The sequence below is a fragment of the Crotalus tigris genome, unplaced genomic scaffold (assembly GCF_016545835.1).
Source record: "Crotalus tigris isolate CLP2741 ecotype Arizona unplaced genomic scaffold, ASM1654583v1 scf7180000018167.688565, whole genome shotgun sequence".
Lineage (NCBI taxonomy): Eukaryota > Metazoa > Chordata > Lepidosauria > Squamata > Viperidae > Crotalus > Crotalus tigris.
Genome location: NW_024096860.1, coordinates 619,459 through 688,565, shown reverse-complemented (window position 1 = coordinate 688,565; position 69,107 = coordinate 619,459). Strand labels below are relative to the sequence as shown.

Below are 69,107 nucleotides of genomic sequence, written 5' to 3'. Positions count from 1 at the left end.
CCACCACCACTGCAAAGACTATTCAGGTACTGAGGGGTATTTTTGCTGCACACGGGCTGCCAGATGTCATTGTTTCCGACAACGGCCCTCAATTCACCTCCTCCGAATTCCAAGCTTTCTTACAGGCAAACCTGATTCGTCATGCCACGTCTGCGCCTTTTCACCCGTCCACCAACGGTATGGCTGAACGCATGGTGCGCATCGCAAAGGACGCCTTGAAGAGACTCCCCTACGGGGACTGGCATCACAGGTTGGCTGACTTTCTCCTTTCTTATCGCACCACACCGTCCACTTCTACAGGGAGAAGTCCAGCTGAACTTCGTTGGGGGCGCCAACTTACTACTATACTTGACCGGTTGCATCCGGACAGACTGCCTTCATCTACCTCACATCCTAGGGCACCTAGACAACTACTTGTGGGTGCCCCGGTTTGGGCTCGCAATTACGGGCCTGGTCATACATGGGTCCCTGCTTCTGTGTCCAGGATCACAGGTCCTCTCTCCTACGAGGTTGCCCTGGACAACGGTCGTGTCCTGCGTCGGCACCTCGACCAACTTCGCTCTAGCGAGACTTTTCTGCTGAGACTCCTGGGTCTTGTCCCGGGGGGGAGGGGGACCCTTTGGAGCAAAGGGAAGGGCAAGAGCTACTGCCCATCTCCACTGAGGGAGCCACAAACGGCTCATCCCAAGGTTCTGCAATTGCTCCGAAAAGAAAGTCATGGAGCTTACCCACACAACAGGCACTCACGCCTACTCCAGCCAGGGAGTCACCCCGGGGGCATACTCACTTTCCACACACATCACACAGCACTCCAGTCACGGAGGATACCCGGGGGCATCCCAACAAATCATTCCCCGCAAGAGAGCTGGCACACAATCCCCAAAGTTGGCCTGACCTTACCCCAAATCCTACAGGGGGTCAAACATACACAGAGTTAGTCGAGGAACCAAGTCCCGACTACAACAACCCTAGCACAAATCAGGGAACACCTGAGTTTTGGGAAAGTACAGAAACCCACACGAGCCCGAACACAGAATGGGGTTCAGGGAATGGACAGCCTCCTGACAGGTCTTGGACTGACCTAGGAGGTTCTACAGAGACGCCCAGCAGCGGCTATCACTTCAAGGGGCCTGAGGGTCTACAGCTAGGTAGGTCAACCAGGTCACAAAGTAACAGAAGCCCTGGCCTGACGAGCCCGGTGGGCAAGCAAGCAGGCCAGGCATCGGGGCACAGTCCTTGGAAGACACCAGGGCACAATAGAGAGAACAGGCTCACGCCTCCCTCCAGTCAGGGGACTTATGCCAGTAACCCAGAGCTAAGAAGGTCACAGAGAGCAAAGAAATCTCCTAAGTATCTAGAAGATTACATAACATTGCTGGCAAGGCAAAAGCCAGTAATCAGTGGGAGCACTGGGGAGCAAAATGTCATATAAAATAAATGTTGTATGTTGGTAGTAGTTTTAGCCCGGGGGAAAGGGGTGTTATGTCCCGAGCCTTGCAAACGGCTCGGGCGTTTGCAGGCAGTCCCGGGCAGGTGCAAAGCTGCCCGGGACCAGACAGGCTGTCACTAGCGCCGTGCGCATGCGCGGGTGCTGGCGCGGGAAAAGTACCCATTTACCCGGGAGTTGCCTATATAAGAGGCTGCGAGGCGTTTGGGCGAGGCTGAAGCCATCTTCCTGTAAGCTGAACGCTGAATAAATGAAACTGAGAACTCCAGCTGCTTCTCGTGTCTGTTTTCCCGCCACGGACTCAACAGTACATATATTTAAGAATTATAGAATTTGCCAAAAGTTAAGAGAGAGAGAGAGAGAGAGAGAGAGAGAGAGAGAGAGAGAGAGAGAGAGAGGGAGAGAGAGAGAGAATGCAAAACTGTCCTTTTCAGCTCAATGACAAAACACCCAATAAGTTCAAACAAAACTTAATTAATTTTCAGCTCATACAACTAAGAGGAATATAAGTTCAATACTTGTTACTTATGGTTGCAGAGTAATTTAACCATCCATGTGCAAAAGGGTCACATTGAAAAGATCAATGATTCAGAAAGTATTTTCAATAACATGCTATTTTGGAGACATCAAGAAAAAGTAATACCAGCATTCCTGTCTAGTAGTTTGTCAAGAGAGCTACATAAAAATAGTACTGGTATATTCGAAAGCATGCGCTACTTCCAGTTGATTCATGTCTTCATTCCATGCTTCTATTATTCTTTATTGAAATGTCTTAATTATTGTAATGTATGACACAATATTATAATGTACATTAGAATTATAAAGTATAATTAGCTTAATTACACACCACAGCATGCTCGGTTGAGAGACCTGTGTACTATATTCTTGTCCCACACAGTTTGTGGTTTGTTACTCATCTCTAGATTACCATCATTATTTTCTCAAACACAGTCATCCACATGTCTTTTTGCTCTTGGACAGATGTCACAGCCATTCCCTCGGCCCCTGTGCAGCAGCTGCTTTGTAATGTGAAATACAGATGGATGTGCAAGGATGGGAGGAAACAGAGATCAACTGCAACCAAAGTTACAGGTCTTTGGTTTCTGGATGCTGGGCAATGAGGCAGAGTTTGGAATAAGACAAGCAAATAAGCAAAGCAGATAAGGGAATGGCACAACTATAATATTCAGGATTTTTAGCAGTTTGTTAAAATCAAGGTTTCATACGCTGTACCAATCCATAATGTGTTTCGGTTTGGATTTAAAGTGATGAGCGAGCTTAGCATTATCATTTATAAACAGTTCTCAAATTGTAGGTTGTGATCCCTGGGAGGCACAAGTTACTTAGCCCCAGTGGAGGGCAGTGGGGGAGAGGGAAGGTACTTGAAAAAACAAAAGTGGGAATGCTGAAATCACTCTTGTTTTACCTGAGCATGACTGCAGAATTCCTTTGCTTTATTCCTTTCCTTTGATTTATAGACCGTCAAAGGTTGTAAATATGATGATTGGTCAAAAAGTTACTTTTTTTTTTTACCATGGTCACAATTACAACTGCCTCTAAATGAAGCACTCCCTAAATGAGGACTACCTGAAGTTTTGTTTAATCTTTCACTGTTTTGAGCTTTCTCCTGTTCATGGTTTTTACATTCTACAATGTCGCTGTAATTCTGCCATCGTAGCATCTACTTTTCTTTTCCCATAGGGCAATATTAGTACCCTCTATATCCTGAAGGCTTTAATCTGGCCTTGTCGTAAAGATGTTTAGTACTGTGAGAGAAGCTCAGCAATTCTTCCCAATCACATTGTGTGTTATTCGACTTGAGGGGCCCAACACCTGGCACTGTATCATCAATCGTGCAGTTTATATTTTCTATCCATGTGATTTTCTTGGTAAAAATGCAGGATTCATTTACCAATGCCTTCTCCTGTGCTGTAGGATTAGACGCCTTTGTCATTGTCACTAAAATGATTATCTGCCTCCATCATCTTATGTTGCTGCTGCCTAATATAGGAACTTGCTTGCTTTGGCTGGATAGGTGGATGACCTTCACACTTGGTTGACTATGCTAGAAATATATACTCCTTTAATACACTCCTGGTGTTCTTCATTCTTTCCTTTCAGGAACATTCATCCCTCATTCCCAGGCTACACTGAGGCACCTCAGCAGGACTTTAGAGATTTCTCTATCCTTGAGGGCGTAAGCAGGATTATATTTTATTATTTTATTAATATTTTATTTTATTCTATTTTACTTTACTTTACTTTATTTTTTATTTTATTTTATTTTTTATTTCATTTTATTTTACTTTTTATTTTATTTTATTATTTTATTTATATTTTATTTTATTTTACTTTTATTTATTTTTTATTTTATTTTATTATTTTATTTATATTTTATTTTATTTTACTTTTTATTTATTTTTTATTTTATTTTATTATTTTATTTATATTTTATTTTATTTTACTTTTTATTTATTTTTAATTTTTTATTATTTTTTATTATTTAATTTTATTATTTATATTTAGAGGACAGGAACAGATTCTATGGCCTTCTACTTACTTTCTACCCATTATGAATGTCATCTACATTTGTATTTTCCTCCTCCAAGCTGAAAATAGATTTTTCTGGATTTTGCCCCTTCAAGTGTTGCTTGTCTTTCTTGTTGAGCTTTACTTTCTTCTAAATAACTCCCTGCACTTTGATTGGTGTTGCCTAGAGGAAGGGACCCCTGTTCATGAAGTCAGTAGTTGTTGCCCTGTAGTTCTCTCATCTCTGCTACTGCTACTGCTACTTAGTAGCATAATCTCTTATCTCTGTTTAGGCTACTTACTAGCATAAACATTACAATACTTATCTATGAGTAGTCCTCAACATATGACCACAACTGAGCCCAAAATTTTTGTTGCTAAGCAAGACAGTTGTTAGGTGAGTTTTGCCCCATTTTACAACCTTTCTTGCCACAGGTGTTAAATGCTTCACTGCAGTTGTTAAGTTAGTAACACAGCTGCTAAATGAATCTGGCTTCCCCATTGACTTGGCTTGTCAGAAGGTCCCAATGATTCCAGGATAGTGCAACCGTCATAAATGTGATTTTTGCCAAGCATATGAATTTTGATCACATGGGGATGCTGCAATGGTCCCCACCATCCATCCAGAGCTGAAGAAGCTTCTTGGATGAGAAGGGAAATATCTTCAAAAAAACCCAAGAAAGTCCAGTCACCTCGTGGAAAAGTACCTTTGGGACAAATGGCTGAGTCTTTCATCAAGTGACTGGCTGAAGGCCTTCGTCTACTGCCCCAAGCTATACTGATGTCATAGTAGCTTGTGATGGAAGCCTAAGGGAGAAACTGAAACCCATTTGGACCAAACATGAAAATGTTTACTGGAGAAGTTTACAGGGAACAGCTTCTTGGAGAATAGTTATTTTGAGGATTTGGAAGAGCCAAACATGAGGTTCCAGACTTGTTTGAAGCAAAATTCTGAATTTCTCCGAATTTCATAGTGTGATTTTAGATTTTTCACAGGGATGCATAACTGTTGAGAAGTACAGTTTTGGTTTTGTGATATGGCCATATGATATATGACAGTGATGGTGAAACTTTTAGAGACCGAGTGCCCAAACCACAACCCAAAACCCACTTATTTATAGCAAAGTGCCAGAGCCGCATCAAGATTGTGATGCCCTTGGGGGGCATGGGGGCGTGGCCCACTGAATGGGCATGGCTGCGGTTGTCATGGCAGACTGGGTGGACATTGCTGCAGTGGGCATGGCCACCTTGATGTTGCTCATGGGGGGGACATCTGTGGGGCTGGGCAGGGTTGGGGGAGATCCAGGAGGTCTCTGGTGGGTGGGGTGGTGGGCAGGAGGCCCAGCATAGATGGAGGGGAGGCACGCAATCCTAGCTGGGACTGGGGGGCCATGGCGCCGATGGGTGTGGGCGATCTGGCTTTCCCTGCTCGAGGTGGCCTTTGGCTTGCTGGGTGTGGGCGTGCTCTACCATCTCTACTCGAGCTTGCTAGCTGGGCGCTTCGCCTCCTTTGTGCTGGGTGGGGCTGCTGCTCTGGGCGATGATAGTCTAATGGACCTGCACAAGCTGCTGGCAGTGGTTGCTTCCATGCCCACAGAGACGGCTCTGAGTGCCGCCTCTGGCACACGTGCCATAGGTTCACCACCACTGATATATGATATACTTAGCCTGATAACTTAACCTATTATCTGAGTATATACAATAGACTGAAACATCCACACCAAATGAATTTAAACAACATGCTAAGATACCCAAAATATTAGACAAGTTTAAAACGAATAACGAATTCGTTAAAACGAATAAAATGTAGCATGTTGTACAAACGCAGGCACTTGTTCATTCTTAAGGTGTACACAAGCTGAGGGATAGTAATTGCAGGAGACTTGCTTGGAGAGATGTAATTAGGCTTTATAGTACATTTCCTTAATTTTTCTCCTGGTCTGGGTTATGTTCTGGTGTGGTCTGATCTGCACAGAGTTCTAAGCCAAACTGGGTGGATTAATATACGAAGTCTAAAGCAAACAAACCACAGTGTGGCTGACTCTCTGTGAGAGCCAGGGACATTGACAGATGGAAATGATTGGTTTGCCTTGTGGTATATCTGTGTTGGAAAGGAAAATTATTAGTCCTTGGTTAGTTTTTAGTTGTTGTCATCCTATGTGGCATTGGGTGTGCGAAGAGGGATGGAAGAAAACAGAGGTCAGTGTGGGTGGCCATTTTTTTCTGCCTACAGAACAAAGACAGAAAAAAACCCCAAAGATTCAGGTCCCAAACTAAGACAGGAATTGGGTTTCTGAAGGAGTTACGCTGCTTGTATTTGGATTGTATATATGAGTAGGGAAGAAGAGTTGCTGTATTGCTTTTCCTTAATTACTTGTTTTTCAGTAAAAATCACAGGATAATGCATGTGAATGGAACAGATGTTGCTGCTGATGTGACACTTCCTTTGGAAAAGCAACACTGATTTTCTAATGATAGATGGAAACTATGCTATCAAATTTGTGTTTTTACCGATTGGATTACTTTCCCCCATGACAAAAGGAAAGAACTGGATATGGCAAATTCCATGGCATAAAATGCAAGTCAAGAAGTGAGGAATTATTAATTGATGAACAATATTATTTTGTTATTTTCTACTGCAGAATTCCAGACCTAAGATGCCATAAAGAATGCTTCCCCCATTTAAAAACCCCAATGATTTCTTAACAGAAAGAAAATAAGTTCAGTTAAAATAAAAAGAGTTCTACTTGTCTACTAAAGATCAAAACATCTTTGCATCCAGTAATCCTAATAACAGAAGAATAAATTACTTTACAACTATAAGTGTACAAGAACTGAACAGTTCCGGAAGCTGAAAACATAGTAAAAAAATGCCTGACATTTAAATTTATTAATTTAATTAATTAATTAATTATTTTTTAAATTAACAAATACTCTTTTGTCTTAAAAAAAATTAAAAGTGAAAATGCAAACTAAAAATACAAACTAAAGAGAACAAAAATACTCATCAATAGCAACTGGGTTAATAATAAATTTATTAATATAATATAAATAAGACAATATATTATTGTAAGATATCACAAATCTCTGTCTTTGTGTGAAATATGAAGTATTGCTTCTAAAATAATGTTTCATTATAGCTTTCAGTTCTGCATAATAAATAGAGAAAATAAGGAACTAGAAAGTTAAGGGACTTTTTGAAAAATTAGTTAAAGCAGTATTGCTCACATAGTTAACAATGTCTAGAACAGGGGTAGGCAACCTTGGCTCTTTTATGACTCGTGGACTTCAACTCCTAGAATTCCTGAGCCAGCATGGCTGGCTCAGGAATTCTGGGAGTTGAAGTCCACGAGTCATAAAAGCACCAAGGTTGCCTACCCCTGACCTAGATCAAGGGTGGAGAACCCTGACCTTTTATGGCTTGTGGACTTCAACTCCCAAGATTCCCAAGCCAGCATGGATGGCTCAGGAATTCTGGGAGTTGAAGTCCACAAGTCATAAAAGCACCAAGGTTGCCTACCCCTGATCTAGAAAGAATAGGAGGCTGCGCGTGTGTGTGTTCTCTGAGCAATAGCTTAACTAATACATTTCAAAATATAACCAATTTATGCAAAAGAGCAACAGAAAGCTAGTGATGCACAATCTCACATTGCCATGTAGGTAGGGAGTTTTTGTTAATAGGCATTCTAGATAGGTTGTGAGCTTTCTAGAGAGGTTCTCCAGCCAATGGGGAAACCAGGACAGTGTTGAGCATCAGGTAAAAGGGTATAAAAACCTGTTGCATGCTTTGATCTGGGTAAATAAACCTTTGCTATTTTTTGATACCGGATTGCCTTCGTTGCTTTATTGCTTCATTCCTATTTCTAACATTTGTAGCACACATCTTTTGATTAGTAGAAAAATACTGCCTTTTCCAAAACAGATAAATCATAGATTTCCAATAACCATTCCTTTACATTTAAAATAATACCACTTTTCCAAATTCTTCATCTAATTCTTTTAGATACTCTCCATGCTCAGTACAACTATAATTCCTGATAAACAATCACATTCCAAAGCATTGGTGTGTAATTCAAAATGGCCAACATTTTATTCATTTCATTTTAGAAAGGAATTTATCAAGAGAATGAGAAAGTTTATTCCCCTATCCAGTTTCCAAAGTAGGTCATCCACCAGTCTCTGGTGGCCGAAACCTCACCTCAAATAGATATAGAAATGGTAACTTTGGCATGCTTGAGAAAATTGGTTTTGATTCCCTGTGTATTTTACAATTGCTTTGAAACTGAATTTGAGTTGCTACACTTCCATTGGAGGGATTTTATTGTGCTTATGATTTTAGTATGTTTAAGTTTGACATTAGCATTTATTTTACATATAGTAACCATTTTATATTGATACTTATAGTGTTATCATGTAATCATTATTTTGTTATTTTGTAATCATTATTTTGTAGTTAATTGCTTGATCAGATACTTTATATATATATTGGAAAAGTAAGGGCTTCATGCTTTAGGTATAGGTGGTTGCTTATATGAAAAGAGCACAGTAAGGGGAGGGGGGAAAGGAGTTACGGATGGAGCCTTGGTTGCTGTGTATGAGTCATCATCTAGGAATTATTTTTTGTGCCATCTTATGCCTAGTACCAAGACCTGATCTCTTTGTTCTGAAAAGGTATAAAAGGTGGAAGACATCTTTTCTGGTTGTTGCCTTCATCTCTCTACCAGCCACGAAGAGAGATGGGGTCACGCAACTCTGTTTTGATCAAAATAAAAGTTGTTTGCTTGCTGAAACCTCGGCTCAGGAGTTTCTTTGGCTCTTTTAAATTCCTGAGTAATGCTGGGGCAATTGTGAGGTTAAGTGGAAAACCTTACACTATCCCTTTTTCTGATGAATTCTTAATTTTCAATAATTACAAAGCACCAGGTTCAAATTGGCAATTTCCATGCTGCGAATAGCATGGTTTAGTGGTTCACGCGGGTTACACTGAGGCAGCTTACTGGGTGACTTTGTGTCAGTTGTTGTAGACCAGTGGTTCTCAACCTTTTTAATGCCGCGACCCCCAACCGGTCGTAAGTCGAGGACTACTGAACCGGTCGTAAGTCGAGGACTACTCAACTGGTGCAGCACCGTTTGCAGAATGGGATTTTTGGCAGGCTCAGCAAGGCAGAGACAGCCTGGACAATTCCTATTGGCTTTTGAAAGCCAATAGAATTAGACTCTATTCAAGAGAGTCTATTCTATTGGCTTTCAAAAGCCAATAGAATAAAAGGGAGTAGCACAACTAAGGAAAAGGGGCAAAAATGGTGGACTGCGTTGTTTGGCGACCCCCGTGAAATGGTCGTTTGACCCCAAATGGGGTCCCGACCCACAGGTTGAGAACCACTGTTGTAGACTAAGCTGGAGCCATTGCCTAGACAAAAGGGGGTCAAAGCTGTTTTTTTTTTAAAAAAAAAAAAAGACCAAAACAACAGGATAACATTTGGAAGTGATTCAGGCAGATGCCTCTCTGATTCACTCGATTATAAGAGGCGGGAAAAGGTACAGCCCAATCAGACTTGCAAAGTTCTATTGTTATAGCCAATCTAGTTTTAGCCTTCCCTGGTTGCTGAGCTCTTACATGACATGGAAGATTGTGGAATATTATCGAAGTCAAGTCAAGTGTAAAGTAAAATGTAAGGTAAAGTAAAGTTAAAAAGTAAAGTAAAGTAAAGTTAAAAAGTAAAGTTATAAAGTGAAGTGAAGGGAAGGAAAGGGAAGGGAAGGGAAGGAAAGGAAAACTTTATCTGGAGTCCAAAGAAATCAATCATGATTTGGGGATTAAAAGTGGGGAGGGAGTGAATGTGAATAAATGAGCAACTGCTCTCCCCCCAAATTGCTACAATGAAAATTCAGTTACAATTCCATGCTAAGTTTACACTTTCAAAAATCTCTCCCTTTTTCCCCGGAGAATGTAAGAATATATTTCACATTATATACCACCAATGCAGACACCCAACATTGCCAACTCTAAGTGTGGGCTGAAATGTTTTGCCAAAGAGCCCAACCTTTGATAAAAATGGTCAAAGAACGTCCCCTTATCACATCCTGACAAAATTCATGAAGGGGAAAAAACCCTAAACTTGTAGGTCATTTTCCCAGAGGGCTACTGCATTTGGCCTGCTTACAGAGGAACAAGAAAGACAAACCTATTTGACAGATTATTCCAATATTAATGGCAGCTGTTCATTGCAGCTGAAAGCTATAGACCCCTTTGTTTTTGTCCAAGCGTGGCATAAGAACTATAATTAATGATATCAACCATTCAGATTTTTTGATAGAGATATGAAGACTCGTTAACCTGGAAAAAAAAGATTTTTTAAAAAGAATTTAACTGCTTATAGCCTTTGATTAAGAAAATCATTTTTATATGCATGTATCCAAAAATTGGTTAACAATTCGTTATTACTCTCTTTGGAGACACAGTTTAATTACATTAATTATTTCTATTCATTCAATAATGCATTCTTTGGACTCATTAAGTCCTTGCTATGAGGACATTAAGATTTTTAAAAATTAAATTAAAAAACTGGCACATCCAAATTAATTCAGATTGTAATTTTCTAATTTTCTGGGTGAAAGGTAAAGAAAAACTCAGTTCCTGGTATCTATATATGCAGAATGCAGAATAATACACTATTGTTTCCTTCTTCAAGATGAGCTAGAAATATTTTCCAATTTTGCCTATATACAGTACCTAGAATTTCCTACTGATTTCTCAATTATATACTAATGAAATCTGACTATTTAATTTTTTTCTAGATGAATTAATATTGGCTAGGAGATGTCACTCATTGGAAACATAGAACAATATTTCATAACTCTGGGTAACATTACACTTTTCTTGAACAATATGTTCAGTGATAAGTATAACTGGACAATTGTTCATTTATGCATATCTTTGTATTTCTATTAATTTTATTATTGTGCATCAATCAGCCTACCAATACATCCCTGATTTCTTTGAAAAAATATGATATTCAAGAGAAAGGATCTGCCTACATACTGTGTGTGAGAGATAATCTCATTTTCACAGGAAAGGCACTACTTATTTAGAAGGCATGCCACACAAGGAAGTAGAATAATATTTCTTTTTCTTTAGGCTCCTATGTAACCCTCTCTGGGTCATGGCTTGGATGGGCCCTGCAGCCTCCCCATTTTCAAACTTACCCCAAAATAAAAAAAAGAGTGGACAGCTTTTTTTAAAGCATAGCTCAAAATACAAAGTGGAATTGTAGACATTAGTCATTTTTAACGTCTCAGGAAGAGGAAAAATATGAAATAAGTGAAGGGCAGCCATCATGTTAACTGCATTTAATTAAATCAAAACAAATGTAATATAGGTTTTGTCTTGCTCCACCAATTTCTATGTCTTGGCCCAGCTCAGTTGTTGAAATGCATCTCCTGGTATGTCTTTTGATGACTTTCTCTCCCTGCATCAGAGCATTTAGGCCCTGCTTTTTTCCCCCCTTTTTGGTTTTGATGTGCCAGGTGAACCAGATCCAGCACTCGCTATGACCAAGGGTGATGTTAGCTGATTTATACCCTTTGGTCTTTTCTCTCAACATTTCCCCTTTTTCCAGGAAGACCCTCTCATTCTCAGAACTCATGCCAAAAGCCCTTCAAGATCTGCATCTGATAAAATCACATTGTGGGAAGTTTGAATGCACCTGGCTTCCAGACCTGGTTGTGTGAATACTAAAGACAAAAAGAAAAAGAGAAGAAAAGGAGAGAAGAATTAGACATTTATTTCAGAGAACATGGCCTCCATCCAACAATGTGTTGTATTTGTCAAGTGTGTTTGACTGAAGTCCTTTATTATCACATGCCGTTGAAATGACTTGCTTGGAAGGGACGTGGATCATTAATAAAATGGGATGAATTGCTCTTTGTTCTTTCTGACTGCACCTTAGAACATTCTTCTCCACATTGCACATTCCAGTGTCCATTCACACTTCATTACCTGGTTGATAATTAGGTTATTAGATCACTAGAAAGAACATGGGGTAGAAGCAAGACATCTTTCTGAAAAATTCCCAAGAGAATGAATAGCAGGGGCCAAACTCCACACACTGATAACTACTGGCTTGAATGTTGACTTCTCAAAAATTATAATACCTTTCTACCTTGCCAGTTTTGTAAAGTGGTTAATCTCTGTGTGCTATGTGACATCAGTGAAGTATAAAATAGGGATAGGATGAACTGTGGGAAAATTTTAATTCCATAACATTCAGATTCTTATTATGTACATTTGACCTTCTGCACCATACCTGCATATTTAAAGAAGTTATGATGATACAGAAGTAAAATCAGAGAGTGTTTTTGTCACATAGTACATGCATGTCTATGAAGAACATTTACCCATGACATAGTTTAGGCAAAAATCTGGCTGTACTTGATGAAGTGGGCCTTCATGTTACATTTGTTTTTTTCTAATAATAGATATTTAATGGTAGAGCAGTGTTTCTCAACCTTGACAATTTTAAGGCATGTGGACTTCAACTCCCAGAATTCCACAGCCAGCAATGCTGGCTGTGGAATTCTGGGAGTTGAAGTCCACATGCCTTAAAATTGTCAAGGTTGAGAAACACTGTGGTAGAGGTATAGATTCTGCTGGGTTGAGTGCTCTATTAAGGGAAGTGTAAAGCAGATAATGCTTGTGGCTGCCTCTGAAAGGACCTCCTTCTTCAATAGTAAACAATTTTATAGCCCCCAGATATATATCCAAATTATTTTGGGTCTCTCAAATTGTCTCATCAAATTTTGATTGCATAACTGCTGACAATTAACACTGTAGATTCTTGGTATTTTAACATAGGAAGCGGCAGAACTAAAACATTCTCCCTAAAATAATCTTAAGAGTTTTTTTTTTTAAGAATCCAAATGATCACACCTCCCTCTCAGACTATAAAAGAAATGGAACATTCCGCTGCTGTCTGTCATATCATCTTGCCAGTCTTGTGCTCTTTCATCTCCCAATAATGTTAACTGTAGCTCCACACCATCAAAAAGTATTATTTGTATTCTATCAGCATGAAGTTTCTAATTGTAGCGCAGGAAATTAACTCAATTGTAAAAGTTGCCCTTATTAAAACTGATGGCTGGAGAACCTGACTGAGGTGGACATGATTTTGAAGGTGGTAAGGATAGCCCCCAAAATTCGTCATTCGCAATCAAACTGACATGTGAAGAGAACTAAGAGTAACTCTCAGAGTTCACCAATCACTTATATGATGAGGCTTTTTATAAAGTCGATGTTCTTTATGCGTATAATCTTTGAAAGGCCAAGCTGATCCTCAGTCTACCTTCTAAAATAAACCATCTGCATCTGTCAAGTTGAGTAGCAAAATTTAATTAGAATTTTAATTAAAATTTAATTAAAAATTAAACCTCACTTCCAGGCCAGTCCTGTTATAAAAGCTGTGACGGTGGTAGCATAAGGCAACAAAACTTGGATGTGGTAAAAGAGCAGCTCTTTGTTTGTTGTTTACTCCATTATGGTTACAATTTTAGTGCCAGAGGAAGACTTTTCTGTACTCACTGGCATCCTATTCAAATAGTTCACCTGAAGAATGGAACTCCCATTCAGGCAAACTAATTCATGAGAATCATGAGAAGAAGGGGGCAGAGTGATTGACACATACATGTTTACCTGAACTGCACTTCTATTAAAAAGCAAGCAAGAAACGACAAGGAAGGTCCCCAGTTCCCATTCTAGGTGTATCCAGTCTCCAGATACTTCCCATTGTCTGCCAGTTACAGTAGCCAATCTTGCTCCACAGTCCCGTCCCTTCTTGGTCTTGCAGCAGGGAGATGCCAGTCTCTGAATCTGAGAGCAGTCTTGAAAATACGAAATATTTAATGTCAATTCCATGCCGTATATTAATAGAATGAAAAAAAAATGTAAAGCAAGAGAGGCAGTGACTGTGCTTCTTCTAACTGTTTGAGCTGCTACAATTTCTTCCTATTTCTTCTAAAGAGATGTGGTCACAAATGGACTAATCACAGCTTTTACTGAGTAGGACTGGTTATCAGTTACAACGTCCTTGCCAATGCGTCCCTGGGATGCTTTTTAGTTGTGGCTAAACGGGTGCAAATTAGAAGGTGTGTCAGTATAAACTAGCCACGGTCTCACTCAGATCGATTTTTGCAGATCTTAGTCTTGAGAAGTAGGGTTAATTAAATACCCAGGGGTGGATGATATATTCTCTGACATTCACAAGAGGGCTGAAGCACTAAAATTGTAGCCAAGCTATTTTTAGAAATAAAAGGAAAATGGAACAATTTAGAGTAATCTCTGTTCACATTCCTCTGATATTTTTCTGGACTGTTTGATAGGGTTTCTAAGTTCATGTTGTTTTTGTGCTGTTATCTGAGTAAATTTAGTTTCTGTGCTGTGATTTGAAGAGATTTATAAGCTGAAAAGCAACAGAAACTTGTGAGCATTTGGATGCAAGTAACCTCGTCATAGACTGAAGTCTTTCTGACATATTAAGGTAGTTCTTACAAAACTCTGTAAGCTCAGGAAAATATTTTTTTTCATCCGTATTGTCTTTTAGCCTGCAATGCAGTGCTTGGTCGAGTCTCTTGCATTTGATTGATTCAAACCAGCATAAATAGCTGAAAAGATAAGGCTGTTACGAATTTAAATTTCAGCTAAATATTTTCTATGTCATGCAATTAGTTTTGTAAGATAATGTATTCTCATCTTCTAAAAATTTTTTTGGGGGGGCAGAGGATTCTGAAGGGGGAAATCAGAAAAATCAAGTGGGTGGTTGGGAATCTTATCCAATTTTTTTTGCGTGTGTCATACATTCAACATACTTAAATAAAAGTTGGGACTTCACATAGCCAAACTGTCATCTTTACTTTTTTTGTGGATGTCCCTAAGTATCTTTCCAACTCTAGTTCTACAAAAGTTCAGCAAAACTAAAAATAAATAACCTTAGCTAAGTGGAATTCTTCTGTGTCTGATGCAAAATTTAGATAGTTCTTAGACCATTAGCTCCTAGTGCTTAACTGATGTGGTCAAAGAAATCACCTACACCCTGAAAAAAAAAAAAAAACAGTCGAAAAAGCCCCAAAAGGATCACAAGAGCTAAACAATTACAAAATGGTAAATAGATGGTAGCTGAGACCCTTCTTCCATATTTAAATTATTTTGGCATTTATGGATTTCTATTGTTTAATAATTCTGGGGAAACACCTTTTATGACTTGTGGACTTCAACTCCCAGAATTCCTCAGTCAGCCATGCTGGCTCAAGAATTCTTGGAGCTGAAGTCCACAAGTCATAAAAGGGGCCATCGTTCCCCACCCCTGATCTAAAGCAACTATATACCTCAGAAGAGTAATATTATTGAGGAAATATTCTTTTGTTTTCTTCTAGCATATATTTTTCTTTGAGATAGTTTCCGTGTAGGCCTGATAATCCGGCATTATTTGTTCAGTGGAAGTAGTATGACAACTTTAACTAAACTGGAGAATTTATTTCATTTCTAAAGGTTCCCTATTCATGTTACATGATGCTTCTGCACATATGAAAACGATGCTTTTCGGATACACATGCTTTTCAAAACATAGTACAATGGAGAGGCTAAAACCTCAGAAATGGGGGGTGGGGGTGGAGTCCTTACTGGTTCAAGATATTTTGTCTCAGAAACAAGGGAAAAGGGAGCAATTCTTTCCTGTCTTGTTACTGCAAACTGAATTTGAAACCAGGCTGAAAGCTAAAATTAAGTAATGAATGAAATTCCTTAAGGCTTGTTTTATCACAATTAATTTTAGAAAAAGCAGCGAGTGATTCTTAAACTCCCTGTTGCTACAGTAAATACGACAGTCTTTTGAAATGGGCACACTGATGGTCTTCTGTTTCTTGCTAACACCAAGAGAGTGCGAAACCTGCAAAGTATGGCTGACTCCTTTATGACCTGTAGACTTCAACTCCCAGAATTCCTAGATAGCAGAGCATGCTGGGTCAGGAATTCTGGGAGTTGAAGTCCACAGGTTGTACAGGGGCCGTAGTTGCTTACCCCTGCTCCAGAGGATGGTTGAAAAGGCATTTTTTGATACGGTTAGAATCATTCTTCTAAGGAAGCAAAAATTAAAGTGAAGCAGCGTAGTATGGGTAGTCCTCGACCTATGACCACAATTGAGCCCAAAATTTTTGTTGCTAAGTGTGACATTTGTTAAGTGAATTTTGCCCCATTTTATGACCTATCTTGCCACATTTGTTAAGTGGATCACTAGACTTGTTTGTAACATGGTTGTAAAGTGCATCTGGTTTCCCCATTGACTTTGCTTGTCGGAAGATTACAAAATATGAGTCTGTTGCCAAGCTTACAAATTTTGATCACATAAGCATGGGGATGTTGCAATGGTGGTCAGTGTTTTTTCAGTGCCTTTGTAACTTTGAACAGTCACTAAGAAACTGTTGTAAGATCAGGACTACCTGAATAGCAGTGTCCTCCTGTGCTGCTGGCAATGCATCAGCCATCCATAGCTGCTGGGATTACATACATCTTCGCAGAACTGGAAAGCAGAAGCTTGAGAAAGTCTATATGTAGTCAGTGTTTAGAAAGGCACAGCCTCAAAGATGGCACCCAAGGGGAATGGAGGGTGGGAGGAGAATAAACAAAGGTGTCTGTAAACCAATTGGGAAAGTAAAGTGTGGCTTGATGTTAAACTACCTTTTCAAAATAGTATTTATCTTAGCTCATTGACAGCTTAGTGATAGCAGTAACAGCTTAGAATTAAATGTGAAAGAACATATGGTTTATTTGGAGATTCCTGGCCTTAATGGGGCATATTTTTGGGTCTCCCCAAAAAAACCTTTGATCACTGATTAGAGAAAAGTTACAGATTTTAAAAAAAGAGAGACAGCAAAGCAGGAAATGGACAAATCAGCCAAGATTATTTTGTTTGTTAGCAAGACTAAATAAATAAATAAATAAATCATGGTTTAGATCAGGGGTGTCAAACTCAATTTCATTGAGGGCCGCATCAGCATTGCGGTTGCCCTTGGGGGGCTGGGTGGGTGTGGCCAGGGTGGGTGTGGCCTACTGGGTGGGCATGGCCAGCTCTACATTGTTTGCGTCAAGGGTGCCTGTGGGGGCCTGGGCAGGAGTGGGACAGATCTGAGGGTCTCTGGCAGAAGGGGGTGGGACCGGGGCAAGCACCAAGGCATGGTCCATTTCTTCATTTCTCACAAAGGGTGACACCTCCCCAGCATGCACCCAATGGGTGGGGCCAACGCGACAGGGGCTTCGCTGTTTCCAGACGGCCTTGTGGAGCTAAGACTGAATGCATTTCAGCATAGATGGCCACCACAAAATTGTACATTGGCTCCTGGCCGCCCGGGCCAGGGCCAAGACAGCGGGGGCCGTTCCCTTGCAGGCCACATGAAACCACTTCACGGGCCGCATTCGGCCCCTGGGCCTTGTGTTTAACATGTTTGGTTTAGATGGATGTAACCCGTGGTGGGATTCAGCCTCTTCTCACCACTTCAGCAGAACCGGTAGCTAATTTTTTGTTGCTCAGGCCCAGAATGGACTTCTGAAAGCAGCATCCACACTAAGAACTGGTTGTTCACATATTTGAATCCCACTACTGGATGTAACATATAAGTATTTATAGTCTGATTGGGGCAGATTAAGCCTGGAGTTAACTGTGAGAGAAACAAACTTTGGCTGAATTGATATAGTTTCAAGCTCTTTCTTTCCTGAGGTACACCACCCCCCAAAAATCACATGAAACAGATGGTTTTCAATTTCAATTAATCATAGTTAAGCTCTAAAAACTAAAAAACTAAACTATGATTAGCCTTACTTTCAATTTATTGAAAAATCCTTTTTTTAATAAGCCAGGCTTTGAGATTGTTTCAAGATGTTGTTATTTTCAGGGTCAGGTTTAGTTTTAAGGTGACCAACTGTCCTCCTTTAGGAAGACAGTCTTCCTTTTGTGAGTTCTGTCCTCCCTCAAAAAGTGTCCTCCTACATATCCTCCTTTTCGATATTTGAAGACTAATCTGCAGGGCTTTTTTTCTCATAGAACACTCAGAACAGTGTTCTGGCACCTTTTTTTGATGTTTTTTTTTCAACTTTTGCATGAGCTGTGCTACTCCCCCTATTGGCTTTCGAAAGCCAATAGGAATTGCTGCTGAGCATGCCAAAACACCCAGCTGGCAAACTTTGCACATGTAAGTTGTCTGCAGTGAAGGTGAATTGGCAGGAACTTTGCACCCCTCCCTGCTACCCAACTACACCATCTCCTAGTTAGTCCCGAAGATACCTGGAGGAGAGTGGAGCGGCGACGCCACAGTAACTTTCTCTTGATCTTCGGCTCTGCTAGGGCAATAATGGCTGTAGGCGCAAGAGGCAGGGGTGGCAGGGCTGCTGCGGGCAGGGGTGTGAGGGGTGGCAGTGGCCGGCTGCCCCCCGTGCTGTGGGAGCCGCGGGGCCTGCTCTACACAGGGCTGCACAGGATTGGCGGTGGTGCTGGCAAGGCAGCTGCAGGCGGGGTGTGTCGATGGTAGGCTGCCCCCCGGGGCCACAGCCGACGCAGCTGGTGCCTTGGGAGCCGCGGGGCCCACTGTACATGGTGGAGCAGCAGTGCTGGCGGGGTGGCTACGGACGGGGGCGCGGCATGTAAGCATAATTACAATATAAAATGTTATTATTACAAATGTTTTTATTATGCATTTATCATATTATAGTGTATTCTGTATTATTGTTGTAATGAATAAAATGTTTCTTTTATTTACGATATTTTTTTCTTCAATTTATTTGTGTCCTCCTTTTCATTGTAAAAAAGTTGGTCACCTTATTAGTTTGCACTACATTCTTCAAATGAGCGATAGAGCACTTTCAAATTTCTTTTGGGGATAGAGAGAAAAAAGAGGAGGGTGTGAATGAGCCAAGTCAACTGGGGCTCATTCCTATGATCCTTATGACAATGAAAAGCAGCCAATGTGTGTATGTAAATAAGAGGTGGGTCTCCCTGGGTGTAAGAACCCTCTCCCTTAGAATAAACAGACGTGGAAACTTGAGCATGCCTTCTTATTTTCCTTTTGCAAAAATCAGTGATTTTTCAAAGCTTTAAGTTCAGTTGTATGAAAGACCAAAAATAACATGCTGGAATTTTGAATGGTTTGTATTTCCACTAAGATGGTCCACACCCATGAAAGTTATTTGTGCTCTAAAGAAACTCTCATTTCCAGTTCAGATCTTGGGTTATCTAAGATTAAAACCCATAATTTCTTATAACTTAATATGCTTATTTTAACCTTATATCTCTGTTTGTTTTTTCAGCTGGGTTGGGTGGATTCTCAACTGTACTGAATTTTAAAGGCAGAAGTAATAATTAGTTGGTGGGTTTGTTCCTGAATAAATGATTTTGTAGAATTTGAGAATTTCCAGAAAGTGGATGGTTTTCTAAAGACCGACTTGGTTTTTGTATTTATTGACTGTCAGATAATAAAAAGGAAGTATGGACAATAGGCCAGTTAATTTTACATAATTATTACATTGCGCTAGTGTGTTACAACCTAATTGACAGATATTGTTGTTAAAAAAAGGTGGGAGTACTGACAATTTTATGGGTAGCAAGAGCAAAAGTTAAGAAGAAACAGTCTTATTTTTACAAAATGTGACTTGTTTCCCCAAAGGCCTAAAGGAAAAAGAACAGAAATCTCAGAGTTATTGCAAGTTGAGTAAACTTAACCAGGAGGATATAAGCAGGCAAGAAGAGAGACAGAGGAGAATGTGAAAGAATCAGAGGAAAATAATGTGGAAGTGAAGGAGCTTCTATAGAAGTGGAATGCTTCTACAATTTTAGATACTTTAGATCAGCGGTTCTCAACCTGTGGGTCGCGATCCCATTTGGGGTCGATCGACCATTTCACGGGGGTCGCCAAACAACGCGATCTAACATTTTTTTTGTCAGCCGGCGCAGGGGGTGGTGCCGCGCATGTACGCCGTGCAGGGGGTGGCGCATGGGGGCGGTGCCATGCATGCGTGCCGCGCAGGGGGTGGCGCCACGCATGCGCACCGCCTGCTTATGTCCGGGATCGCCGTATAAAAAGGTTGAGAACCACTGCTTTAGATCTCTAGAATAATAGTTGCACTAGCTTCCAGTTTCTTTCTGGGTGCAATTCAAGGTGTTGGTTATTACCCTGTATGGTTAGATTATCTGTGGGACTACCTTTGCCTAAAGACATCTACCCATCCTACCAGCTTAGATAGGATAGGCATGCTCCTAGTCCCTTCCCTTAAAAAATGCCACTTTATGGGAGCTGCCTTTCCTATGGTAGCCCCTGTCCTATGAAACACTCTGTCCTCTTACGTTTGGCAGGCCTCTACCCCCTTAATCTTCCAAAAAACACTGAAGACTTGGCTCTTCTCCCAGATGCTGGGATAGGGAGAGGTGACCGTATGTCGGAAACATAACTCGATACCAAGTTTTTGTTTTAATATTTATGGTTTTAATAGTTTTAATTTAAATTTCATTTTTAAAAAAGACAAGGTAGTCCTAGGCTGCATTAATAGAATAGAATATGGACAGAATATGGATAGAATCAAGATCACTTGAAGTATTAATTTACCACTTTATAATGCCTTGGTAAGATTGCACTTGGAATACTGCATCCAGTATGCCACGATGTAAAAAAAAAAAAATGTTGAGTCTCTTGAAAGAATGCAGAGAAGAGCAACAAAGATCATTAGGGGATTGGAGGCTAAATATATAAAGAACAGTTGTTGGAATTGGGTATGTCTAATTTAATGAAGAGAAGGATTATGGGTGACATGATAGCAGCATTCCAATATCTCAGGAGTTGCCACAAAGAAGAGGGAGTCAAGCTATTCTCCAAAGCACCTGAAGGCAGGATAAGAAGCAATGTATGGAAACTAATCAAGGAAAGAATCAGCCTAGAACTGAGAAGAAATTGTCTGACGGAATAATTAATCAGTGGAACAACTTGCCTCCAGAAGTTGTAAATGCTCCAACACTGGAATTTTCTAACAGGAGATTGAACAACCATTTGTCTGAAATGGTATAGGATTTCTTGCCTGAACAGGGGGTTGGACTAGAAGACCTCCAAGGTCCCTTCCAATTCTATTATTCTGTTTGGTATAAGATGGGTGGCTATATATATATATTTAAAAAACATTTACTTATGTTTTTTAAAAATATTTCTATTATTAGAAATATAATACATTTACATCTTTTTTGCTCATTCTTAATGGGTTGTAGACTTGCCCCAAAGACATGCTCATGGTGACATGAGGGATCATATATCAGAGAGACAAGATAGAAATGAAAAAAAAAATATATTAGAGAGTGTTAAGATAAAGTCCTTTTGCCCAAAGACTGCAACCGAAGATAGTGAAAATCAAACAATTTAGGACATTAGAGTGCTCAGTGAACATTCGTATGTCTTTAAGAAAAATGCAGTGTCTTCAAGGATTTTTCAAATTTTTAATCCAGGGAGAAAATATCTGTCCCCAGCAGCCTCATGTAGTAGTTAAATAGAAGCGGAGATAACACCAACTCCTGTGGTCTCCTCAATCATCACCAACTGGAATCAACCCCTAAGGAAGGAGGCAAGCCAGCAAAATGCTGTGCCATCCAACCCCAATCTTTGAACTGATATAAAAGGAAACCAAATCATTCCCTCATCCTTCCCTTGCTGCCCATGGCCATTGAGAGATTTCAAATGTTGGCCTTTGTTTCAAATCAGCCAATCACTACTCACCCCTCAAGTTTTACCATCAGCCAATTGGACTTGGGATCAGAGGGGGATGGGAAATGGGATGGAGATATATCCCTTTCATCTTCTTTGATGATGATACATAACCTGCAAGTCTCTGGAAAGCAGGGCTTTTTTTCTCATAGAATGCCCAGAACGGAGTTCCGGCCCCCATTTTTGGATAGAACCTTGTAGGGTAGGCAAGGCGGGTTGTATGATGTGTGTGAGTTCCCGCACCTTTTTTTTTTTTTTTTTTTTTAGAAAAAAAGCACTGCTGGAAAGTATAGTCAGAAAGTGCAGTGGTGCTGAAATGGCCACAACTTTGTCAAATTTTAATTCCATGGAAATAATGGATCTCAGATTTTGGATGCATTCTTTAAGGTAGCACATTTGAGTACATTGATAAAAAGACTTGTCCTATGATGCAACATTTACCAGTTGAAGGCTACAAATAAACACTGAGAGTTTAACAGTATAGATTTTTATTATAGTTATCTGTGGCTGTAAATATTTTCAGGGGCCAACAAATATATATGACACTAGTTCTTGAAAGACGGAAAATAGAAGGAATGGACAATCAGTAAAGTGAATGGATACAATTTTTCTTCCCTGTATCACTTAAGACAAAAAAGAGAGCAAATTCATGCTTTGAGATTAATGGCTAGTTGAAAGTAGCCATTCTGCTACTTTCTCTACTTTTATTTGACAATAAAAGTGGACTTTTACTGTATTGCAAAAGCTATAATAAAAGTAAACACCACTGTTATTTTGACAAATACTATATGGTCACATACTATATATGTCTATCTTCAGATAAGTTGATCCTCAAATTGTTAACTAAAATACCATGAAAATACCATGGATATAAGCTAACCCTCAATTTTTTAAAAAAATAATTTTCACAATTAGCTTATTTTTCATGTTCTTTTGGTTAAAATGCAAGGGTCAATTTATTCATGGTTGGACTTACACATGAATCTATACAGGATGTATGAATAATTTTAAATAGTATTACCATATATATTTGTGGGTAAGTCACCTCTAAAATAGTCAGTTCTCTCATTGGGTGTCAGAAGTAGAAATAAAATCACCTGTGCTTCTAACTCTTTTGCCTTCTTGCCTAGCTGCTCATACTCCCTTAATTTGTTTTTTAGGCTCTTTTTTGTTGTATTGTTTGTCCCAATGTGAAAGAGGAGAAAGGGATAATAATCAGCAGGCTTGATTATTTGGATAAGCCTCTTGGTCATGTTTGATTTTTGCAACTGGGAAACAACATAACTCCCTTGTTAGGTTGTCTGATGGTCTACAAATTGCTGATTCTGTTCCTCTCAGAAGTGACTCACCAATCACCACATGCCCTTTTCTTTTGGGGGGACTAATGGACTCTTCCTCTTTGTGACAGACTGAACTACTTTTCTTCCTATCACTGGAATATTTGACGAAAACCCTACTTCAGATGCCTGCTTGCTTTCTTCAAGGGGAAGGATATGAAATTGATTGTTCACTCCAGTGACAGGGACACTTTTTTTCTCCTCTGAGTGATATGTTACCATTGGTTTTCTTCTAGGGCTCCATTTTTCACTGTAGTTGATCCTTTCTTGCTGCATTTAACTTGGATATAGACTACTGCCTTTCTGAAAAATTCCCCATTTTCATGGATGAGACTCAGAGTGGTTAGACATGCCTCTAGACCTTGCACCTTCTCTTCCACCAATCTAGAAATCTGATGTCTATCCATGAATAAGCTGAATCTAATTTTTTGGCTGATTTTGGCACCTAAAATTCTTGGTTGTAGATAAGAACATACAATATTCAGAATCTATCTATCTATCTTGTTACTCAATTAAAACCTACTTTTCTACTCAACTGACTCTACTGACTAACCATGAACAGGACAAATCAAATCTCACCCTTTAAGACTCAATAGCTATTTCAAGCTCTTTAGCTCTCATTATATACACACACACACACAAACACATATATACACACACATACACACACCTATATATATAAACAGGAGAACATTTTCAACAATGTTTCCACCACTTTTACTAGTCCAGCATCAATAATTACAGACCCGTTGAAGTTTCCCAACATCAGAGCTTTCCCATTATTATCAATGAAATATTTTCCTTGACAACTCCCAGCTCAGCTATGAAAAGTTTTATATTTTTAATTATAACCATTCCTCTTTCCCCCAAATCCATTTTCCTTTTGAATCTTGGTGTTACTCTGTAAGCTTATGAGGAGGAAAGTTGCATTATTAATCTCTATAAGACACTTTGTAAGCTTCTTTTGGTTGAGTGCCCAAAATAAAAGGGGTTTAAATAATAATCACACCTGAAATTATCATCAGCCAACACTAAATCCAATCTTTAGATAATGGAAGTCTTTTATTGTCTGCAAGATGCAGAATTAAGTCAAAGTTCAATCATGCACTTAGGATTGCAGATAAATTTCCTTTATCTTTATTTTTTATATAAAAAAGAAGTCAAATGGGATATTATAAAAAAGAGGAGAAAGAAATCACAATAAATTAAAATAACAAAAGGAGGGCAACCATCCAGGAGGAAAGGAAAATAAGCTCTAGGAGCAGCAACTGAGAGAGAGGAGCAAATTTAAAGTACATTGTCTTTGCTAAAGGTGCTTTAAAAATGCTTTAATCAAATAGCAGCATAGAGGGATCATAAATACAAGTGCACATGTCTCTCGTAGATCTTCATTTTATTAACCAAAACAGTAGTACTCATTGGATTCCATCTTGGGATGTTTATGTAGGGGCTGTGAGTCATCTATGAGAGAAGAGTCACTGAACTGGTCCACATCTGAAGGAGTATGCTGGCCAGGGATATCATCCACCAAAGTGTCCAGGTAACTTCCCACTGATATCCCATCCAATCCATCACTACAGTCTTGCAAGCTGTTGTAGCTGCCTCTCAGGGAGGTCTCCTGGCTCCCCAACAAACTACAGAGGCTGCCACTCAAGCTGCTGCCCCTGCTGGTGATGGTTCCTTTTTCCTCGATTATCCACTTAATGGATTCAATGCTTTCATTGATGATCAGGAGCTGTCGCATTAGCTTGACATCAGCGGCTCGGAGATCAACCTGCAACCACAAGGACAAGCATCCAATTAGACTATTACCAGCATAGAAAAGGATCACAAGAGAATCCCCGTGGCTCTGTACCCCTGGTATGCATAAAATGTCAAATGTGATAGAAGATGCAACATGCTGAATTGTATTAATTAGCCAGTTGAATTCTCATTTAGCATAAGCAAAATGAGGCCAATCTTTCATGCACATTTCATCAGCCTTTGGTTCCTCTGTAATTGCCTGAAAAATATATACTAATAGTTAAAATGCCCACTAAATGCTGGACTGTGCATAAAAATGCAGTCCATAAATCTTCATTACAGCTGAATGGGTTGGCAAGGACTGGTTTCAGCATCCTTTCCTATTATTTATTAAGCTACAATGTTGTGCATGCTTATTTTGGAAGTAGGTCCCACTAGACTCAGTGGGCTTACTTCAAAATAGGCATCTGCATTGCATTGCATATTTTTGTTCTGCAGGGCTGCCGTAGAGACTACAAAAATAAAATCCAGTAAAATAATTGTTTTACTTAGGGAAATAGAGATATTATTAGTAAGGCAAACAACTATGGATAGAGACTATTACCTTCCTGGTCCTATCAGATTACCTTTATTTCCTGTTTGTTTTGGATTGGCATCTATATCCCCTGGACTGATAACAGAACCCTCCCCCCCAAAAAAAGCAGCAGACTAATTCTTAAACATAATAATACAAGTTTTGCATATGGATAAAAGCACAGTTAATAATAACCTAGCTACTGAATCCTTATTATGCATATTTCCTTCAGTACTCTAAGATGATGATATGTATCCAGCAGTAAAGTTTATGTGTAAACAGACTTATAGTCTGTTTCTTTCTCACATAGAATGTATATTGAACTTCCCTTCAGTAATAATATGTGGAAAAATCAATTGTTTATATTTTAGCCTATGTGCATCAAGCTTTTCTGTTTCTATTCCATTTGGGGAATAAAACTTAACTATTTGATATACATTCATACCTTAACTCAGACATGTCAAACACAAGGCCTGGGGACCGAATGCAGCCCGCGAAGTGGTTTCATGCGGCCCACAAAGCCACCCTGGAAACAGTGAGGGAACACTCCCCCTGCCTTGGCCCTGGCCCAGGCAGCTGGGAGCCAATGTACAATTTTGTGGTGGCCATCTATGCTGAAATGCATTCAGTCTTAGCTCCACAAGGCCATCTAGAAACAGTGAGGAACCAACCCCTGCCACATCAGCCCCGCCCCTTGGGTGCATGCTGGGGAGGTGAGAAATGAAGAAATAGACCATGCCTTGGCGCTTGCCCCAGTCCCACCCCCTTCTGCCAGAGACCCTCAGATCTGTCCAACTCCTGCCCAGGCCCCCATAGCCACCCTTGACGTGAACAATGTAGAGCTGGCCATGCCCACCCAGTAGGCTGCACCCACTCTGGCCATACCCACCCAGCCCCCGAGGGCAACCGCAATGCTGATGTGGCCCTCAATGAAATTTGAGTTTGACACCCCTGCCTTAAATGAACAGCACACCTAGCGTATATCTCTGTGTAATACAAAACCCAATAACTATGAATTTTGGAAGAAATAGTATATTGTCCAGGAAATAAGTAGCTCTTTCCTCTCAAACAATTAATTTTAGTTACTTTACCAAACATTAGCTGATAATTTGTGCCATTTAGCATATTAAATATGAATATGTATGCACTTATTTTTATTGATTAAAATAAAATGGAGGGCTTTACTTAAAATAAGAGACATTGAAAAACATTGGATCTCAAGTGAGAATATAAATACACAGAGCACTGGCATGTAGTGTATATGCATATATCTATGTGTATTTATACAAAATTAACAGTCAACCTCTTTGTTACCCAGCTAATCGAGAGTAGTCAAATTGGATCCAACAGTCTCCATAGATTTGCTGATAGTAAAGTGGACATTTTTTTTGGGATGGAAAGTTTTAAGTGGGGAAAATGAATAGTATGTATTATGTAGACTTTTATCCACCACTCTTAAGCCCTTTGTTTTTGATATACGAATATAACATTTGCATTATTAGCTCACAATAAGCTGAAAAAAAAAATCCAGACTCTGAGGAAGTGAGCTCTTTATCTTGTTTTTGGCACATTTCCTTTTTTGCTTATAATTCTTTCCATGGTTGTTCTCCCCCACCCATTCAAAATCTCAACTCTGTCCAAATATACTGCTTTACACATTGCCTTCTTTTTCAAACGATTATTCTGGTGGTTGTTTCCTGACTACCAACCAAAGAACTGGTGCATTCTTCTTCCTTTACAATTCTCACATCTGTTCCACTCTCCTCCATTCATCTTCATTTTTTCATTTTAAGAACTGTCTGTAACTATTTCCCCTCTCATTTTTCACACTCCATCTTCAACCTCTGAAATCACCCATCTTCATTCTTTTCTTTTTCATGATCCAACATTTTCATCCTTTCCTGGAAGACCTTGCCACTTTTATAATTCAATCCTTCGGCTGTATCATAAACATATATACCTAAGACAGGGATAGGCAACCTTAGCTCTTTTATGACTCGTGGACTTCAACTCCCAGAATTCCTGAGCCAGCATGGCTGGCTCAGGAATTCTGGGAGTTGAAGTCCACAAATCATAAAAGAACCAAGGTTGCCTACCCCTCCTAAGAGGAAGCTCCACTAAATGCACAGTGGTAAGCAGCCATCAAGGGATGCAATCTGGTACAGATCTATAGGAAAGTTATGACTTGGCAGACTAGACACTGGTATTTATATTAGGAATGAGATACCTATATCATTCCCTCTTATTTCTTCCAGTCCAGAAAGTTATTATTTAATCCATTCTGTAAGTAAATCCATTCTGTATGAGCTGGTGGCACAGAGGTTAAAATGCAGTATTGCAGGCTAACTCACTGCCGACTGCCAGCAGTTCGATCCTGACTGGGTCAAGGTTGACTCAAGCTTTCCATCCTTCCAAGATCAGTAAAATGAGAACCCAGATTGTTGGGGGCAATATGTTGACATGGTAAACCATTTAAAGAGGGCTGTAAAGCACTGTGAAGTGATATATAAGTCTAAGTGCTATTGGTATTACTAAAGGGACCTTGCCTTTTTACGAGGCTATCATGTTTTAAAAGAACTAACAAAAATCCTTCATGATATGTCACACAGATAAACATACTGGATGAACCTCAGAAACATCTTTGGGAATTGTTATAAATACTAGCAACAGTTATGGTCATATCCCATTCTCACTTAGGAGTTAGCATTTGAATAGAAATTTGGAAAAGCTATTATTTCAAACATTCTCTTAGTATTTCTGGTTTTAATTTGCTATGGCTTTTCCTGTACAGTACAATAGTGCATGCACCACTTCAAATCATGAAATAATTTCAGTTGTGTTGTAATAGGAACTCTTAACTACTATTCTAAACTGTCATTATTGCAAAAATGCAATGTTATTATAATGAAAGACTTGGGTACAATATCTATACTTGTCCTTCTTAAACAGCGAAGAGCAAATTGTGTACTTATTATCATCAAGCAGCCAAACCCAAAGGGCTATCATTATAACATTAGAAAACTGGCCTTGGTATTTTGGAGTAACAGGTAAATATCACAAGAATTTTTCCAAACATCAAATGAGTGGTAATAAAAACATTAATTAATTAGGAAGTATGACCATATAAATATCCCTATAGAATACTTACACCAACATTTTACAATTCCCACTGACCTTGCAATGTGATAAAATGTATACAGAACCTAACCCTAATCTGTGGCTGTTCAGATGTTGGTAAACTACAACTCTCAGCATCTCATTTTTAGCTATGGCAGCTGATGGTAGTGGTTAAATTCATCAGTATATTTCATAGCAGTTTTCCAGTGCTATACAATATTTTTTTACTACTTTGTATGGTTTAATTTGCTCCAGTAAGTTGTAGGTTGGAGCCAATATTGTGCAAAGTATCAATACTCCATTTCCTGAACATCTTATTCAGGTTTTCAGTTATCTAAAATTTAATCATATTTTAGTCTTACACTTTAAGCCAGCTTCTGAATGTTTCAGACCAGAAACATTTTTTCAACAAATAAAATAGAGACTAAATTACTTACAAAACTGCTCCCATCAAAGCAACTGTAATTTTTACTTTTGTTTTTGCGTATGTTTAGCCCTACTCTGCATATAACTAGCAAAATCACTTGTAAATATATGGTCTTATGTTACGCGTAAATGTAAAAGCTGTTAAAAGATAAACATGCCTATATTCCCAATGCAATTGCCCATTTCTTTCTAGCAGACACACAGAAATCCTGACATTACAATTAAGCTACTGAAAACAACTAAGTCAATGCATTGTATTCTGCATGTGGCTTGAGATGCATATGTTTGTTGTCTTTCTTGTAAGAAAAAGCAGGATATTGCTGATTATGATTATTTTTCCCTGTCTTCCAAAACTAATGTAAGAGTCTGCAAACCCCATAGAAGGACTCTGAACATGCAAATGTCCTCGTGCTTGTCTCATTACCCATTATTCTTGAGTGCCATAAAGAAGCAACATGGTAGACTTTCCTGGGCTTCTTGTGTTGTATGAGGTATGTCTTTCGTACCATCAGTATAGCAGAAGAGAGATTTAAATATCTGTGTAACCCAAACTTTTGTGTTATGACAAATGCCATGATATGGTGATTAACATGGAAATGGGAAAAGCCAAGTTGAAACCCTCGTTCCCACAAGTGCTGACTAAGTAATGGAGTTGTGAATGACTCTCCTAGCTTAATTTGCAAAGTTGTTGTGAGAATAAAATAATGAGATAAGAATATGTGTATTGTCTTAAACTCTTGGAGGAAAGGAGAATAGGGATGAATGAATGAATGAATGAATGAAAGAGAAAGAAAGAGAAAGAAAGAGAAAGAAAGAAAGAAAGAAAGAAAGAAAGAAAGAATATAGCACAAGATGATCCTATCTCAACAGAACCTCCAAGATCTAACCTATTTGTAATCACCAGGTGCAGAAATGCCCATTTAGGCATAACTCATAATACTTGATACTTCAAACCGTAAAAAAAATTGCTTGTTTCAGTCAAAATTCATTTCCCAGTGGTGAATCATTATATTAAACTACTGAGAAAACAGATGGTTTCTTTTAATGCATAACTGGAAAACATATTTAATGCTACCTTATACTCTTTATTCTTTCTCGACTGTTACTTTATATTTACATCTGTAAAATGTTAATAGAATTATTTGAGACAGGAATCTTTAATGCTACCATTATAACCAGGTTGAAAACATATTAACAAATTCCCTAAATTTGCCATTCTTTTTTGCCAGAAAGCTAGCATTCTTTTTTCCAGCCCATAAATTATTGGTCAGCACCAAATCTATTTTGATGGAAACAAAAGCCCAGTTTATATTAAACTGGGTGGATAATAATCTATGATTTTTTTAAAAAAATTAAAAAAATCAGATTTTTTAAATTTTTTATCAAATTAATTTTAATAAAATGCTTTTGGAGTAAAAATCTATCTAAATATAGTTTTCTTTTTAAGATACATTAATAATTTAGTTTATTCAGCATGAAATGGAGCTTGGTTATGTAGCATGAGGCTGTATATTCTGCAATATTTATCTTTTTGGTAAACTCATTCAATGAATCCAAGCTCTGCAAACTGAGATAAGGTGCACTGCATCGATGCATTCACACAATTTCACAGTAACAGTGAGATAAATCATAAAACAAAGTTCAGGAATATTCCTTTATCCCATTGCTTTGCAAATCTATGTACACTACAAATTGTACGATTGTTTGAAGAGAAATGCATCTGTACCAGGCTCTAAGTGTTTTAATTAAATAAAAGAATTTGAGTAGTTCTCCAACTATATGTGATTAACCTATTAACCTAAAATTGGTTCTGATATCACTGTTTTACTAACCTGGCAGCTTATTATTCTGAATAGGAAACCTTCATTTTGTTTGTAAATGATAATATTAAAGATCTATCAGCAAGAATGAGTCCTTACATTTAAAGAGCACCTGTCATTTCAGATCCATCATGGCAGCACCTGTTAGTGGGCATCCACTCACCTGCTGCCCGTCACGTCCCTCACCTTGTTGTGTCACTGCCCCATCACCAGCCATCCCATTAAAGTGGATGGGACTGTCGGTGAGTCAACAGCGGGTCAGAGGAGGAGCCGCTGCGGGACAGAGATGACAGTTGCTCTTTAAAAATTCTGATTTAAATCGACTTGATTTAAATCAAATCCACCCTGCTATTAAATAAACATAATTTAGTTACATTATTATTTATAAAGACAAAGCCCATTTTCAAGGCATATCCACAATTAGGTTACGTAAATTATAGGATGAACCAAACAAGTCAAATCCCTTTGAAATCCTATTTACTTCATGCAGTGAATACACTAAATATAACATTTATTTCATTTTGCAATTTAAATTCACTGGTTTTTAATTGATTAAAAATTGATTATTCTCATTTGTTTGACTATTTTAAGGTTGAATATGTAAATATATTTATATAACTGAAGAACTGACTTCCCATTTTTTATATGTGGTTTTATTATACAGTAAGATATAAATTCTTTAACAACTTACAAAACCATAGCATCTGCAGAATAACTAAGACAAAAAGGAACATTTGTACCACACAGCGGTAAACGAATTTTCAGATACAAATTTCATGAGCCAAGAAAAGCAGTTAGCTGATTCATCAATAATGCAACAGCACACTCTTGAAAAACACTTAGAGATAAATTGCAATTTAATTTGCACTGGACCTTACTAGCACTTACTAGTTCTTGATATTTCATTAGAAGCAACAGAATACTAAAGACTTGAATATGTGAAATGATAAGGCTACATTTACATTCCATATTTATTCCACTTCCAACCATTTATTCCTTCTACCTCCTGTTTTTATCCTATATCCATTTTCACTTTTCTGTTTCTCCTTATACATCCAACGTCTACATAACAAAAAGGACTTCACATTTGCTTTATCTCTTTTAATCATTGTGTGTTCTCTTTGCAATTATCCTTTTCTTTGTATATTCGTTATCTTTCTCACACTCTCATTTCTTTGCATCAATCATTCTCTTATGCATTTTTTTCTTACCCAGTGCATTTTTCATTTCATTTTTCTATAAGCATCATTATTTATACCTCATTGGAACTTCATTCACTTCTGTGGCACTCTGTAATGTAAATATTTTTATTTTGTTCCAAGGAATATCCACATATACTTGTCTTATGTTCACATATCTTTATAAATTATAAATCCCTTTATTCTAGACAAAAACTCAAAATAAAAATAATGTTTATTTACAGTTGCCTTAAAAACAGATTAAAAGCTGTAAAACAGATTATGGTACAAATGTAAAGGTATTAGGAGCTGACCATACATCCATCTTTGTCTCAAAACTACAAAACAGAAGGAAAACTACCTATTTAAACATGTAAGATTTACCTAGATTTACATCTTGAATGGTAAAATGTCCTTAACAAAATACTGTCCTGAAATATTAGCACAAGATTCTCTATATATTTTAACAGTAAAAATGAAAGACACATAAATTGTAAATCTTCCACTACTGTAATAAACTGGCAATTAACACTGAAATTAATGTTCTTTATTTCTGCTGAGATGTGACACACATACAGAAGAATGAAGTTATATTCATCAAATGCAGTGTTTTTTTTTTGTCATAGAATGCACCGGAACAGAGCTCCGGCACCTTTTTTTGATGGATTTTTCAAATTTTAAAAGTAACTTTTGAAAATTTGATGTTTGGTCCACATGGACTTGAATCACCCTGTTGAGCATAGCAGAATTGGCGGCAAAATCATTAAAACGATGCATGCTGGCTGCTTGTGTGTCGATCTGATGTATGCGTACTTCATCCGCCCTGGTTGTGATGGCGCTGCTCGGCTTGTGGCACTGCTCGGCTTGTGATTGGTCGTGTGGTCGTGTGCTGAGTGCTTACTGCAGGCAATGACCGTTATGTTTTGTTACACAACTGATGTGTGTGGATGTGTGTACATGATTGACTACATGAGAAAGGTAAATAATCGTTGGTGAATTGAAAATCTTTTTTTAATTTTTAGTGTAAACTTTACTATGAACATTTGCCTTAAATACAATAAATTAAATTTATGTTAAGAATTGAATATATTATTTTTTAATAAAAGATTAACAAGATGTTAGTTCCAGCACCTTTTTTTTTTTTTTACAAAAAAAGCACCGATCAAATGTATTTCAGTTGCAAGTCAGGCAAAGACAGAAAAATGTTCTGACAAAATCAACATAGTAAATTATATTAACTAAGCATATCCAGCCATGATCTTACTAACTGATATAACACAACACCAAGCATGTATAAAGTGTTTATTTGTGTGTCATGAGGGCGGGACGTCTATAAAATGTTTCAAACTTAATTCTGAAATAACTGTGTAATAACCTGCTCAGGGACTTTGAAATAATTGCTACTGATAGAAATGATTTCAGAAACAATCAAGGACTGATTCTACTAGCTGATGAACTTGTATGTGCCTTGTTTTATTCTGGAACAGAATCTATTATCAAAACTAAAGGCAACAAGCCACCTTAGGGAATACAAGGAAAGGCAGACCATGTAATGTAAACCTGTATTCCAGTACCCTACTAGACACCTTATTGCCAAAACTGTCTGGAGCAGTGTTCTCGACTTTAGTGCTTTTAAGAACTGTAGACCTCAACTCTCAGAATTCTCTAACTAGCATGAAGCCCATTCCTCTTAAAAAGGGCGACGGTTGAGAAACACTAGTTTGGATCATTCTTTTTGCTAATGGTAGGATTATCCACTTGATCTCTTTGCTCATATGAACTGGTCTTGTTATCATCTTCAATCTCCTCCTATGGCCATTTCCCACCTTTTTTTTTTTGGCCAATTCTGCTTGATTTATCTTATTTCTCCCACATTTCAGAAGACCATTCTATCATGACACGTCCACTTTTAGCAGAGATCACAGCAGCAAAAGAATACAATTGTCTCGTGTCTCCGTATACAGGAAGAAAAGCAATGCTGATGTAGTTATTTCACCATTCTCTCTTACACACTATTTCATAGGCTTCTCCTGCATGTTTCTACAAAAGCCAGAAACATCATCAGCAACAAAACACATTTTACAATCTTGCAAAATTCTTTATTCAGGAGCTCAAATATAAGATGAAGATTATGATCTTCAGCATGATTGATTGAGATAAGTAAGGACCTAATTGCGCTAGGGATATTAGTGATAAGCAGGAATTGCTTCTACCTTGAATAGTTTTGTATTGTAATGACATAATAACATATAATATGACATTAAAGTAGATGTGCCACAATGAAAGGATATTATTGAACCTAAAAAAAATTCTTTTTCCCTTTCATGGATACAGGAATGGATAAAGTCAAGTAGATTGGGACTCTCACATCTATCCTGAGTTTGTATAGATGAATAGGCAAATATTGATAAATAAATGAGAGAAGTCTACATTTTAGGTCAGTGGTGGCGAACCTATGGCACGCGTGCCAGAGGTGGCACTCAGAGTCCTCTCTGTGGGCATGCGTGCCATGCCCCAGAGATAGCAACTGTCCCTCTTCAACCAACCACCCGCTAACTCGCTGAGGTCTCACGTGGCCATCCCTTCTGGTCTCACATGCTCTCCTTTTCCCTGGCATGACCCACTGCATTGCCTCCTCAGCTGTCAGCCAGCCGTCCAGCTCAGAGTTGGCTTCTCTGAACTGCTAGCGGCAGGCTGCGGAGCCGCAGAGTATGCCAGTTGAGGGACCGGCAGGCTGTGGCTGCTGACGGACATTGTTGCCCCCATGTGCTTGCTGGCCTCTATGTACGGGGCTGATGGTGTCAGGCAGCAGCTGCTCCGGCCCCTGCCTCGCCTTGCCCTGCGACAATGGCACCCCCGCCCTGCCTCGCCTTGCCTCACCCTGCAGGACAAGCCTCCTGCCCACCACTCCACCTGCCAGAGAACCCCTGGATCTCCCCAAACCCTGCCCGCCCCCCACAGGCATCCCTCCCCATGAGCAACTTTGAGGTGACCACTCCTACCTTGGCCACACCCACCCAGTCTGCCATGACCATCACAGCCACGCCCACCCAGTGGGCCATGTCCACCTGGCACCCAGTGATAAATCAGTGGGTTTTGGGCTGCAGCTTGGGCACTCGGTCTCTAAAAGGTTCGCCATCACTGTTTCAGGTGGTCCACATTTCTCATTGGAAGGAAGCAAACACTGTGATTAGAAAATTCCTGCCAGAAACTTACTGATCTGATAAAACAAATGTAAACATTTAGGTCAATGCTGAGTGATATCAGAGCAGGGAGGAAAATTAGAAAATTTTAGAACATATTGAACAAGACTATGTAATATAAAGTCAAGGGACAGACTTTAAAAGCATATATTATGCAGAGGAGTAAGAGAAAGAAGAGGAAGAGAAGGAGGAGAAGGAAAAGTAACAGGAGGAACATCTTAGCACTGCACATTCTTTTGTAATAAAAACAGACAGAGAGATGGCTATAGATATAAATGTACGCAGACTAATAACATATGATTGACAATATATTAACTGTGAGGAAAACCATTTTTTGTTTGTACTTGAATTTGGGTAGATACATAAGGATTCTGAATTACCAATTCCTCTTAAACTAATTGGTTCATAGCCTGATCTTTTGGATTTTTGATCATGGAATATTGGGTCAGGAGAAATCTTACAAGTAAGATTTTAAGATATAAGGGTTTTCTTAAGACATACCATTTTGTTCTAACCTGTCCCGTTTCAAAGACATGGCTGAAGATACTGGGAGCTGCATTCTAACCTATTTAATACCCCAGCTGAATGCAACATTTGCCTGGCCTTGACTACATTTGGAAACTAACTAGTATTCGGAATGGAAGATCATCAGGCAATTCTAGGTCTATAGGTTGGATTGGGAAATTTAAACAAAAAATCCAGAAAGACCTTGAATTCGAAACCTTGAATGCAAATCAATTTCTGTATTAATGCTGAAAAAAAATTACATGGTAAGTTCATGAAATGATCAGGAACTGGGATTTAGTTGAAGAACGTCCCTTTTTAAAAAAACTTTCAGAATGGCCAATTTTGGAGTGGTAGATGTAATGTATACCAGCCCTTTGTTATTGTTTTATGGGGAGGCTTATTTCTAGAACACATGGCTCAGCAGCATCAACTAATCTTGTATGAACTTGGAAGCTAAGTTAAACTGGGCATGGTTAGTAGCTGGATGGAAATTACCAGGCACAGGCTACAATAACCTTGAAATATATAAGGGCATATCATTCACATAGGGTTGGTCTATGAAAGCACCAAGTCGTGAATTCAATTTGGTGACTTGAATGGACTGATAGTACATATGGGAATAGTAGTAAATTACTTGGAAATTTTGAACTTAAAAAACATTTTGAAAGCTGCTGGGAAGTAAATAGTTCAGTTGCTGAAGAATCAGCAAAAACTTGCAGTCAAATAGTCAAAATAATATCTTTTTAATAAATTTTCTGAAATTGCCCTTGACCTTTCTCAGTTGTACAAGCTTGGATCATTGTTACTCCAACAACAATAAGATGTAGCTGATATCATTCTCTTATGTTTGTTCCTATATCTGAAAAGCATTTTACTTCTACACAGCTATACCTCTTCTGCACCTAATAAAGCTCTACTTTCCTGTTGCACAATATGGTGAGGTGGCGCAGCAGTTAGAGTGCAGTACTGCAGGCCACTTTAGCTGACTGTGTTCAGCAGGTCAGCGGTTCAAATCTCACCGGCTCAAGGTTGACTCAGCCTTCCATCCTTCCGGGGTAGGTAAAATGAGGACCCAGATTGTTGGGGGCAATGTAAATATATATATATACATTGCTTACTGGTGTACACCGCTTAGAGAGTGCTTGCACTTAAAGCGGTATATAAGTCTCATAAATAAATAAATAAATAAATAAATAAATAAATAAATAAATATCTGGCCATAAAAATAAGAGACACTTTTCTGAATATGTGGTAGCTTCTGAGCATCCACTTTCCTACAAATGGGATATACACATACAGGTATACTGTATAAATTTTACATCCATCTGTATGGATGTCATATGTATTCTTGGTCTTGATATACATGCAAGGGGTTTGGGATCTGATACTGAGAGCACTAAACTACAAACTAAGGGCTATATTAGTATGACATGCTTGCAAAGAATTAATCATAGCAACTGTATTCAAATAAGTTGTTCTACAGCAGGGATAGAGTACTTCTGTACTTTAAAAATAGTTGGTTACTGTTGAGTCCGTGGCGGGAAACAGACACGAGAAGCAGCTGGAGTTCTCAGTTTCTTTTATTCAGCGTTCAGCTTACAGGAAGATGGCTTCAGCCTCGCCCAAACGCCTCGCAGCCTCTTATATAGGCAACTCCCGGGTAAATGGGTTACTTTTCCCGCGCCAGCACCCGCGCATGCGCACGGCGCTGGCGACAGCCTGTCTGGTCCCGGGCAGCTTTGCACCTGCCCGGGACTGCCTGCAAACGCCCGAGCCGTTTGCAAGGCTCGGGACATAACACCCCTTTCCCCCGGGCTAAAACTACTACCAACATACAACATTTATTTTATACGACAATTTGCTCCCCAGTGCTCCCACTGTTTACTGGCTTTTGCCTTGCCAGCAATGTTATGTAATCTTCTAGGTACTTAGGAGATTTCTTTGCTCTCTGTGACCTTCTTAGCTCTGGGTTACTGGCATAAGTCCCCTGACTGGAGGGAGGCGTGAGCCTGTTCTCTCTATTGTGCCCTGGTGTCTTCCAAGGACTGTGCCCCGATGCCTGGCCTGCTTGCTTGCCCACCGGGCTCGTCAGGCCAGGGCTTCTGTTGCTTTGTGACCTGGTTGTCCTACCTAGCTGTAGACCCTCAGGCCCCTTGAAGTGATAGCCACTGCTGGGCGTCTCTGTAGAACCTCCTAGGTCAGTCCAAGACCTGTCAGGAGGCTGTCCATTCCCTGAACCCCATTCTGTGCTCGGGCTCGTGTGGGTTTCTGTACTTTCCCAAAACTCAGGTGTTCCCTGATTTGTGCTAGGGTGTTGTAGTCGGGACTTGGCTCCTCGACTAGCTCTGTGTATGTTTGACCCCCTGTAGGATTTGGGGTAAGGTCAGGCCAACCTTGGGAATTGTGTGCCAGCTCTCTTGCGGGGAATGATTTGTTGGGATGCCCCCGGGTATCCTCCGTTGCTGGAGTGCTGTGTGATGTGTGTGGAAAGTGAGTATGCCCCCGGGGTGACTCCCTGGCTGGAGTAGGCGTGAGTGCCTGTTGTGTGGGTAAGCTCCATGACTTCCTTTTCGGAGCAATTGCGGAATCTTGGGATGGGCCGTTTGTGGCTCCCTCAGTGGAGATGGGCAGTAGCTCTTGCCCTTCCCTTTGCTCCAAAGGGTCCCCCTCCCCCCCTGGAAAAGACCCAAGAGTCTCATCAGAAAAGTCCCGCCTAGAGCGGAGTTGGTCGATGTGCCGACGCAGGACACGACCGTTGTCCAGGGCTACCTCGTAGGAGAGAGGACCTGTGACCCTGGAAACAGAAGCGGGGACCCATGTATGACCAGGCCCGTAATTGCGAGCCCAAACCGGGGCACCCACAAGTAGTTGTCTAGGTGCCCTAGGATGTGAGGTAGATGAAGGCAGTCTGTCCGGATGCAACCGGTCAAGTCTAGTAGTAAGTTGGCGCCCCCAACGAAGTTCAGCTGGACTTCTCCCTGTAGAAGTGGACGGTGTGGTGCGATAAGAAAGGAGAAAGTCAGCCAACCTGTGATGCCAGTCCCCGTAGGTGAGTCTCTTCAAGGCGTCCTTTGCGATGCGCACCATGCGTTCAGCCATACCGTTGGTGGACAGGTGAAAAGGCGCAGACGTGGCATGACGAATCAGGTTTGCCTGTAAATAAAGCTTGGAATTCGGAGGAGGTGAATTGAGGGCCGTTGTCGGACACAATGACATCTGGCAGCCCGTGTGCAGCAAAAATCCCCCTCAGTACCTGAATAGTCTTTGCAGTGGTGGTGGATGAGACAGGCACAACCTCAAGCCATTTTGAATGGCTGTCAACAAGGACCAAGAAGAACTGGCCCTGAAAGGGCCCAGCGTAGTCAATGTGCACCCTAGACCATGGGGACTGTGTTTCCTCCCATCTATGCACAGGAGCTTGGGGCATCTCTGGGCGAGATCGTTGGCACAGGTGGCATGCGTGTACCTTAGCCTCAATATCTTTATCTAAACCAGGCCACCACAAGTGGCTTCGTGCAAGAGCCTTCATACGAACAATGCCAGGATGACCCTCGTGGAGGGATTCTAAGACCCTAGTCCTCATTGAGGTGGGAATGACAACTCTGTTTCCCCAAAGCAGACAACCCTGAGAAAGGGACAGTTCGTTCCTTTTGGACCAGAAACTCTGAAACTCAGGACTAGGGCAGTGCTCAGGCCACCCGGACAGGACCCAGGAGCGGACACGTGAAAGTGTGTGATCTGTACCTGTTTCAGCGGTAACATCCCTGGCACTAAGAGGGAGCTCGGGCAAGGCTTGGATTGATAGAATGTTGACAGCTGGCGCGGGGTCAGCTTCTACTACTGGCAGAGGCAACCTACTGAGGCCATCAGCATGGCCCATTTCTTTCCCAGGCTTGTGGATTAATGAAAAATCATATGCAGACAAAAAATAGACCACCTAAGCATTCTAGGGGAAATGATGTGGGGAGTCTGCTTACGTGTGGTAAACAGTCCCAGCAGAGGCTTATGGTCAGTGAAGACCGTGAAATGCCTGCCATATAGAAAATCGTGGAATTTTTTAATTCCAGCAACAACAGCCAGAGCCTCCCTGTCTATCTGAGCGTAGTTGCGCTCGGCAGAAGACAGTGTTCTGGAGTAGTATGCAATAGGAACCTGAGTTCCATCAGACCTGAGGTGACTCAGGACAGCTCCAACCCCGTAGGGGGACGCATCACAAGCGATGCACACAGGAAGAGACTCGTTGAAATGTGCAAGAACACTGTTAGAAGTGAGCAAGGCCTTGACTTCTTTAAAGCAAGCCTCATGTGCTTGTGACCACAGCCACACAGCTTGTTTGTCTAGTAGCCTGTGAAGAGGCTCAGCTACACTAGCTTTATGTGGAAGAAAAGAATTGTAGAAATTCAGGAGGCCTAAGAAGGCCTGAAGTTCGGCCTTAGACTTTGGCCTGGGTGCTTCTAAAATAGCAGTTAGTTTGGATTCAGCAGGATGAATCCCAGCAGCATCAATTTTGAATCCCAGAAATTCAGTAGAAGGCACCCCAATCTTGCATTTGTCTTTTCTGAGCTTGAGGCCTGATTTCCTGAATCTTAACAGGACAGCCCTAAGCCTTTCAGCTAGAATGTGTGTGGAGTCTCCTGCAATCAAGACATTGTCAAAGTAGGGGCAGACCCCTGGTATACCTCGTAGTGTGTTTTCCATTACGCTTTGGAAAATCCCAGGAGCGACATTCACTCCAAACTGTAGCCTTTTTACCTTAAAGGCTCCCCTGTGGGTCACAATGGTCTGAGCTATAGCAGCATCATCATCAACAGGCAGCTGTTGATATGCTTGAGCTAGGTCAAGCTTTGCAAAAACACGCCCCCCCTTGAGAGAGGCCAGGATGTGACTGACCACAGGAACAGGATAGGCATGTTGCTGCAATGCCTTATTGAGTGTGCATTTGTAATCAGCACAAATGCGAATGTCCCCATTTGCCTTTAGAGGCGTGACAATGGGGGTCTCCCACGGGCTGGAATCAACAGGTTCTAGGATTCCCTGTTGGATTAGTTTGTCTAATTCAGTGTCAATCTTACTTTTTAAAGCAAAAGGGACCCTTCTTGCTTTAATCCTAATGGGAGTGACAGTGGGGTCTAGCTTTAAGGACACAGGTGGTCCTTTGAATGTGCCCAGCTGGGGGCTGAAAACATCTGCAAATTCTTTGCAGACTTCCTGTAGGTCGAGTGTTTGTAAGCTGTTGAGTCCTGTGACGTGTATCCCCAGGGCCTCAAACCAATCGAGTCCTATGAGACTCGTTCGTTCACCCCCTACTACTAATAAGTCTAGTGGACCTTCAAAACTCTTGTATTGCACGTTAAGGGTGGCCTCCCCCTTAACACACACTCTTGAGTTCTGAAAATCTGTTAATACAATATCAGAAGGCCTTAACTTGGCCTTAGTCCCACTACTGGAACAAATCTTCCTAAATGTATGCAATGAAATGATGGAAAGGGCAGACCCTGTGTCTAGTTCCATAGATAATGGAACCCCTTGTAGCTTCACGTTGAGTGACAGCTTTTTCTTCATGGGCTTGTGTGTGCCTGTCCTACAGATGCTTCTTCGCGAAGCGCAAAAACCTACCCTATTCTGGCTGGGGAGTCTGGTACCCTTCAGGCGTTCTTCTTGGGGTTGTGCCTTTCGTCGGCCCAGACACACAGCTGCAATGTGCCCTTGTTTGCCGCATGCCCGGCAGGTAGCGGAGCGGAACTTGCAGTCGGTTCTCCTGTGGCGACCTCCACAGCCGATGCACTTGAGCGGAGCCGAAGAGCTTCCCTTCTGGTTCTCTTCCTTCGCGGGGTGTAGACGGTCGACTTCTTCGTCCGGATCCTCCTCGGAGTTTCGTCAGACGTCTTCCTGGTGCACGGACGCACCCTCTGCACTGCTTCTGATCGGCCGCATGTTCTTGACGGCGCCGCCTGCTGCTTCTTCTGTGGTGACTTCCCTTAAGGCGTCTTGGAAGGATAATTCTTCCTTAGCGAAAAGTTTCTGTTGTAGCTCTCGATGCCTTAACCCGCACACGAATCGGTCCCTCAGTCGTTCGAGGTCCTTGAACTCGCAGGGCTTGGCGGCCTTCCGTAACGCGGCGATGTATTCCTTGGCTGACTCACCGGACCGTTGATCCCTCTGTTCGAAGGTGTGGCGCCATGAGATAACGGACACCTTGGGGTGGAAGTGCTCCTTCAGCAGCTTCTTCAGGTCTGCGTAGCTTACAGACTCTACTGGATCAGGTGCTGCAAGGTTTTCTGCAATTTCGGAGGCGTCTTGGCCGCAAACGCAAAGCAGGGTGGCAGCCTTCAAGCTATCTTCCCTCACTTGGTTTGCCTTGAAGTAGTTCTCCATTCTGGATACGTAGGACTCCCACTGCTCTGGATGTGAGACGTCGAATTCCGAAAGCTTTCTGATTTTCGCCATCTTCGGATCTTCAGGAGACGGGTCTATCAGCCAGCCTACCCCCGAATGCGCACCGGATTGGCGGGCAGCTGCCGAGTCGACGCCGTTCCTCTTCCGCCGCTCAGGACTCCTTGGGTAAGCTTACACTTCTTCCTTTCCAGGTAGTGCAAGGCATCCCATCCTCGTCGCCAGTGTTGAGTCCGTGGCGGGAAACAGACACGAGAAGCAGCTGGAGTTCTCAGTTTCTTTTATTCAGCGTTCAGCTTACAGGAAGATGGCTTCAGCCTCGCCCAAACGCCTCGCAGCCTCTTATATAGGCAACTCCCGGGTAAATGGGTTACTTTTCCCGCGCCAGCACCCGCGCATGCGCACGGCGCTGGCGACAGCCTGTCTGGTCCCGGGCAGCTTTGCACCTGCCCGGGACTGCCTGCAAACGCCCGAGCCGTTTGCAAGGCTCGGGACATAACAGTTACCAATCTCCACAGCTTATCCTATAGTATATGATATTTGGGGAGGAAACAAAGGAATCATAGTTGAATATTAGAAGGATGCTTCAAATGTCTTCAGCTTCTGATTGACAGGTTACTTGGTTGTCTGCTTAGATTTGGATGGACAAGTGATGGTGCATATACATTCTGAGGTGCCAATTTTTTCCCAACTATGGGGTACTTTTCTATCCCACCCATCCCCATTTTGTCTCACTGACATTCACAGGCAAAAAAAAAAATGTTATTTGGCAGAATATATGTTAGGCCTCTGGCTCAGTCACACTATGGCATGAAAAAAGTTGTACATAACAGGTTCACATAGAAGGTATCACTGTCCTCTCCTGGAAATTCTTGGCAGCCCCCTTCCAAACTGGTAAAAATAATGTGCTGTGACAACAAAAATATTGTCCATCCAAGTTTAAATCTTTTTTCTTTAAATTCAATTATCAACTTGGCCAAATGTGTAGTTGACAGATTTCCTGAATGTTTGGCCCGTACTGAAGACCATGTCAAATAGCACCCACTTACATTTAGTCTAAATTTATCTAAATATTATTTTTCTAGTGTGTATTGAAAATGTGTAACTTGACAACAATAAACTTACAAGAGTAAAGTAATCTGCTGATTACATTGTTTGGAGCTTAACTTGCCAGCACATGAAAACCAAAACTATCCTTTTCCTTTCCTTGAATAAATAGCAATTAAAGCATGTAGAGGAAATGTTCATATATCTAGCAAATGCATAATTGCTGGCTATGAACTATTAAGCACTCTTTCCTAAACTGAGTTTTAGATATAAAAATAGATAGTGGAGATTTTTAAGGGAAAGGGGGACGAGAACAATAATATTTGCAATGATATATTTACATTTAACATTTATTGTTCCCATCAAAGTATATATCCACCAAGTATTGAAAGTGCAGGCAATAAATGGGATAGCTAGTTTTACATTATTAGCATAAAATTCTGTGCATTAAAAATAAATACGCATGATTTTAGGCTGAGCCCAGAAAATTCATTTCCTTACAAAAAGAGAAGCAATATGAGAATTGTAGGCTGAAGCTGTTCTATGATCCGGGATATAGTTTGGCAAGGAGTATGCATAAAGAACATTAATTAATTAATAGTACAGTATTAGATTTTTTTCAAAGCCTTCAATGTCAACAGGCAAATTAGAAGCTTGCTGCTTAAGATTTTTATCAACCCCTCCTGTGTATATTCCCCAGCCACAGAAGCATTGTTGGTTGATACTATCCCTGAGGTCTTTTTCATAGTAGCATCCTGATTGTGAAACTCCTTCCTGAGATGAAATTGGCTCTTTTATGTGTTTTAGAGAGCAAAGTTTGCTTTGCTTTGTTAGATTTCGTTTTAACAATGCCCCGAGATTGCTTATCTTATTCTATGCAGCATTAGATTGCACAGTAAACTATTACTAATGGAAGAGAGTATATGTAGCTTGGGGTTGAGTCTTTGATGCTCTCTGAGCTCGGTTGTTTGGTTTCATTACCCAACTAAGTAACATAGTGCAGAGGTCCCCAACCTTTTGGGGACCAGGGACCGGTTCCGTGGAGAGAGGTTTTTCCACAGAGTGGAGAGTGTGAAGTTTTGTGTGCTGCCTGCATCCCACAGATGGGACTTTGTTTGTGCGGAGCGGTTGCTGGCATGCCATGGCTCGGTACCGGTCCATAGACTGGGGGTTGGTGACCCCTGACATAGTGCACTGATGACGTTCCTTAGTGGGGTAATGAAATGTCTCCAAGCAAACAAGTCCAGAAAGCACCAAGGATTCCACTGTAACAGTATCAGATTGTTTAAAAAAACTTCAGGGTCAACAGGGAAATTAGAAGCTTACACCTGAAGATATTTATCAGGCCCCTTGTATATATTCACCAGCCACGAAAGTGTTGTTGGTTGATACTATCCCTGAAATTAGTTTTTTATGTGTTTTAGCAAGCAAAGATTGCTTTGCTTTGTTAGATTTTTATTTTAACTATGCCCCGAGATTGTTTATATTATTCTATAGTATTCTTTGTAATATATATCTTGGGTTGGGTTTTATGAATGATACTGCAATAGAGTTCATTGTTACTATACAATGAATGCTGTGAATATTTGAATGGTATTTATATTGCATATTATTTTAAGCACCTGTTAGGAAAGAGTCCATATAAGGAAGCCAATCAAAATTTCAATGAAACAGAGTTACAGTATCTGGCAGTTTTCCTAAACCTGGTATACCCCCAGTATTGTATTATATTGTATTATATTATTACAGTATATTATATTGATTTATTGCTGAAACTCCCCAAATTCTCAACAAATATGTTGCCCTGGAAAAAAGAGAAGAGTACATGTCCTTCACATTTCTTTATTTAATATACCTCTCCGTTCTTTTAGAAGTGGTACTAGGCAGTATACCTGCCACCTATGTTTCTTCTTTTACCTACCGTACTTTCCAGCGTATAAGACGACTTTCGCAAGCTTTAAAATTGGCGCCGAAGATGGGGGTTGTCTTATACGCCAAGTCTTATACGCTGGAAATAACGGTAGTTTCCGGCGTATAAGATGACTTTCTAGGCATGCGACTTGGCGCCGAAGACGGGGGAACATCTTATATGCCGGGTTGCCTTATACGCCGGAATATACGGTACTAACACCACAGCCCTTACCTAGGTTATATTTTGTTCCCTAATAGCTTTCTTGACTATCTTGCAACCCCCACCAAGTATCAGATAACTGGAGAAGGCAGACCCTGAGAAATCCTCAAATAACTTAAGCTGGAAGTAATAATCAAAGTCTGTACTTTTCTCCCCCTTTGCTAATAGTACATCTGCTCTACTTTTCTTACATCTCAGACCCACCTTTTTTGCACACAACACATATGCAGGAGAGAAAAGCAGAATCATAGATTTGTAGGAAATTGTTCACATCGTCATGTTCAGGACAAATATATCCAATATATACCACATTCCACTTCTGCAGCACCACTTTTCCTACAGCCCTGATAATAGAGGAGAAAAGATAAAGGGACAGTCCTGAGTCAGCTTCAACTCCTGATAATTATATGGACATAATTATGCAAAGCAAAGGTATAGAAGCGATTTGCCATTTGTCTTCTTCTAAGAAGTTATTCAAGTTCAACTCACAAGTCTAGATTAGAATGCAGTCTATCTTTGGTGGCCTCTCATCCAAGTACTAACCAGGCCAAATCCTTCTTAGCTTCCAAGTTGTTCAATAAACAAGCTAAAGCGGTATACAGTAGTTATAGAGCTAGTTTGTTCTAGTGGTTAAGGCACCAGGTTAGAAACCAGGAGGCTATGAGTTTTAGTCCTGCCTTAGGCATGAAAGTTTTGGATGACTTTGGGCCAGTCATTCTCTCTCTCAGCCCAATACAATTCACAGGGTTGCTGTTGTGGGGAAATAGGAAGGAAAGACTATTAGATAGGCTTGCAACATTATTTATAAAAAGTAATAAAAGTGGGATTTAAAAAAAACCTAAAAATAAAAAAGGTCAGAAAACATTAGCTAGGTGCTTCTACCAGGCAAAAATAAGAAAAAAAATATTGTATTCTTGATGATTTCATAAGCAAGATGATGTGATTCTTTTGGTAAAAGTATAGAACAGGGGTGTCAAACTCAATTTCACTGAGAGTCACATCACCATTGTGTTTGCCCTTGGGGGGCCAAGTGGGTGTGACCAGGGTGGGTGCGGCCTACTGGGTAGATGTGGCTGGAGTGGGTGTGGCCTACTGGGTGGGCATGGCCAGCTCTACATCATTCGCGTCAAGGGTGCCTGTGGGGGCCTGGGCAGGAGTGGGACAGATCTGAGGGTCTCTGGCAGAAGGGGGTGGGACCCGGTCAAGCGCCAAGGCATGGTCCATTTCTTCAGTCCTCACAAAGGGTGACATCTCCCCAGCATGCACCCAGGGGGCGGGCTGATGCGGCAGGGGCTGGTTCCTTGCTGTTTCTGGATGGCCTTGTGGAGCTAAGACTGAATGCATTTCAGCATAGATGGCCACCACAAAATTGTACATTGGCTCCTGGCCAGCCTGGGCCAGGGCCAAGGTAGAGGGGGCTGTTCCCTCACTGTTTCCAGGATGGCTTCGCGGGCCACATGAAATCACTTCGCGGGCCGCATCTGGCCCCCCGGGCCTTGTGTTTGACATGTCTGGTATAGAAAGTATTGTATTGTTTTTTTGTGGAATGCTTTTTCAAGCAACAAGATTGGTTTGATATCCAAGTATTAATATTGCCTTGCTTATTTTGTTAAGATCAGACAATATTGGTGGTGGTGGTGCCATCTAGCTAGGTAAGAAATATACCTCCCTAAAGAATGAAAGTAAGTCAGTAGAAAGAAATGATCCCCCTTCAATTTTAAATCTCCATTACCTGCAACCTCCTGAATAGACTTTAGCTATGAAAATAGCCATGGTTGCAGTATAATTTGCTTGTTCTTACAAGCGCCCTGGCTGGCAGGGAATCAAGAATAGTATATTAAAAAGGGGACCATACAGATTGATTCCAGCCAATATTGGACTTGATGCCATTGTTGACTGCCTCTTTTCAAAAAGCCACATTATTATTTCCAGACAAATATCCCTGCTTCCACAATTACCCTAATCATTTAAATACCTATTTTCCTGGTGGAGATTGCATAAATTGTGTTATTCAGCTTGTCATTATTAGGGCTTTCAGGCCATGGGTCTGAGGAAAACAGTACTATAAACTGGCCAACATAGCAGAATACTGCATACATATTTTAATTTATATAAAATACAAAGTTAGTGATAACACTATGCAAATGTCCTTGTGTCTGTCTGCTTCCTCCAGCAGCAGCAGCAGCAGCAGGGGCCAAGACAAAATTTATTTTATGTTTATTTACATTTAAGAAAAATAAATAAATAAATATGGTTTAATGTTCAGTTCCTATTCAGTCATGTATTTAATAATCTCAATTTTCTATTTCATTAATTTTTATTGATAAATATTGAAGGGCCAGGGGGGCCTTAGGTTGTCTATACTTATTTTACCTTGTCATGCTGGTTAAATTTAATAACTTGACATCAGGTGCTCTGGCTTCCCACTCTTGCTACCATAAATCTACATCCAGAGCTCTTGCAAGAACATGAGTGAGAGGCTAGACGAGGAGACCTGAACTCCTTGGTAGCTCCACACTGCAATGAACAAAGACATGCATTCAATTTTGCAGCTACTACAATTGTTGGCTGAGCAGGGACAAAAATAGCCAGAGAAATAATTGAAGCTTGGGAAACAGGCACCCTGGGTCAGTCAACAGGAGTGCTGATTTACTTATTAGGTACTTAGGAGCTGAGAGTGCAGTGGCACAAGGAAACAACAATCAACGACTTAATAGCCAGCCTCCAACACCCTAATTAACAGCTAAAAACTATACATAACCAGGCACCATACAAGCACAATTGGTATAATAGCCCAGTGCAAATAATCTGAAGAGAGAGAAATTCCCTGATGATGAACTCCAGCATGAACCCAAAAGCTTGGAAGAATAAACCTGTGGTCCTGGTGACCGACTCAGATTGGATCCTGTTGAACAAGTGTCTGGAATGCTTGTGTTCCAGCAAAAATTTGAGAATGTTGAGTGCTCTTGCCAATCCTACTGTATATCTTCCTAAGATAAAGAGCTTTTTTTTAATGAAAGCTGAAAAATGTCAAGGAGCAAAGCAAAATGACTTGAGAACGCCAAGCCAATTGCTATGCTGTGATAGCAGCCATTGATCTTCTTTTAGCCTCTGATTCCTTTGTGTAAAGAGATACTAAGCTGAAGAGAGCTGAAGGAAAAGTATCAATGTGACCAGAAGGTTGTTATCTTCAAAAGAACTCAAATTTCTTTACAGGAGAACTATTAGCAGAAATATCTGAAATATCTGATTTAGTCAGTAAGTACTTATTCTATAGCAGAGGTCCCCAACCTTTTGGGCACCAAAGAACACTTCCATGGAGAGAGGTTTTTCCGCAGACTGGAGGTGCATGGTTTTGTGTGCTGCCTGCATCCCACCGATGGGGCTTTGCTTGTTTGTGTGGACCGGTTGCTGGCATGCCACGGACCTGGGGTTGGGACCCCTGATCTATAGGATAGGAGGAAAGGTGTCTTTTCAAGAGAATAAAATCTTAACATCCTGGCTATCAACAAGTTCTAAGTCCACATGGGCCAGTGCAAAGATCTGTGAGAGAAGACATTCTCACAATGTACTTGATCATTCCACTTGGAAGGCATGTTTCTCAAGACTTTGAAACGCTCATGAGAACCTATTTGAATGTTTCACTAATAAAATGAGAAAACTAATTTTGAAGTAAAAACATGTTTTAATAATACTTATTTTTTTCCTTTCATTTAAGATATTGACTATAAATCTTAATTTGCTATATCAAATTGCACATGGTGGTTTATTTCATCATATCTAGCATGAGGTTTGTTACTGTAAATCCTCTGTCAGGATTCAGATCTGGGTATGGGACAGAAACGGCGTCGGTTGCACTTTTAGATAACCTCAGGCGTCGGTGGGATGGGTGTACTACCACCTTTTCCCTACTTGACCTCTCAGGGGCTTTAAGTACCATCAACTAATCAATCTGAATCATCTCAAAAGAATTGGGGGGTAGGTTGCATGATGTTCACCTCCTTCCTTCAAAGCTGATTCCAGTTGGTGTTGATCAGGAAGAGAGATACCACCTTCAGTTCCAGGGTTCGGTGCTTTCTCTTCTCCTCTTTCACATCTACATGAGGCCCTGTGTAAGGTCATCTGTCACTATGGGGTAAGGCAGAGGTCTTCAAACTTGGCTACTTTAAGACTTGTGGACTTCAACTCCCAGAATTCCCCAGCCAGCATGGCTGGCTGGGGAACTCTGGGAATTGAAATCCACAAGTCTTAAAGTGGCCAGGTTTGAGGACCCCTGGGGCAAGGTATCATCAGTATGCTGAGGATAATAATATATCTCCACCCATAACAATTTAAGTGATGCCACAAGTGTCTTGCTCTAGTATCTGGAAGTTGTGAAGAGATGGTAAACAACAGGCTTCAGCTGAACCCTGGCAAATGAGTAGCTTGGGTTGTGGGCCCACCGGCTCCAGGCTTTGCCATCTTTATTGCTGGATGGGATTACATTATCCCAGATTGACCCAGTGCACAATCTGAGGGTCTTCTTAGACTCATAACTCCTTTTCACAAAGCAGGCGGTAGCCATGGCTAGGAAGGCCTTTGCATAGCTTTATCTGGTTGTGCACTTTGCTGCATCAGCAAGCTCTATTTACAGTCACCCATACCCTGGTCACCTCCATATTGAACTACTGCAATGAGCTCTACATGGGGCTGCCCTTGAAGAATATCCAGATGCTTTAGTGGGTAAAGAATGCAACAGTGCAGACAGTTATGTATACATATTTCTGTTTCACAAACTGCATTAGCTGTCAGTTTGCTTCCAGGTCCAATTCAAGGTGCTGGTTTTAAATTTTAAAGCCTTTTGTAGTATGGGTCTGGGTTATGTGCTGTATGGAGCATTCTTCCCCTCAAAATCAGATTGACTCCATCCTTTTTGATAATCTGTAAAGCTCTGAGGTTTTGGCTGTTGTCAGGCCTGAAGCTCCCTGGCAATTCGCTACTTGTTCAGATAGTTCCGTTGTTCAGGTGGGCATTTTAAACCTCCCTCTCTTCTGGTTTCTATCTGTCATTACTATCAGATGCATTAATATGGTTTTTCATACTGTATAATATTTTCATTTTTTGTTTTTATCTTATTGTGGTTCACCACTCAGAGTCACCTTTGGTGAGATGGCAGATTATATAATCTGACAAATAAACAAAAGGAGTCTCAATGTTTTTCAATATTTAATTGCAGTGAGGTCTGGAAATCTATTTTCACAAAGAGAAGGCGATGAAAATGACAGCAAGGCCTTTCATTGCCTTTTCACCAAAAGTTGTATTCTTTGTGAACTTTCGTCCAAAATTCTTCTGGCCTGTTTTCCCAGCTGTTTCAATTTGACATCTGAGATGATATCTGCCAACATCTCTTTATTATTGGACACGCTACTTGTACAGCTAGAATATGGTGGCTAAGAAAAATTGAATCCCACAAAGGTTTACAAAACACCTTCTCGTTGTTCTGGAAATCCTGTCATGTTGAAAAAGCACCACAATATGTGGTGGACAACCTCATGCTGTATTCCCTTGGGATAATCTGTAGGAGGATGCTTGTCAACAAAGGTGGGGCTGAAACACATGGATGAGGCCAATTATTGTCTCTTTTTCAATTATTGTCTTTCATATCTTCTTTTCCTTTATTCTTCCTCCCAGTGTAGAAGTGACTGGACTGCAAGGAATATAAATCCTTCCATTCCCCACCCTCCAGTCAGAGCTGAAGAAGCTTCCTGGATGAGAAGTGAAACATCTTCAAAGAAAAACAAGAAAGTCCAGTTGCCTCTTGAAAAAGCACCTTTGGGACAACCATGACCTGGATGACTGAGAATCTCCATAGATACCTAGTTGGGTAATGAAAACCCTGCAAGCAAACAACCAAGCTCAGGGAGCACCAAGCATTCTACTATATTTCACATTCAAGGACGTTTAACTTATTGATTGAAATATACTTTTAAGACTTACTTCTGATATTGCATTTCCCTACGAACTCCCATTTATTGGATTTGTTAGACCAGTGGTTCTCAACCTGTGGGTCGGGACCCCATATGGGGTCGAACGACCATTTCACGGGGGTCGCCAAACAACGCAGTCTGCCATTTTTTCCCCCTTTTCCTTAGCTGTGCTACTCCCTTTTATTCTATTGGCTTTTGAAAGCCAATAGAATAGACTCTCTTGAATAGAGTCTAATTCTATTGGCTTTCAAAAGCCAATAGGAATTGTCCAGGCTGTCTCTGCCCTGCTGAGCCCGCCAAAAGTCCCATTCTGCAAACGGTGCTGCACCAGTTGAGTAGTCCTCGACTTACGATCGGTTGAGCAGTCCTCGACTTACGACCAGTTGGGGGTCGCAGCATTAAAAAGGTTGAGAACCACTGTGTTAGACAAAAACAAAAGAAGAAAAAAAATCTAAGACGGAGATAGGACACAATGAGAAGAAAGGTGAGGACAGAAATCTCAAATCAACATTGTGGTCCTGGTCTCTCAGAATTTTCAAAAGAATCCAGCCCTGTCATCTAAAAAATAGAGGGATCACTGAAGTGAATTTAGTCCTAGTATTTCTTACAAGTCCCCAAATTAAATATCTCTGATGAATATATGCCCACCTATCCAGGATCTGTGTGAAAAAAGGTAGTGGTGTAAAGGGAAGCCTAGTCCTTTCCTAAGTAAGAGCTATAAGATAGTAAAATGGAACAGCTCAAACTCTGCTCATGTTCACATTATACAGTATAACTTCTGCAAATATGAAATGTATCTTCAAAGCGATATGTCTGGGAACCATGTATATTATGTAATGCTACTTTGGCAACTGCTTCCCTGCTACTGCCACTTGACAGCTATGACTGCATCTCAAGATGAAGAACAGCAGTTGCTGAATGTGTCTTTAGAGTAGAGCAGATGCCTCAGATGCAGTCTTTAGATGCTCTTTTTAGCAGCACATGGACAAACAGATTTACCAACATAGTAATCCTTGAATTATCTGAACAAGGAGAGATGGCCTGGCTAAACCACATGCACGGAACATCACTAATTTATCTTCCTTGGCATCTAAACCATAGGTCAAGGATGGTAAGTTTCAGCACATTCAATTTCATTTTTCCGTCTTTGTAAAAAGGGCAAAGGAGATCAGGAGAGTGGCCAAACTGGTGCCTTTGGGATGGACATGATGGTCAGCAACTAATTTAAGAAAGGAGCAGTCGGAGCAGGCCAAGGCTCTAAATTAATTTACCAACAGTCTTTGTACAAAGACTTTTCTTTTCTTTTCTTTTCTTTTGAGTGCTGCTATTGCTGCCTGTAATTTTTAGAGTTTGCTGAACCTAATAGTGGAGACTGAAAAGGAATCTCCATCTAAAACTTTGATATTATAAATGGGGACTGCATAGTCTTATTATGTGGTTGGTTGTTTTGAACTTCATAGAAAAAAAGCGAGACTGTACATCTTGAATAGTTCTGAAAAAATATATAATTTGCTTCGAAACGGTACTATGTGAAATGAATTACTAGTGTGAGGCAGTTTTTCATGTTTGTTTGCTTTGTGGATAGAGTTAAAAGGAGAAGATGTGTATCTAATGGCTACTCTAAGATTATGTATTGCAATTCTATTTTTCATAACAAAAGTATATACCCTTTATCGCATGTACCATGAAATATTTAAATCAATATATAGAACTATGGGTCTACAGAGTTAAGATTATGAGCAATACACTAAGTACAACAATTGATTGATATAAATTTCCTGGGTTCAAGAACCCTAGGATGTACATGGTCCCAGCGGGTCAATTGCATATACTCTGCATGTGCCCAGTGGCATCTTTCCTTACAGTGACATAAAAATGTTCTAGGAACTAGCCATGGTCCTGAGAAAAAATTCAGGGTACAAGTTAAAGCTTTGAAAGAATCCCAAGGAATGGAGTGGTGTGCATTAAGGAGAGAAACAACTGAATTTTAAGCAAAGATGAATCCATGTGGTAGACAGCCCTTCAGCTAGGAAATGTTTAATTTATCAAAATAATCCTCCTATATTTGTGACTCCTGACTAAGTAAGATCAGAAATGTGCAAACACTTCATTAGAAAGTATTCCTTATTTTCAAGTTATTTAATTAATAAAGCAGTGTCTTCTTTTTAAAATTAGAGAGGGGTCAGTACCTTACTGGATATCGAGAGAAAACAGAGTTCAAATACTTACAAGTTGGACGTTTAATCTGGTAACTTGTAACATGCAAGAGAAATTGTTCACACAAGCATACCCACAGTTGGGTTACAGCCCGCCTTCCAGTCTTTTAAAGCAAGACTGGACACATGGCATGAAACAACATGCCCATTACCCACATTTTGAGTTCAGTCCATCAGTTTACCTAGACCTGTTTTGAGGACAGGTGATTGAGGAAAAAGGGTAACTAAGGAAACTCACCTAAAACATACTCTGAGGAGTTAAGAAGGAAGGAGACATACAACACATTGCTAAAGTATCTCAATAAAGTATTCTTGTTTTGAAAGCTGGATCTCAGCTTCAGATTTCCCCACTGAATACTTAATCCCAGGATCCCAAGGGAGCGATGATAATTCTGCCTTTCTTTTCCCGCACTTGTACCATGCTCAGAAACACTTTTTACTTCACGGCATTTCAAATCACAACACAGGCACACACAAACACACAATTCTGCCTTGCTTTAAAAGCCCTAATCACCTCTGGGCCCATCTGGCGTCCTTGGCCTCCCTCCAAAGTTTATTCTCGCTCTCAATTTATCTTGGAGAAGGGGGCAAAGCCATTCCCCAGCCCCTGCCTTTGATGGTCTCCCCTCAGAAAAACGCCGGCCAAACCGAGGAGCAGCGCTCCAAACGGAGCAGTAGCGCACAGTGGTCAGATCCGGCGCTGCTTGCCTTGTTATTGGCAAGGCAAGGGCTGGGAAGAATACTCACCATTTCTTGCCTGAGGAGGTGAAGTTTGGTCTCCAGTCTTTCCAGCGCGCTGGAGCCGCCGCCATCGACCATGGCGGCTCGGGGGGGCCGAGCAGCGGAGAAGCCGGCGACGCCAGGCCCTCCGCCGGGCTGCTCCCGGTCCTTCTCCCTGTCGCGGATGACGGCGGGCTCCTCCCCGCGCAAGGAGCGCGCCAGGCTTTCGGGGACTTTGCGCCCCAGCTTTAGCTCGACGTCCCGCAGGTCGGGCAAGGCGCAATCGTCCATGGCTTTGGGGACGAAGGCGGCTTTTCGGATTAAGGAACAGCAGCCGCGGAGGAAGAGGGAGAGGGGAAAGGGAGGGTGGGCGCGCGCGGGGGGGTGTTTGACGGGGAAGAGCTAAGCCTTCAGCCGTGCCGCCCGACACTCGGCGACCTTCCCATGTTCGTCCCGCTGGGGTTGTAATCCACCCCGGCCGCGACCGTCAGAGGTGGAGCGGGGGACGGGAGCGAGCGGCGAGGCGGCCAGGTGACTCGCCGTAGGAGGCAGCCCGAGTGGTCGCCACGGCCGCTTTCTGGCAGCAGCATTATTTGGCTTGCAAACCCCAGCCCCAGCCCCTGGGTTGCACCAGCTGCGGGCGGGGAGAGGGCGGTTACGGAAAGCGGGCACACTCAAAAGAACCTGCGGGGCGTTGTTATTCTTTCATTCGGGCTGTTGCGGTCTCGCCTCGGAAGGCAACCTTGGCCTCGCTTACTAGCAGCAGCAGCAGAGCAGCAGAGCAGAGAAGAGGGCAAACAGGAGGTCTTAGGTAGTAGCCATTCCCCCCCTCCCCGTCGCCTCATCTTTAGTACAGGTAGTCTTCGACTTACAACAAACAGTTCATTTAGTTGCCGTTTGAAGTTACAAAGGCACTGGGGAAAATGACCGATGATCATTTTTTCACCCTCACAACCATTGCAGCACCCCCCATGGTTGTGTGATCAAAATTCAGTCACTTAGGCGACTACTCGTATTTATGACGGTTTCAGTGTCATGTGATCACCTTGTGTGCCCTTCTAACAAGCAAAAGCAACGGGGAAGCCAGATTCACTTGACAACTGTGTAACCAGCTTAGCAACTGCAGCAATTCGCTTGACAATTGTGGCAAGAAAATTGGTAAAATGGGGACAAATCTCACTTAACAAATATCTTGTCTAGGCCATGGATATTTTGGGCTCAAATGTGGTTGTATGTCGAAGACTACCTGTAATCTTGTTTTAATATTGGACTCAGTGCCTTGGATTAAAGCAGGGGTGTCCGACCTTTGCAAATTTAAGACTTCAAGTCCCAGAATTACCCAGCGAAGCCATTCCTCATGGGGAATGGGGCATTCTGGAACTTGAAGTCCACAAGTCTTAAAGTTGCCAAGATTGGATATCCCTGGATTAAAGGCTGTGTTTATGGCACACCTCTGTTCAGAGCATATTTCGCAACAATTGTACTATATTCATCCTTCACTCTGAGGCAAATTTGTTTTCGGACAGCCGGTTTGAGTTGTCCCACAAATTGGAAAATTTACACCCCTGCAGCCGAAGGGTCAGATGAGGACAGACCTTCTACTCCACGGCCTGGAGAAGAGGCTTGTTCCCCTATTTTACGTTAATCTGCAGCTAAATGTTGCCAACCATAAGTTTTATCTCAAATGACAATAATCAGTAAAGTACAATCCTGTACCATTGCACCTCTAGGGAGGAGCAAAATTGTATACCCGCTCTGTACTTTAAGGGCGCACAACTGGGGCTTGCAACAAAATATGGCAGTGTAAAAGATGCCTGATGGGTGTTTTGATCGCTCAACCAACAGTGCCTTTCCTTAGGATACTTCATTCCATTTTTTCCCTCTTGTTTATCCGCCAGCAATACGTTATTGGAGCTTCTGGGATCGCTTATGTTACTGAATTCTGCAACCTGTCCAGTTTCTTTCAAACTTCTGATACCTTCTCATCAGTGCAGATGGTTCCTAAGAAATCACTCAGGAAATGAGATTTGCAGACTTTCTTAAGATGAAACCCTACTGAGAATTCAGCTGGAGATAATCACCATCTAACCTGTTGTTGTACTATAATAATACTATATTATCAAAGGCATTTTCCTGCATCACTCCCAAATTATGGAATGCACTTCCTAAGGAATTGTGCATCAGTCCATATTTTCCGTCTTCCTTTTCAAACAGAAACTTTTCATTGGATTAGCAATTGTTTTAGCTCAAAACCAACAATTAGGTTTAATTGTTCCATATTCTGTTTTGGTATTTCTGCCCTAAGGAAACTTGACAGTAAATTGAAATAATAATAAACTTTAAAGATATATTTGGGAGAGGAGAACTAATGAGTTTAAATAACAACAAAATAAAAACTCAGCCAAAGTTTTTTCTAAACTGAAAACTCATAATATTTTCATGTTCTCTCTTCCTTAAAATTCCTGTTGAAAATCCATTCCTTCAATAAAAAAAATAGGTTGTACTGAAGCTTAAGCATTAAACTAGGTATAGGATTTCAAAGTTTAATTACATCAAAACACAACTATAAATTATATTTTGCATTTCAGATACAAGAATATTTGATTGAGTGATGATGACAGGGATAGTTTAACTCGTTCTTCTCTTATCTGAAATAGCAACTAGATTTGGAGGAAATTCCCATTGGATTTACGAAGACCATTTTCATAAAACAAATATTTATAGCCCAACGAAGGAAAAAAAAGGTAACAAATGAAGTTGAAGGACCATGCAAAGCTTGTCTCCGATGGTCACCATCTTCCACCCATCTCAAGCCACCAGTTAGCTGGTTTTGTATTTTATGGGCTAGAAAAAATTTCCATTTTATATCATACCATATTTTTTCCAAGTAAGATAAGAAGACCAGAAACTTTCTTGTTAAAGGCTGCTTCTGTGCTGTACATCCTAGGCAGAACGGGTGAATTTATTCATTGATTTATTTTGTTTGTACATTAAGAGTAATTTATTTCCCCAAAGTTGTCTGTAATGAGGGAGACATTTTAGAGAACCTAATTCCCTTGAGACATGGAAATTAGGTACATTTTTAATTAAACGATTGCTGGAATTGGGTGTGTCTAATTTAATGAAAAGAAGAACTACGGGTGACATGATAGCAGTGTTCCAATATCTCAGGGGTTGCCACAAAGAAGAGGGAGTCAAGCTATTCTCCAAAGCACCTGAGGCCAGGACAAGAAGCAATGGATGGAAACTGACCAAAGAGAAAAGCACCCTAGAAGTAAGGAGAAATTTTCTGACAGAACAATTAATTGGTGGAACAACCTGCCCCCAAAAGCTGTGGATGCTCCAACACTGGACATTTTTAAGTAGAGATTGGAAAACTATTTGTCTGAAATGGTATAGGGTTTCCTACCTGAGCAGGGGATTGGACTAGAAGACCTCTAAGGTCCCTTCCAACTCTGTTTATTCTACTCTACTCTACTCTACTCTACTCTACTCTACTCTACTCTACTCTACTCTACTCTACTCTACTCCACTCCACTCCACTCCACTCCACTCCACTCCACTCCACTCCACTCCACTCCATTCCTTATTTACTTGATAGATTGCCTTTCTTCCAAGATCTCAAGGTGGCTTAAATGGGGATCCTCAGGTCATTTTACCCTTAAAGCAATGGTTCTCAACATGTGGGTCGGGACCCCATTTGGGGTCGAACGACCATTTCACAGGGGTCGCCAAACAACACAGTCCGCCATTTTTTTCCCCTTTTCCTTAGCTGTGCTACTCCCTTTTATTCTATTGGCTTTTGAAAGCCAATAGAATAGACTCTCTTGAATAGAGTCTAATTCTATTGGCTTTCAAAAGCCAATAGGAATTGTCCAGGCTGTCTCTGCCCTGCTGAGCCCGCCAAAAGTCCCATTCTGCAAACGGTGCTGCACCAGTTGAGTAGTCCTCGACTTACGACTGGTTGAGTAGTCCTCAACTTACGATCGGTTGGGGGGTCGCGGCATTAAAAAGGTTGAGAACCACTGCCTTAAAGCAACCATGTGGGACAGTTTGGGCTGAGAGAATGACTGGCCTAAAGCTGCCAAGTGATACCCTATAGTTAAGGTGGATTTGAGCCCAGTATTCTCTGATACTAGTTTAACATTTTAATCACTACACTACATTTGTTCTGCCATATAGCATTTTTCTGAGACTTGTCACTCAAAACGTGAGTTTTTACATTGCCATTTATAGGGTCTTTTATATGTAGGGTATATGCTGCAGGTGTTTGGAATGCCAGGGGTGATTCAGGACCATTTGTACATTATCTGTCCAGATCCTTGAGCAATTTTCTTTTTTATTTCTCTTGTGTCTCTCTTTCTTTGCTTGCTGCCTCCCAGAGTGGATTGAGAAGATCATCATACAGGTAGTCCTCATTTGAAACCAGCATCTCAGTTGGTAAATGAAGCAGTAATTAAGTGAAACTGTAGCTGTGCTTATGATCTTACTTTAGCTTTCCATTATAGATTTACCAAGGTCATAATCATAAGAACTGGTTGCAAACATATTATACTGGTTGCAGTGTAATAAATGCAAATGGTTGCTATGTAAAACAGTTGCTAAATGATTGGTGAGTCAGAATATCCTCTTTCCATAACTGGTTGTAACATGGCATGGCTCATTTTGGCCACACTGATTTCCTGTGTGTCTGACTCAGTAAGTGTGTCACCCTTAACTAAGAATTGGAACTAAATCTTGGGCCTGATATATTTGCTCAGTGTATCTTTTCTTTTTTCCACTCATGGAAAGGAATAAGAGGATTCTTTGAACTGACTGCATTATTGCTAAACTGTGGAGAACAGGCTAAACAACTTTATCTGATCTTTTATTTGTTTTTATCTCACATGGGCTGCCCTTTAAAAGAATAGCAGCTAATCTGCCATGGCTTTCTTTTCTTGAGGCCTCAGCAGTGTATACAAGATGAGAACATGATAGGTTCTTGTCTTGAAAAACAAAATACTGTAATCTGAAACAACACAAGGCATCTAATCTCTTTGCATAATGAAGGCATACACTCATTTTAAAATAACCTGTTACATTTACATACAGAGGCCAAAATACAACATGATAACAATCAGCCAAGTATACTGATGCCCAATAGAATTTTTAAAAAAAAACACATCTTTTTTTTTGCAATGGTACATGCATTTTAAAACTCTGCCCTTTTGCTGATCTATAATCTCCTCTTTCTCTCTTTCCATACCTGCACGCCTCTATAATTACATCCACCTCACACACACCCCCGGCTTTTTAGTTTGCAGTTGCCATGGCTGCATATATATTTTTTTGTAAAAAAAAAAAAAGCAATGACAAAATTTGGACACCAAATCCATCTTATTGAATAAGCTCTTCGGGGTCATTCACTGCATACATGAATGACTGGATAGTCAGTGGGGAAAGCAGGACACTGTCCTTGATCTGAACCTGCAAGCATATTCTTGCTGTCCCTGGTCCACCCTACTCAGCTAGAACAGAGTCTCCTCTTCGGACCCAGCTCTGTTGTGTGTAAAGCAGAGCTACAGTGAATTATAGGATTCTGAGGGAGTATTTCCCTCACGTTCTCATCAATGTCTCTCTCTCCTTCCACCTAAAATGTTTTCTGGATTTTTTTCTTTCTTTCAATAACAAGCCACACTTCAGTTTTGGTTGAATGCACTGCTGGAAGGCACTGCCCTGGGATCAGAGGGGAGGAAACAGCAGTTTCAGCCTAAAGTGGCCAATGAATGTTGGTTTATTCTCAACCCTCCAGTCAACTGATTACACCTATTCGGACTGCACAGAATAGTAGATAGAGAACCAGTTTTGTCTATTGTTAAGGCACCATGCTAGAAACCAGGAGATTGTGAGTTCTAGTCCTGCCTTAGCCATGAAAGCTGGCTAGGTGACTTTGGGCCAGTCACATTCTCTTGCTCAACCCACTTCCACAGGGTTGTTGTTGTGGGGAGAATAGGAGGAAGAAGTAGTATTAGGTATGTGTGCTGCCTTGAATTGTTTATAAAAAATAATCAAGGCGGGATATTAAATAAAAAAATGATTGGATTTTTGGGGGAAATGCTAGGTTATGGGGGAGGCGGAATCATGTTTTTAAGAAGAAAGTGGACAGCCATTTGTCTGGAATGGTACAGGGTCTCTTGCTTGAGTAGGGGGTGGACTAGAAGACCTCCAAAGTCCTGTTATTCTGTATTCTGTACTTCTTTAATATTGGAACAACTATAGATGACTTAAGACTTCCTCAGGTATGGACTGGGGAACAGATGAAAGAATTATTATTCACCTTATCTTACTGTATGTTATTGGGTCAGTTTTAGATTGGCTGGTGGTTTTTTTTTTTTTTTGCTGTTTTGACTGCAGCGGCATAAAAATACGTTCACCCATATATAATATGGAAACACAGCAGGAAAAAATTGGTTCTTGGGGCATATTTTTGAGGAAAGGTTATGTGTCTCAAGACCTTAATGTGTATTATTTATACTCCAAAAGGAGATTATTCTCCTCCCCTGAAATGGGGATTAAATAAAGGCCCCACATCAGCTGCCATGCCTAGGTGTTTTTTTAGGATATCTAAGGTGATTCTCCCATCTTCAATTAGTTGGGAAAAAGTAGATTTTCTTTCAAGTAAATTCAGAGCAAACAAAGAAACAGAATCTTTGAGCTTCTATTTGTGGTTATTTGTATGCCTTGAAAAGATTGTAGGGTAAAACATGGAAAAGATTAAAACAAAATTCCCTCAGTGTGCTGCCCTCCAGTCTCAAAATTTTCAGATTCCTTCAATGTTAGTTAAAGCTACTGTATATGATTAAGATGCAAAAATAGAAAATGTTTTATTAAGCGTAAAATAATGCCTTTGGCAAAAGACTTTCAAAGTTTGTTCATTCATGGAAACAAACCTCTGACTACGCTGAGGTTTACTAGTATGAATGTTGTAACTGGCTCACGGTTCAAAAGCACCTGACTTAAGATCAATTGTGGTACTACAGTAATGGATGTTAGCATGGATACATTTTTCCTCCAGAGAGTCATAATCTTGAGATTTCCACCTTTCGTTTTTTGAAACAAGTTTCTAGCTGTCTTAGAAGCTGAGACAGGAAACAAAATAAAACACTGTTCTATCCATTTGGTTTATAGGAATTGCCTGCTCTTACCTCTAAGTGTATTTAGCTGGTAAATGGAAGTCTAACTAATCATTAACATAAAGACTGAACCTTATTGTCTTTTTCCACACTTGGGAGGACCTTTTAAAAAAAAATTTCCATGGTGATCAATGGTTGCCACCACCTTAAAACAAAAACGTTAATGGAAATCTGGGAAGGATTTTAGAGTAACTGTAGTTGAACAGTAGCATATTCCTTTCCCCACGCCCAAAATTTAAACTAGTAGCAAGTACAGGAAATTCCTATCTTTGTAACTTGGGGTATCTCCAATTAGGAAAAAAATCAAGATGGCAGCTGTGACTGTTTTCTTGAAGTTCCAGTCCTTTTTTTTTTTTTTACATTTGTAGTATCCGTTTAAAAAAAGCTGGGCTTTTTCCCTTTTAAATTTCTGAACATTAAACATGTATTCTTCTAGCTGTAGATAATATTTGCCATTTTTTTTCCTGTACAGTGTGGCAGGAAGTAGGAGGCACTTTCTCCTACCAAAGTAATCCAAGTCTCCTGGAGGATTTTTTTTAAAAAGGTAATATTAGGACAGAGAATTGGAGTTGACTTTAAAATGTCTAACTTATTAAGTACTTGAGAAGTTTGAGATATATTTACACGTGACTAGGATGTATTCAACGAAGTTGCAAATTTTACCTTGTCTTGTCTCTTTGATAGAGCTTCTTTCCTTCCTTCTCTTAGCACAGACTCTGAAGTTTAGGCAGCATGCCAGATTCCTGCTCAAAAGTTAATATTTGGTTTCCAAAACCAATTCTATAGTTGCTGAACTTTCCACATGCTTTGAATGTGAGGCACCCTTAGGCAGTTACCTTCTAATAGTACAAAAGTCATCGTAGTGAGATCCTCAAGAATGCTGCTGATGACAGTCTAGTGTTAGCTGGACAAACTTAGTCTTGGCAATCAGTGGAACATGGATGTTGTTCAGGGCTGAATCCAAAAATACATCAAACTATGAACCTGACTTTCAAAGAAGATATAATCCTATTCAACAAAGGTTGAACAAATATTCCTTGCATTGCCTTTTGACAGTTCATAAGTCCTCCTGACTTGTTGGAGATTAAAATTTCTTTACCTTCATACATTGCTTTACTTTTATCAGGCACTTATTTGGAGTGTGAATAAACTCTTAGGAATTCAACCCTCACCTGGAGATTTGATCCATGAGTGGAAAGTTACTCTATTTGTATCCCTAATCTATCCACCAAGAAAAAAAAAGAGTTTTATAAAAGACTGGACTTTATGGTGAATATTACTGATCACCAATTCATTTCTTGTTTATTTTCAGCAAAACCAGTGTCTTCTACCATATAATATAGACCAAAGTAATCCAGGTCTTCTGGAGGATTTGGGTTTTTTAAAGGAATCAGTCAATCAGTAAATTATTTTCAATTTACTGATGGAAAATATTTTTTCATGGGAAGAAGGAACTATGATATGTAATTTGGGAGGATGGAAATAGTAATAATTGTGTTTCTCACTGTTGCAAAGAAGAAGAAACTGTTGTTTCTCTTTTTATTGTTTCTCACTGTTTCTATTACCTTTTTATATTTTTTATTTCTTCTACTTTTTTTCTTTACATTTCTATAGTTTAAAATTCTTTTTCAATAAAAATTGTAAAAATAATTTTTAAAAAGAAGAAAAAAGGAGAAAATCTTCATTTCTGGAAATATCCATCTTTGGTCCCCAGGTCACTTAAAGATCAAATCCATACCTTAAATAACCATAAATGATGTAAGTGCACAAAAAAACTGTAGAAGAACATCTGCTAGTTTCACCTTTCACATAACAGTTAATGGAGACTTTCCCCTTCCCATATATTATTTTCTACTGAACATCAAAAGAGGAAGTAATTTGGCCAAGAAAATAAATGGAGAAAAGAGATGTGTAGAATGATAACTAATTAATTTGCAGGAAATAACTTTTTCTTCATATACAATCATAGCTGTATTATGGTTTGCCATTACGATCTAGGCAGGTTCTAGTATGATTTTTTTTTTTTTTTTTTTTGCTAATTTCAAACACTTTTTTTCTACCAAACCTCGTGTATCTATTTACATTGAAGCTTGGTGTGTTCTTAGAGGTAGAAAATAAATGTATGGATAGGCATTCAAAATTCATGTTAATGAGTGGCAGCAGCTGCCTATAAAAGTTGATCAGGTCTCTGTCTGAAATTCTCATCCTTGTTCTGTTGTCAGTTTCACTAAAAGTTCTATTATTTTTGCTCCTTAGGTTTCCTTCAAAAATGGTTGAGGTGATACTTAACCTGGCATTACATCATGCTGAAATGGATATCTGTGTGTTGTGTTTGGGGGAAAATATTTGGTTTCTAGAGGCAGCCTCTATATTTTTCAGCTCTTCTTTTTGTTCTGATGTAACCAAGTAACTTCTAATTATTTAAATCTGTGCTGTTTAAGCTTGTAAGTTCCAAATGTGAAATACAAAGGTTTAGCTTGCTAATGAGTTGAGCAGGTCTCCAACCTATACATGGAAGTATCCTCTTCCAGTGTAGAAATCAGTGAATGTTTGGCTGAAGTTATACTCAAAACCTCATCTCATTTTACCAAATTCTATTGGCTATCAACCTGGAGGCACTTAGATAACTGAAGTGCCAATTCCACTTTTCTTATTTTGGCAAATCATGACCTTATACTTACTTAATTTGGGTCAAGAGCTTTGTTCCCTTTTTTTCTTCAGTTTGCTGTTTTTTTCCCCAATGTCTAGCAAAAAGTTTTTTCCAGAAGAACTTCTTGTAAGAACCATCAGTACCTTTTATAACTAGAGTCCTAATGCGTTGAATAATCTCTACTCGTTATATAAAAATCTAAGAATCAAAGGAAAATTTCTTTTCTTCTCTTTGCTTCTTATTATGCGTGGGATGTGAAATCTACAGGGCTTTGTCTTGTTATGCAAGTACCTATCTCCTTGTTTATCTACCTCTCCCTTTTCTTAAGATTAGGTCATCTCACAGAACATTTTGTTTTTTTCCATTTGATGTGGTGCTCTGTTAAACGTACAAAGCAGTGTAAAGTCCTCTGTTTTAGATGATGTGAGATGCTATGACATTCTGTCTTGTATCTGGGCTGAATCATTCACCCATTTGATACCGATGTCTTTCAGTGAAAGAGAGATGGCTCATCCTCTACGGTATTGTGTTTTTATGGGTCAAAAGCATTTACTATGTGGCTAGGGCTAGGCAGTCACCAGATTATTCCGAGCTGGAGTGGTGAAGTCAAAAGTGAGTTCACAAGCTATTGAGAAATAAATGATTCAAACTACATGAGTAGCTTGCAATTTCTCCAGTCTGTTCTTAGATCCTTGAAAAAAAGGATGCGGATCTAAAAACCTCTGTGAGATGTATTCTGTTGACCAGTTTTTGACTTAACTAGCTCGCCTTGCCTGGCTCTGAGATGGCCTGTTTATCATTTTCAGGAGTTATGCTCTCACAATGAGGCCTCTTATTTTGGTGCCAGGTTGAAATCAGATCAAGGTGATTTGGCAGGAAGGGGGCATTTTCCAGTGAAAACAGAATATGATTTCTTATTTCAGTCTAGATATTCAGCCAGAGATTTAGCTCACGAGATATTCAGCCAGAGATATTCAAACTTGATTGCTTCACGTGACATATCGTGATGTATTGTGATGTATCGTGACATATTGTGACATTTTTTGCCTTTGCAGAGCCAGGATGGATATGGCCTGCGTGTGACGCATCCAGCCTGTGGGCCGCCAGTTTGACACACCTGGTTTAACCACTCTAGTAACTACTCATAATTTAATTTTATTTATTATTTTAGTCATCATTTGTATGGTGTGTTTTTAAAATAATTCACTGTTCTGGGTTCTACATTTTGGTATATTTTATATGGTGTTTTTGTGATTTTTTTGCATTAATACTGTATTGTGTTATGCTATATGAAACAAACAAACAAACAAATAAATTTAGCTTAGCCTATAGAAGCAATGGGGAAATGGCAAATGTCTCAGACTCTCCTTAGTTTTTTGGACTGTAAAAATCAGGGAAAGATGTATTCTCAATCTACAACAGGAGTCTTCAAACTTGGCCTTTTTATGACTTGTGGACTTCAACTCCCAGAATTCCTCAGCCTGGCTGAGGAATTCTGGGAGTTGAAGTTCATAAGTCATAAAAGGGCCAAGTTTGAAGACCCCTGGTCTACAAGATGTAACCTTGCAGTAAAATCAGAGGTAGTTCTTGGTGTGCTTCTTGTTTGGACTACCTCGCAAGATTGACAGACTGAAATGCCTGCCATCTTCTTACCTAGCTATTCCATTCAAATGGTCATTAGAAAGCCAGCTGGATCACTTTGGACCAGTCACTCTCTCTCAGCTCAACCACCCTCACAGGGCTTTTGTTGTGAAGAAAATAGGAAGATGTGCTGGATACGTTCACCACCTTGAGTTATTTGTAAAAACAATAAAGGTGGGATACAAATAAATTAGCAAAATCAGTCAATCAATCAATCAATCAATCTGAGCACTATTTCTCAGGATTAGAGAGGCACAGAGACTGGAGTCCATCAGCGGGCAATCAAAGTAGGCCTCAGAATTTTGAACTTTCTTCCTTCCTCCTAGTGCTGGACTGCCTCTCCTTCTTTAAAGGTTGGGTGTTCTGCCAGATAACGATTCCTTTTCAGAGAGGAGGGAACAAATGGATTTATACACCAGCAGGGGAAGAACACCTGGGATCAGCACAGAGCTCTTCAGTCATTTGCTTCTTCCTTGTAGAGCAGGGGTCTTCAAACTTGGCCCTTTTATGACTTGTGGACTTCAACTCCCAGAATTCCTCAGCCAGCGTGCCTGGCTGAGGAATTCTGGGAGTTGAAGTCCACAAGTCATAAAAGGGCCAAGTTTGAAGACCTCTGTTGTAGAGTCTTGTTGTGAGTCCTAAAGGAGCCAACATTCTTACCCCACTCATTCTCCTGCCATTCTGCCAGTCAACTACTTCAGCTCATCAATCCCTCCAACGCTCTTAAAGCTCTGAACCTATCACTGTACCTCTTATTACTTTCTGTATTATTAATTATAATACACTAATATTATCAGCCTTCTTGCAAAGGTGTAGCAAATAGACTACTGTAAAGACAGCAGTTTCCAAAGCAGCCTTGTGCAGATGAGAGGAAGGCTGTGGGATAAGCCGTCTCATTGTGTCATTGGGATTAGGGTGCTCAGCTGATATGCAGACAATTGGAGGGCCCAGGGACTGAGACAAGGCTTATTGTCATGTATGAATTTATATAATATACTATATAAATATATTGTGGTCTTTCTGAAGTGATATTCAGAAATACCTCAATCTTATGTAGCTCAGTATCAGTAGGGATATAGGAAGGAAGAATCCTGCTTGGCTATAAAGCCTTTTCAATCTAAGGTGACCAAAGAATTCTTAGCAACATTTATTTGGGGAATTTGATAAAACATACTCTTCTTAAGCTATTTTATAGTTTAAAGAGCTGGAATGAGCAGAAAATATCCATTGGAATGGAAAGAATCCCTTGGAAGTATTAGGTTTCTGCAGTAAAGCTCAGCTCTTCAAGTATTTGACCCCATGGTCAAGATCTGCTTTCTTGCCAGAAGCTTCAATAACATCCCATGTTTAGATCAGTTCCTTACTTATAGCAAAAATGAAGCCATATTAACACAGAAGATCCACATTCTATAATGCAATGTGACAATCATTTACCTATTTATCTGTAAGATTTATGTTCTGTACTTCATTCAGGAACTCAAGGTGACATATATAGAGTTCTGTCCTCCCGCTTTTCCATAACAACAACTTGTGAGCCACTGTATATTAGATTCAGTGAGAGTGACTGATCCAAAGAAATCCAGTAAGTTTCCGAGGCTGCAGGTAGACTGGAACTGGGACTCCTTGGTACCTGTAGTACAGCTGAACCTCTAAACTACATTGTGTCCATTTATTCCAGAGTTAAATTATAGGCATTTCTAGACTCATATTTCTGGGTCAATTATATTGGCTGTTCCTTCAAAGTCAAAGAAGAAGCTGGCTATGTTGACCCAACAATTCTCTTGAGTGTGGGATCTGCTGATTCCTGTCTCACCAGCTTCTTTCTTAATAGACATTCCTGTATTGGATTTGAATGAGTTTTCAATCCCAGTGGTTATATAACAATGGGAACACATAGTCTCTTCCTTGTTCTGACTTCTTAAATGGGAAAAAAACAAATCAGGGTGTGTATGAGGTGGAGAAGAAGAATGAAGATTGTGATCTCAGCTGATGAAAATATATTCCAGATCCAAGATTATGTTCCAGGACTCTTTTATTGGAAGAATAAATAGTGGATCTTGGCATTCTAATGAAAGAAACATTAAGGATCCAATTGTCCGGGTCTGATAAGACCAAGCCCTTAAAATATGGAGGTCCAACCTTTTGGCATGCCTGGGCAACACTGAGTGAAGAGAAATTGTCTTGGGTTGCATATAAAATATATAATCTAGTTAATGTGTATAAATCACATAATGATGATAAAAGTTTATGAGCTTGTGGAGCATCATTACTAGCTATCCAGGGGCACATACAGCCCGTGGGCTGTGGGTTGGACATGCTTACCTTATAATTTTGTCTCTGGATGAAAAGATATACAGATATAAAATACAGAAGAAAACATTCTTAAATGCATATTGGCTTCACCAAGAGCATATCTGATTCATCAGGTTGCTCCCATTAGATCACATCTTGAAGGAAAAGTTGAATCCGGAATTGCATTTGGTTAGGTAAATTTTATGGATAGACTCTCATTCTTAATTATAATAGATGCCACTCCTTGAGTCAGCTAAGTGCAATTGGTGAAATCATTCTCAGCTTGAAGAAGGATTTGGCACAGGAATGTATTATGCATGGCAATAGATAAGATCTCATTCCATATCACTAGAGTGATCAAAGCTACTAAATTTCTTTTGTTGTTGCTTGTACCCTTTTCTTGAGGTTTCTTCTTATGCTTACTTAGCAGGTGCTACAAATCAGATGAACAGGAGGATGAAAGAACAATCACATAGAAACTTAGAAATCTAGAATATATCTGTTATCACACTGTGGTCTGTTCATCTGGGAAGTAGAAATAATCATTCTTCATCTTGCAATATTCTTATGTGATAAGAATTACTTCTGAAGAAACATCTCATCTTGTGTTCCATGATGTTGTGGTGGGTAATTTTTCTGCAAAGTCTATACCTTGAAATGCTGATTTACCTTGAGGAAAGACTACAGCTTGGAAAATATTCCAATTTCATAAAACTGATATAGATGGTCCTTGACTTATGACCACAATTGAGCCCAAAATTTCCATTGCTAAGCAAGACAGTTGTTAAATGAATTTTGCCCCATTTTATGACCAAGAGCTGTGGTGGCATAGTGGTTAGAATGCAGTATTGCAGGCTAATTCTGCTCACTGCCAGAAATTTGATTCCTTTGATTCTGACTGGCTCAAGGTTGACTCAGCCTTCCATCCTTCCAGGGTCAATAAAATGGGGACCCAGATTGTTGGGGGCAAAATGCTAACTCTGTAAACCGCTGTAAAGGGCTGTAAAGAACTGTGAAGCGGTATATAAGTCTAGGTGCTAGTGCTAAGTGCTATTACTTTCTTGCCACAGTTGTTAAGTTAGTAATATGGTTGTTAAGTGAATCTAGTTTCCCAATTGACTTTGCTTGTCAAAAGGTCGCAAAAAGTGATCACATGACAATGGAGATGCTGCAATGATGATGTGAAAAATGGTCATAAGCCACTTTTTCAGTGCTGCTCATGA

At 40.3% G+C, this 69,107-nt stretch overlaps 1 protein-coding gene across 1 annotated transcript; it reads right to left on the bottom strand.

The window, feature by feature from the left end:
* Nucleotides 1-24,124: 24,124 nt before the first annotated feature.
* LURAP1L (leucine rich adaptor protein 1 like) lies at nucleotides 24,125-54,732 on the bottom strand. The gene is made up of 2 exons (XM_039348651.1): nucleotides 54,157-54,732; nucleotides 24,125-24,862 (listed from the first exon to the last, which is right to left on the bottom strand). Exons 1-2 carry the CDS (start codon nucleotides 54,418-54,420, stop codon nucleotides 24,485-24,487), a joined length of 642 nt encoding a protein of 213 aa, XP_039204585.1. The 5' UTR covers nucleotides 54,421-54,732; the 3' UTR covers nucleotides 24,125-24,484.
* Between the last annotated feature and the right edge of the window lie 14,375 nt (nucleotides 54,733-69,107).

What these genes read in the sequence shown, in the direction of transcription:
- LURAP1L (XM_039348651.1), bottom strand. Translation starts at nt 54,420, where the DNA reads ATGGACGATTGCGCCTTGCCCGACCTGCGGGACGTCGAGCTAAAGCTG. An exon ending in ACCTCCTCAGGCAAGAAATG is followed by an intron (nt 24,863 to 54,156) that starts GTGAGTATTCTT and finishes TTGTGGTTGCAG; the next exon opens with GTTGATCTCCGAGCCGCTGA.